We start from the raw sequence: 72,089 nt of genomic DNA, 5'->3' as shown, positions 1-72,089 counted from the left end.
TAATTTGATTCATGCTTAGGTGCATGCAATGGCTTCTGCAAAGCTGAACCCTGTCAGATGTGGAACAACACCCCTTTCCCAAACTGCTCCTAGGAAAAGGGAAAGTGATACCTAAATGACTCACATGGCAATTTAGATTCCATGAGAACCACAAAAAAAAGATCTTAAATTGTTGAAAATATTGTACAAAATAAGCCTTAATTGGTTTTAAATTTCTTTTTAAAATTGCCCTGTAGTATACTTCTAGCTTGAGTCCATAATTCAAAGTCATAACACCATGGACTCATAAAGTATTGTTAACCAAAACTTTATTCTTTACTTGATGCATTCCCAGAACAAAGATATTTCACTTACACACCCACGCAGTCGCATGTATGTGATATAAACATATGAGACTGGAGAGGGCAGGCTAGGAAGGGCAGAAGGGTAGCTGAAATACTTCAGTTCTATGAAAACAATAAATAACCTCATTTTTTGCACTATTTCTTCATTGCTGTAGCATAGTGTATTATGGAAAGGAAGGGGAATACAGAGAAAAGGAGTTGTGCTTTTGTTCAGCATACCTATTGTCTGTGTATACTTTATAAATAGGTCAGTTACGGGAATACCTATAAAGAAAAGAAATGTTCTAAACCGTTAGCTTAGATATACAAGGGTTGCAATGTAGTACCACAAGGATCTTCTGTCCTTTCTAAAGTCATGTCTGTCAGACTGTTTGATGTTTTTATTCTCTTGCTCAGCCTACACTGCTCTCTGGGTCTCTCAGACACTAAACCTTATCCCCTTGAGGATATATCTAGCCCTTCCTCAGTATCTAGGCAGAAAGGGCCTTAATTTTCAGTAGCAGGAAATAACATACTTTCCAGGCAAGTCACTAAGTGACTTCATTCATATATCTGATTCATCAGACTCAACCTAGACAGCTATATCTGCATTAGTTGCACTATGCTTTCCTATAGTCAAGGGAGGTAAACCGACATGGGTTAGAAATCAATCTAGACTTCTGGTATGGGCAGTTCAACTCTAGACCCTTATGTCAATTTAGTGAAAGGATACCTAACCGTATTTTTAAAAATCTGTATTTACCACTCAAGCTGATTTAAGACTACCAGTGAAGGGTGTTACAGTAATGAGAGTCCATCAGATTAAAAATAAGATCCTTGGAGTGATGTATTTCTACAACAGCAGTATATGACCCCTTAAATTGGTACATTTTTGTTGTGCTTCTCCTTGAAGCTCACCACCTGCTGAGCTGTGAAGCTGTTTGCTCTTCAACAAATTTAGACACTTAAGAGGCTTTACACTAGAAAAATAATTATTTTTTTTCTATATAAGTCATATCCTCCTAATAGTGATAAAAAAAAAGGGATGCATCTAGTACCAGGGCTAAGTGTTGGAAAAACAGTCATTCTTTTGAGTAAATATTTTGCTTTCGCTCTTTCTTTGTATTATAATTTGTCTCAAGGCAAAGCAAAACAAACCACTCTGTACAGGCCTTTCTCTACACTAGAGATCTCTATTTCTTTTTCCTTTTTATCTCTGCTACTCTTCTTTTGGCTTTACTCATATATGTGATGTTTCTCCTCCAAGTATTTATGATCTACCAATACAGTTCTGAACTATGAGCTATCTCATACCTTGATAGATAGCTGGTTTTTGAGTGGAGGATGTTCTTGTTTAAGTTACTTGATTCTATAAAAAAATGTACATATGTTTCACATATATATAATTTGAGAGCTGAATATTATATTCAACAATTTCAATTTATGTCCAAATCACAAGAAAAAGATATGTGGGAGGGTCCACTGTTTTTAGCAGGAAGCGTGTGAATACTGTTTCCTTCTTTAACATGTTTCTTTTTATAGAAATTCTTGTGGAGATACTGTACATAGGTAATAGTCTTCTGTGATAATTGTAAAAGCGAATTTCAGCTACACAGAGAATACAGTTGACAGAAAATTAGTTTGGCCTGTCAGTGATGAAGGCTTCCTGAATACTGGGCTGTGTTAGCAAATTCACAGCCGGCACGTTGAAGGAAGTACTTACTGCCCTCTATGCAGCACTCACGATGCTACAGATGTAATATTGTGTCACGGTTCTCCTCTCTATACAACAAAAAGCAACGAATTTGAGAGAACCTGTCATGCGGTCACCAAAATAATGAGGGAGATGGAGCACAGCATATGAAGAGAGGATAAGAAAGATGGATTTGTTCAGCATGGAGAATGGTTGGACTCGATGATCCGGTGGGTCTCTTCCAACCTGGTTATTCTATGATTCTATGAATCTATGAATGAAGGATAAGATTTCAGTCTTCAACTACCAGAAGAGGTTTAGGGAGAAACAGCCTTTACAGCAGAGGAAGTTCTGGCTAACTGCAGACAAAGTACATTCACCACAAGCATAGCAAAGTACTGGACCTGGTGCCCAAGAAGTGCTGGAAAAGAAGATCTCTTTTCACTTACTGGGAGTGAGGACAGATCTTTTTTCCTCTCAGTCTTATGCCAAGCAGTTTACACTTAGTCTTTCATTGAACTTTTCTCTTCCTTCCTGTGATATCTGATTTGCTTTTATTTTCCATGAGGTATTTTATTATACTTTTAATTGATATATCAAAAAACATGTGAGGTTAGTGGCATATTCAATTATCTTGGCTGAATTTATTATTATTTAATACAATATAAAGATCAGAGTCTCAGGGATCCTTTGTTTCCTTTTAATTATCTCTGATCCTTCTGCTCCATTATTGGTTTCAATCAGTTTTATCAATGTCAGAGAACAAAGAAGCAGCATGTCTTAAAGATGACTGTGGTTATTAAAACCCCCTGTAATGTTAACATTTTTAGGTACTAAATCCCACTGTACCCTATTGAAGCCCTATCCTAGATAGTATTTAATATAACCAACAAGGAGCTGTACATTTTGAATATTTTAAAACCTCTAGATACTTAGGTATAGTTATGGATCCAGTTGGCCTAGGATCCTGAAAATTTAATGGTATTTTACCTCTGCAAGGGGTAAAAAACATTTTAAAAAATCGTTTTTTTAAAATAGCATCTTTCTTTGGTTCTTTCTTACTTAATGTTTCCCCATACTTAGTCAGCCACACAAATTCACACATTCTTACTGCCTTTTAGAACATGAGTTACTATAAATCATCCTTTCTTAGATATAAATATTATTTTCACTCTCCAGAAATCCCAGAGTAGGTGTTGTCTGGGCAGTGATGCCTACAGCAGCCTTTCTGAGGGGTGATAGGACTGTGGTGGCTGCAAACTCTTCTGCAGCCAATATCAATCAAAAATATCAGGGCTAGCACCAAGCACCTGAATAAGCACATGAAAAGACCTTGCAGGTTTTATCACCAAAGAACTCTAAGATTTTTCAGGGTGTGATAGAAGTTGCACATCTTTTGGGAAGCTCATGAGATTTTTAAAAGCGCTGTGAAAATCAACCTTTTAGAAACTCAGTAACCTGCTTCATGTAAAATAGAAATCCATCTTGTGAGACTAATGTTTTATTTGTGGATGTAGAGTGTTTACTAACAAATACCTGGTTGGTTTAAAAAAATGAAATAATACACAACATAAAGCTTCATTTGTCTTTCTTCGTTGATAAGTTAAATTTTACATATTTGCACTGCACTCTCTGTAGAAGGGATAATGATGGTAGGACTAGCTGATTCATGTGGAATTACTTAGAAAGAAAGATCTGGGTAAAGAGAAAAAGTAAAATCAATAAGGAGCCTTCCACACAACCCTTCTCTTACTGGTCTGTCCTACCTACAGAGTGTGAGTACCAAAAAATGGACATTGGTTGGATACTACTTAAATACTAAAGCAGATACAGATAAATATTTGGATTTCTGAAACTACAATTTTCCCATGCTTCTTAATTTCCAAAAATCATTATCTATGCTAATTACAACACTTATTTTCTTTCTCAATCATCCACATTTTGTTCTACCTCCTACATGCTGTTGCTTGACAGCTACATACTTAATAAGATTACAGGATATATGAAACCAGGGCTATTTTCCTCTTGGCACTCATGAATGATTCATAGAATGATAGAAACATAGAATGGTTTGGGTTGTAGGGGACCTTGAAGATCACCTAGTTCCAACCTTCCTGCCATGGACAGGGACAACTTCTACAAGACCAGGTTGCTCGAAGACCCATCTAACCTGGCCTTGAACAATTCCAGAGAGGGGGCATCCACAACTTCTTGGACAACCTGCCTCAGTGACTCACAGCTTCAAGGTGATTTATTCCTTATATCTAATCTAAATCTACCCTCTTTGAGTTTAAAGCCATTACCCACTGTCCTATCACTACATGCCCATATGAAAAGTCCCTCCCCATCTTTCTTTTAGGTCCCCTTTAAGTACTGGGAGGCTGTCATAAGGCCTTCCTGAAGACTTATATTCTCCAAGCTGAACAACCCCAACTCCCTCAGCCTGTTTTCATAGCGCAAGCACTCCACCCATCTGATCATCTTTGTGGCCCTCTTCTTGACTCACCCTAACAGGTCTATGCCCTTCTTATGCTGGGTGCCACAGAGCTGAATACAATATTCCAGATGGAGTCTCACAAGATCAGAGCAGAGGGGTAGACATACCTTCCACAATCTGCTAGTAATGCTTCTTTTGATGCAGCCCAGGATACAGTTGGCTTTCTGGGCTGCAAGCACACAGTGTCAGCTCCTCTTGAGCTTCTCACCAACCAATATGCCAGGGTCCTTCTCTTCAGGGCTATGTTCAATTCATTCTCCACCCAGTCTGTATTTGTGCTTTGGATTGTCCCAACCCATGTGCAGGAACTTACACTTGGCCTTGTTGAATTTCATGAGGTTTGCACAAACCCACTTCTCAAGCCTCTCAAGGCCCCACCAGATGGCATCACTTCCCTCCAGCATGTCAACCAAACCACACAGCTTGGTGTCATCAACAAACTTGCTGAGACTGCACTCAGTTCCACTGTATGTGTTACTGGCAAAGATGTTAAACAACACTGGTCCCAGTACTGACCTCTAAGGAACACCAGTTGTCAGTGGTCTCTTCTTAGACATTGAGTTGTTGACAGCAACACTTTGAGTGCAACCATACAGCAAATTCCTCATTCACCAAATGGTCCATCCATCAAATCCATATCTCACCAATTCAGAGACCAGAATGTCATGAAGGACAGTGTCAAATGCTTTGCACAAGCACAGCAGCCATAGACAAATAAGAGAAAGCAGTATCAAAATAACAGAGTAATATATTTTAAGAGCATATAATAAAAAGCTCTTAAATCATAGAATCATAGAATAACCAGGTTGGAAGAGACCCACCGGATCATCGAGTCCAACCATTCCTATCAAAAATGTTCTAGTAAAATTGCTTGTAATATTAAAACTTGTGCAAAAAGAGTTAGTTAGAATACAAAAGATTGTGACAGGACTCTAAGATTGGCACCATGAAGAGGAATTTCAGAAACTATGAGAATCATCCTGTCACCTTACCCACTCACTGACATAAATACTCACTGACTTCTCTGGGAAATACTTATCCTGGTAAGTACAAAATTCCACACTTTCTTATATAAGAACAGTTCCCCTGTGGACCTGCTCTGATACATACCCATATGAAAAGGAGGGAAGGCAAGGCAAGGCGAGGCAAAGGGGATCTAGCTTTTCAGGATTGGAGCAGCTCTGTCAGCCTGGAGCATAACAGGCAGCTATTAGACTATTAGCACAGCTCCAGATGGCAGAACCAGGAAACACCGGTTTTCATGAAGATTGAATAACTACTAAAAGACGTCAAGACATGAGAGAAATCACTGGAAGTTAAAGCCATATACAAGATGTTAGGCATGTATGTTTGCTCTCAGTTTGTTTTCTCCTGTAGTTCTGTGAAGCCATATGCCCAAAATCTGGATTTCTTATCTGTTGAGTTTATAACAATATTAACAAAATATTAAGTTATTCCTAAAAAATTGCTAGGAAATTTGGGGGACTTCTGAGGAAAAACTTGCAGGAAATGAGTGGAGTTCCTTTCATCTTCTATGGTAGCCCTAGCCCTAAGCGTCTACCAAAGAGGTTTCAGAACATGTAATTACTGTCTATATCTTAGGTGATAAAAGTTTTTCAGTTGTTCTTCTACTCATTCCTTCATTCATAATAAATCATAATTAGAAAAATTAAAACCTATAGAGCAGTTACGGTAAGCAGACTTTAAGCCATGGCTTCCCACATCTTACTAAGAGAAGAAATTAATATATCAGTCCTGAAAGATTTATTGTGATTTTAAAAGAAAATAAAATAACTTTCTCTTCATTTTTTCATTTTGTCTTCTTTCAACAGATTGTCTCAGCATTTAATGGTAAAACTACTTGAGTAATTATAGTAGATAAATTTTCCAGTGAATCTGCTTTTGTTTTAATGTAATAATTTATTTGATTAGGCTTTTTGTGAATGTTATGTATGTTATTGGAAATTATCTGGCAAACCATCTGTTTAAACAAACCTCAGCCCATGATTTATCAGTAATCTATTCATGGAAAAAAATTCACTTAATTTCTCTGTTACTAAGTCATATGACGTTGTTGTACATTGATTTCTTTTAATTTGCATAATTGCATAAAACAAATCCCTTTCCTCTTGAAATAAATCTAATTTAGATCTCACTTTAAATTTCATCAAATGTATTTTCTTCATTAAATATATCACTGCTATAGTCCTGAAATTAACTTCCAATAGACACTAGACATCAGATTTAGCTAAGAAAATTACAATGTTGGATCATAGAATGATTAGGAAATTTTAAACAAACAAACAAAAAACCCAACACAACACACTTTTCTTACTGCCATTAAATATTCGCTTTTAGTGAGTTGTGAGATAACTTCCTAAAGAATATCCCTATGCTGAAAACAGTATGCCTCAATTTAACAGAAGAAAACTGCTTATCACTCCTGAGATTTACACAGACAATTCAAATGGGCTTTTAAAGTAATTTCATTGGGGTCCTTCTTCCTCCATTGTAATTCTTAGAGGTGAATGCTCTTGCTTGTAGTTCAATGCAGACTTGTTGGCATTACCTGTTCCTAATGTTATTGTGCAGTTGCAATATTGCTGACTGTGACCCTTACACTGCCCGCAGTCAGTCAGAGAACTGCAGAAGGGCGAATCAAAGTTTTATAAAATAATAAACTCAGGCAGCATCAAATAAACAGCCTGTCTCCACAGCAGAAGGGTAGTTTATTTTAGTGGTTTTGAGAGACGAAAGTGAATTTTAGCAACAGACTGTCCTTGTGATACAAGGACGTAGAAAGAAGTAACAGAAACCCAAAGATTACTCTGCTCTGAAGATGTTTCAAGGGAGTGCAAATGTTAGTTTGTTACACATAAACAGAGGATAAGGAATCACACAAAAAGAAAGCAGGTATACCTCATGGCTATTTTGCATTAGTACAGAGATGATTTTTTCCCAGTCCAATAGCCAGTAAAATATGTGTGGAAAGATTCAGTGACTTTCACTGCCTTCTCCTCTAATAAACCTCATTTCACTCACACAGGAAAGAAAAGGTAGAAAAAATCAAACTGTTTTTTTAATTTGAGAGTAACTAAATAAAGTAGCATAAAAAGCTTCCAGCCTAGCCAAGTCTAAATCATATTACAGCTGTTAAATTATTATTTTTAACAGCCTAAAGCATTTATAGCCCTTCTGCATGTGTCCCGCTGTCTTGCTAACTCTCAGCCTCAATTACTGCATTATGGAGAGAGTGCATTAGCAGCAGGATGTAGTGCTTTATTCTAAATACAGGGCCCCAGCTGAGGTTACTGTACAACATATAACTGTTGTACAGTAAGCTGGTGTACAACATATAACATGCCTTTTTTGATGGCACAAGAAAATTCCTGAGAGTTTTATTCCTTGCCAGATTATCTGCTAAAAGAGAGACAGTAATAACAGTTGTATAGTTCTACATGGGGGAGTTACATGGTTCTGTGCTACTCAAGTCTTCCAAGTGCAGGTGGAACTTAAAAGAGCAGGGGCAGAGGTAGCAGGGATCAGTTCATACTATTATAGGTTTGGATGGTTAATATAGTGTTGAGTATACTGTAAATCCATCCCAATTTCCTGTCTGCCTAATTGAAGAATAGCCTACAAATCACTGATTGCTATAAATACTAATGAAGGAAATCATTACTTAGACTACAAACAGGGAAAACATATCTAGAAAAAAATACAGAAATGTCAATATAGGTTACATATATGAAAATGTTTCCTTATCTTGAGGAACCTTAGATTTTTTTTCCTGAGAAAAAGAGTAGGAAATCTTGTTGTGGAACTATTAAAATGCAAAGGGACAACATATAGGAAAAAAACATCTAAGACAGATTCCTGAGCTGTGAATGAGAAAAGTAAATGAGTCTGACAAGGGAGGGGGTTGCTACTGATTTACTTTTTCTATATCCACATTCCACAGTCTTGTCTAAAGAAAAGTAACACAATCACCACCAACTGAGAAAAATATAGAAGTGGAAGCTAATTCCACACAGGGTCTGTTCCAGGCATAATGTGTGATCCATGGCAATTCATGATCCATGGCAATTCAGCTGATCAGTAAAGGAAATCTGTCCCTCCTCATAAAACTATGAGGTCTTTGGATTAATTCCAATGCAAAATACCAATTTTACAATTGAACTAAAAATTGTAGTATCCAGCACTTGGTAGAGATTGATACCTGGAAATATTTTCACCACCCTGTCATTATTCTCAAAAAATTCTCATTTAATCCTCCTGTTCTACCTCAGTGTGGGTGTTTCTGTTAAGCAGATTATAGTGAGAGTTCTGGGATTTTTTAAAGGATGTTTTATAAATGTGTTCAATAATCATGTTGTTTGTGTGCTCATTCCCATAGTTTAGAGATGACAGATTTGGATTGCTTCGCTATGCCAATAAAATACAATAAGTCTGGAGATAAAAACCAGGAAAGATAATTCTGTTGTCAGAACCCGAAGAATGCCCTTTAGTTGGAGTTATTTTGCAAGAGAGATTTAAAAAAAAAAAAAAAATCTAAGATGAGTTTTTACATTTGAAAATGTTCTTTCTCTGAGGAAGGTGGATTTTTAAATACTCATGAGAACCTTTTATCTAGAGCTTTGTGTTCTTGTTCAGTCTTGTCACTGGTCAGAAAAGGTCAAAAAGTTGTGGACAAAAATTCAGCTACATTGTCTACATTTGACATTAGTTTCTATAGCAAAGGGAAATATTTGGTTTCTGTGTGAATACTGTAGGGGGAGAATTGGCAAGAACACTTTTTTCCAGTGTCCCATAACTAGCTAGAGATATAGCTGATTCATCAGTAAAATCAGAATAGTAAGAGTTCAGTGTCCCTCTTTAGGTTTCTCTATCAGGTGTTGTTCAAACCATTAAGATAATTCCACAGAGGCAGAGCTGGCAAAGAGAGGAAGTTCTTGTTTTCTTTCAGGTTTAATTATCTCTATTACCCCCAAAATAGCTGTGTTGTTAAAAGGTGAAGCTTTTGACATGGTAAAGGCTCAACTCAGTAACAAAACGCATAGCTTGCATCTACACGAACAGCTGTTGTCAAGAACAAAAAATTATAGAATGTATATTTTTATAAAAATAAATATGAGTGTATATATAATAGACTACATAGAAAGTTATGTATAAATCATAGTAATTTAATATCTATTATATGAGTTACAGTTAAATAATATGTATTCATTCATAATTATAAAAAATGTTGTATATACATTTAATATTATTAAATATTGAAGAATGGGAATGATATGTTCTAACTTCCCTATAAAAAATACTCAAGAAGGTGATTATAATATGTTTCCCTAGAGTCCATAAGTGAAGTGATATAAACAGTTGCATACCAGAGGTTTTGGAAAAGCAGCTCCATTGCCCATCAATGTGGCAGCGAAGGAGGCTGTGATAGTAGCCTGCAGGGACTTTGGGTATATTCTGTGTCATGTCATTGCAAGCCAGAGAGCATCCTTTGCTGGTGATGATGTTCAAGGCCAGGCTAGTGTTGTGTCACTCACTTTCACAGACAAGATAGTATTACTAGAATGATTTGTTAAGGAAAGCACTGTTAAACACATTCAAGTATACAGACTGGCTCTTTTCAAGAGATGTGAGAGCCCAACATTATGCAGTCACACTGAAACCATTCCAAACACAAATGTCATAATTCAAAACCATATATTTGCTAAGATAAAATAGATTAAAGAGCAAACAAAGTATCTAAAAACAAAGGAATCCCAAATGGACCAAACAAATCTATTTCAATTGGCATTTAGATGGAGTTTAAAACTTTCTATTACACTGTGTGATTCAGATCTTAGGCTAGAGTATGGCTCCTAATTGAGTATCTTGGTTGTCACAAGATCCTTACATCCTCATATGAAAGTCTAATGATTAAATTTTTTTGTACACCATAGGCCTTTCTTTGAGATTTGCTCAAATTCAGGACATTTTCCTCTTCCTTACTGAGATATTTTTTGGGATATAATTTCAGGTTATGCTAAATGAGATCTAACTAGTGTCTGTGATAAAAATATGGGGCTTTCCTCTTTTCTCTGACCAAGGGCAATTGGTTTCTGCCCTTCCTTCACATCGGATTTAGTATTTGTGCAACCACAAGAGGGGTTCACTCAACTACCTAAACAACTGTGTCATTTTTCACAAGATCTCCAAGTTCACCAGCACACCATTCAGCCACATAATCTCTAGGTCTGATCAAAGCAGCAGTCAAAACTGTGTGCCTGAAGTGGAAGCAGCATTTGACAGTTACACAAAACACTGAATCATAGAATCATAGAATCATAGAATAACCAGGTTGGAAGAGACCCACCGGATCATCGAGTCCAACCATTCCTATCAAACACTAAACCATGCCCCTTAGCACCTCGTCCACTCGTGCCTTAAACACCTCCAGGGAAGGTGACTCAACCACCTCCCTGAGCAGCCTGTTCCAGTGCCCAATGACCCTTTCTGTGAAGAATTTTTTCCTAATGTTTCCTGTGCGCCTTTATTCCTTACGTCAATCTGAAAAGAGTAGTGACCAGCTTGCTACTCAGCCAGCAATTTGGAAAATGCCCATATGGCTGGTCATAGCCCTACTAAGGCTCTAGACACCTTGATAAACTAAAGTACAAACTTACCGATCCATAAAACAAGGTGATATTTCTCTTTCCCTTATTCTCCAGTCACAGGGCTCTCCAGCATTCCTAATGTGTGCTCCCAAGTCTTCTACTGTAAGATGATTGAACTTACAGGCTAGCCAAACTTAGCCTGTGAAAAATAGCTTTTTTTTTTTTGCATTACTAGGTTGAGTTTTGTCAGTGAAGAGTCTTAAAAGCATCAAAGGTTTCACTGGAATGAAGCGGAGAAAGAGCTCAGAGAGGCAGATGCTGCTTTTATCTGAAAGTTGTTGAGCATTGACTTCTTGACACTTGTTACTGCCTTCTGATGTTTGAATCACAAGTGGCACTTTAAAACAGCAGAACAGAAACATCTAAACAAACTGCTTAATGGTTTCCAAAACATTTGTCATGTTGACCAAAATGGCTGTTGAAATTCAACCTCAATTCACATATGGTTTCATCTGCCCCTGAAGCTGTATACTGGGGCAAGGGAAAGAAAAAAAAAAAAGCTTTTCCAGTAAAATATTAAAAGTTTGCCCTCCTCCTCTCCCAGAGCTCCACTTTATGTCTTTTACATAATTTGTGCAAAGAATTACTCTGGAAGAGCATCTTCACATCCTTGGCAAGTTAAATGCAAGATTCCCAGCACAACAGCGGACACACTCTGCCTCTGGAAGGCCTTGTACTTTGATAGCTCAGGAGGACAGAATTAATATTGTCTTTGACTGGTAATTTTATCGTGGATTGTCTTGATTTTATTTTGCATACATTGTAATGTCAGAAAGTTTAAACTTACTAAAAAGACTGATTGCATGTCAATCTACAAACAACAAGAAAGACCATATTAATTCAATAGATTGCATTTATTTAAATTCATTAGTGGATCTAGGAATCTAAGAGTTGGCTAACGTACAATATAAGTACAGAGCATGGAGCAAGGGGATAAGCAAGTCAGCTGAAGAGTACAGAAAGTGCAAAAGAAATCCTTTGTTCCTATTTTTAAGGAATTATGTCTAATGTAACTTATAAAAAATAAAATAAAATATAAAACTATGAATTAAAATAATATATGTTACATTTATTCATATTCATATAAATAAAAACATCATTGGATATCCAACAGTGCCTGTAAAATTTTGCAGGTGGTTGAAATGTTTTTGCTCACTAAAGCAAATTGCATTCTAAATGTAAAGACAAACGCCTTTCTTGGTAGAAAGCTTTAGCACTTTGGCAGTTCTTTAGCTTTTCAGAGTCCTGCAAAAACATTAACACCAGAGTGTTGACTCCTGTGAAGTAGGCAAATATTATTATCTTCCTTTTATACATGGGCAACTTGTGAGACAGAGGCTGTGGCTTGCCCAGGCCCAAGACCACACAGCAAGCTCGTGGAAGAGCCAGCACTAAGATTCAAGCATTCCTGGATCCCAGCCTAGTGCACAATCCACAAGACAGCCTGTCTGCAGCCCTTTGCTGTTGCAGCATGAAGTTACCCAGTTTTTGCCTTATGAATATCTGACTGTGAAAAATCATGATTTTTGCAAGTGTTTATGGGACTGCATCAGGGCAAAGCTTCTCTACTGCTGCCAGAAAATACAGATTACTCTAGCAAAAATGTCGGGGGAGGGAGGGAAACATTCTGGAATAAAATTATAAACCAACTCTCTTACAACATAACATTAAGAAAAAAATTGTAAAATAAAAGCTTCAGTCAAAACTGTTCTTTATTTTCACTCGAATCCAGAAGAAATTATGAGAAGGTTATTTTATTGCTGTTGTCCACAAGGACAGATTTTCACATTACAGTACAAAATAATGAATCCACGTGATCCCGACTCACACAAAAGTTCAGTTAAGGAAACAGCGGTAGTAAATAATTGTTTGCAATTGGTGAAAAGCTTTGTGGCTGCATCTACAAAATGCAGCTGCAGCCCAAGAAGCAGTGACAAACAAGACCTCCAAGTGGGAGGGGAGGAACTGCACTGCTACTTTAAAGCAACATTGCCATGAGACTAGAAGACACCTATACTGTGCTGTAGGTACAACAACAAAAAACATTTGGGCCTCTTTATCTTGCTCAGTAAATTCATACCTGTCTTTAGTAGAAATGCTACAGGCATGGAAACATTACAAAAGCAGGAAGAAATGCATTTATGGGAAAAGTTTGGCAAATGTAATTTTTGAAACTGCAATTTGGCTACCAGAGCATGAGGGAACTCATCAAGAAGGAGTTGCCGGAGCTTCAGTTCTAAGAGTGGTTCCTGCTCCATGCTGGCAGACTATCCAGGACCCTCTAAGAAATATAGAATCATAGAATCATAGAATAACCAGGTTGGAAGAGACCCACCGGATCATCGAGTCCAACCATTCCTATCAAACACTATATATTTAGGGCATGATTTTTGTACCAGCTCAGGGGGCCATGCTGCTTTGCAAATATTTAATATTGACTCTACTGCTGCTTTTCAGCTCTACAATACTCATTTCCTATTATCAAGTTCTAGCTGAGCCTGAGAAAATTATGCCAGGGACTATTGTGAATCTTCTGCCTGACAAATGGCCAACTCCACATGACATGTTAATCCAGTTTTGAGAAACTTGCCTTGAAATAAAAACTGATGCTTGCTGCAGTTCTGGTCTTAAGAACTGTTGCTTGCTGCTGTCCTGGTCTCAAAGGCATTTACTGCCAGGGCCAGGCCAGGAACACCAGTGATATGTGAGAAGGCTGCTGGAGACATGAGGAGCAGATAGACAACATCTAAAGTAAAGAAAACCATGATTCTTAATCGTGCTAGGGAAAAAAAAGTAGGACCCTCCATGCAGCTTATAACTCTTTTTTTGGAACATTTCCCTAAACAAATGTAGAGGGATAACATTCTTTCCAACTCTCCTTCAAAAGGTTTAATAAACAGTGCCTCATTATGTTGGCATCCTACATCTAGATGATACAGATAGTGCTCTTTAGCCTGCAGTGTGATATTAAACAGCTAGATCTGAATTCCTGCCTCAGTAATATGCTATAAACTCTGCTGAACTGTCTCTTCTCTGTTCATCTGAGTCTATCCTCCTCTTTCTTATTTCTGTTGCATGTTATTTTCTAACAGATTACATAAGCTCTCACTCTACGCTCTGGTTAGATCTACACAAGAAAATTACATCGAGTTGAGGCACTGGCCTGTGAATATCCATACTGTAAAAATGTCGGCATGATTCCTTATGTATTTTTAACATCTCAAAGCTATCACTGTCACTTCCAGGCATGACTGGGGGTCACACAGGTCAGGATGCTCCCTAAAAGGCAGTACAACCTCAGAAAGGGAAGACGGGACACATAGTTTTAACTATAGGCATGAAAGACATGGCACTCACACTCGGGCACAGACAACAGGCTTTGGCCTGTTTGGATAATTAATACAAGTAATGTGTGTGACTGATATTTTTCCCACATTCTTTGTCCTTTCATTAGTCTTAGAGAGGAAAATCAGACCTCAGAAAAGACTGTTTCAATAGGATTTTTTGTATGTTTGTGTCTGGAGTTCTTGGGGATTTTTTATTGTTTTGCTTTAATATAAAGCATTTACTGCTGGCATGATTTTATAAGGTAGATGACTCAAAGATTTAGGCTTTGCAATGCAGAAGGCAATGCAGGCTGTGATGGTCCTAAGTTCTCTGAATGAGTTCATTTCAGAGATTTGGGACAATCCTGAGAAAGATAGAGTTCCTGCATAATTTAGCTTTATGCTTTGGTAGAGAGATCTCCTGTCCTTGAGCACTGAAGATGTTGTACCTTGCTCATTGTACATTGCTCACTTTACCTGAGGAGTAAAAATGTTGTTGAACATGATGCAACCTTCTCAATGGGTTTATAAAAACCTTTGGATAACTTCTGTCTTCAAAAAGAACCTTGAGGATCAGGGTTGAAATGCTGTACTCCTTAGGAATGAATGATCTTTTTGTTTAATATCTAAAAATGTAGCCTAAGGAATATTACTCAAATCTTGCTGATTATTAATACCTGCTGATATTAAGTCAGAGAAAGATCAGGAAACTTTCTAAAATTAATAAAGATTGATTTAACATGTCACGTACTGATTCCTTCAGAACCAAGGAGAGGCAGAGTGAGTGAACCTGCAGTCAACTGAAGGTTGACAGTCTAATGGAATGAGGGAGTGAGGTGCTAAGCAGACGTGTTTGTTGTGGTCATATAGATGTGGTATACTGAGAGAAGTAGTCAATATATATGGATTTATGTGCTGTCTAGTTACCTAGAAAAATAAATAAATGTATAAACATTATAGACATCAGGCTCCTTCCTTTTAGTGAAGTCAGTGATTTAGAAAATTAAAAAAATTCCACCTCTCTGAGCCGGCATCTACCTGTTCTCTGATGGGCAATGAATATCTCATTTTTAGATGTTTTTCATTGATATGAATAGTGGTAAAAGACAAAGAAAGAAGATTCAAATCATCCATTGTTCCTTTCTCAGTGTGGCTGTACTTCAAACAATTGGGAGCACAGACTGTATTTATAAATCCTATTTGAAAATACTTAACTCTGGTGCAAAAACAGAGATTTCACCAATTGCCACATTCAAACAAAGGTTTCTCTCACAATTTATCTAGTAAAGGAGCAATGGCATTTGCGGGCATAAACAACACTCAAAAGCATTTAAGAAAGTAATTTTTTTTAAAGCCATATATACACTGCTGGCTTTTCAGAAAGGTTAGAATTTTATGAGATTCAGAATCAAAAACTGATGTGACCTACATAAAAGAATGACTCTGATTTCTTAATTAAACCAAGCTGTAACTGCATACTTGGTTAGCAGACGCCAAAGAAATTATGCAATAAATCTTCTGACTGTCTTTCAGAATGTGGAGAGGAAGACAGCGATGAAGAGGACAGTGGTGAGGAACAGCAAGATGGGAATGTTCCGCATATCCTCTTTAAAGTCCTGTTGCAGAGGGTTTGAGGCTTCCAACACACAAGTTAACCAACCGAAATGGTCACATCTGTAGCACCATTTTGGGGAAAAGCCCAAATGTTTTAACAGCTGGGCTGTTTGGTTTTTTCTTTTTTTCCCTTTACCTAGTTTGCTTTAGGATCTGATTTTGCTCTGAAGGGGTGGGCTCAATGCCTGCCAGGAGGCCCAGCAGGGAATGTTTACTCTGAGACACACAGAGAAGTTTTCCTTTCTTCTCAAGTGATTTTTTTTTTTTTTTAAGGAGAGAAGATGGGGAATTCTCTCAAGAATTGTTCTATTAAAACAAACATACTTTACAAAAATGTGTTAATTTGTAGGTTCTTTTTCTGTTTTATGTAAAATCTATACGAAAAATAAATCAAAGAAAACCACATCACACATTACTGCTGCATAGCTGTCTTCTCTGTCTGCTGGACAAGCCTTTGCAAAATGCTTGTCATTTGCAGTGTCTCAGGCAAGGACTTTAACTGCACAGTGGATTTCCTGTGATTTCAACCTTTGCTTGCTCTCTGCCAGAACTGCTGTATCACTGCCAGCCTCTAGCAGAGCCAGACAAAGCTGTTCTGATCTGTGATCTACACCCATACAGCTTACTCCAGTTCCATGCAGATTTCTATTACTCAAAATTATTTACTTAATATACACCAAATGTAGATGCACTTATGGTAAATTTACTGAATGGACAGACTCTCCCATGCCAAAGTCTAAAATACTGAGTGTGGTTAATAGACATAAGCCATGCCAAAGAACCTGACAATGTCTCTGTTTTCTTCTCTTCATTCCATAAGCAGAGCTTCACTCTTATATTTGAGAAATTTCAAGCCAGTGGATATACACACACCATACAGGGAGAAAACATGTTCAAGTCATTGATGATAAATGAACACTGTGACAAGAACAATATCCTTCATTCCTTCCCTCAGCCTCTGCACATGCCTACTGTTTGCAGCCACATGGGAGAACAAAAATACTTTTTAAAGACTAAAATAAGATTGTCAGCTTAATGCAGCTACCCAAGATAGCACACTAAGAGTAAAACAAACAAAAAGTCCCTAACGACAAGGAAACCTGACTGACAGTAAGATTTATTAGTTGGGCGGTGATTCCAACACAATTTTGTCTTGTCGCTTAGAGACAGCAGAGCAACATATTCATGTGTGGTCCCAGCATTGAGGGTATGGTCATATTTGAGCTCTGGAAAGGGAGTTTGGATCAGTCCTGTTAATTTTGTTAAGCAGTCAGTGTTTCATCCTTCAAGAAACATTATAAACTCCTGGTATTTACTGCTCTCAGTGCCTACCAGTCTTCACTGTAGTCATCAGTACAGAACAATTAGGTTTGCAGTGCCCTACTTGTCTGGGATGAAGTCAGATCTTTTCCTGGGTTATTGAATGATACATCTCTGATGACAAGTCTTTTTTTCCTGTCTGCCTCTAGTAGAGAGTATGGAGATAAATCTCTTCTTTTTATTCTCTGATGGCACTTCAAGTCTAAACAACCTTTAGAAATGTGTTTTGGTTTAGTCATCTGCTTACAGAAATCCATTTGCTTGACTTAACTGGGTGCTAAATGGGTAGAAGGAACAAAAGGGACACTAGTTATTTGACAACTGCACCAGCTTCCTCACTTCCACAAAGTGTTGGCTTTAATCTAAAAAGCTCTTAGATGTTGCCAACTGGGATTTTCGAGAGTTGTTTATTCATCCCATAAACTGAAGCAGCTCAACATAGTATAGACTCTAATCACCTGCACTGTTAGTCTAGTCTGCTCTGTAATAGACCCAGTTTGTTGCCTGAGGCTGAATCAGTGTAGAAAGACTTAAATCCTTGCTGCTGACTTGAAGGGCTGTCTTGTCCTTGTTGTTACTTTTGCTGACCTATTCCCATCCTCCTTCTTCTATCTGAATTGTAACTGAGACACTGCATAACTATTAAACCAATTCTCTTCTGAAAATAGAGCCTAACAGTTCCTAGTGTGCACATTTAGGAAGAGTTGGGGCTGCTTCTTTTTGGATGGTAGCACTGCCTGGGATAAGAATCATAGAAACATGTAAGTTGTAAGGTACCTCGGAGGTTGAACAATATCAGCCTCTAAACAGTTCCACTTGTAACTAGTTATCACTTTGACTTTGAACGATTGGCAGTTACCCTTTGAGACCAAAAGACAGTCAGTTTTCCATTCACATTGTAATCTATCCATCTAGACCCTGTTTCCTAGATCAGCTGCAAAGATACCATGGCAGACCTTATCACACACTTGGCTAATGTCAAGGTAAATGGCAATGGTACATCAGTCACAGAACTGCCTTTAAGCTGTTGTTTAAGAAATTCTTTAAGTTAATATAAATTGGCACTATCACTGAAATTGGTTGCTCCTCCTCTCACCACCACTCGGCCAAGATAAATCTGTGTGCTGAGAATCAAATCAGGGAAACTGCTCTGGCTGACAGTTAATAAAAGACTAAATCTCCACCATACCATTTCCTCATTTGATTCTTTGTGTTGCTTCAGAAGTGCTCGTGCTAGAACAAAAGACAGAAAGGCACAAAACAGAGAGGAGAGAGGCTAAACATTTAACAGAAATGAAACTGCTTCTACACGTGGCAGTATTGGTGCAGGCTGCATTTAAGTGTCTGCCCAGTTACAGACTTAAGTACTGTGTCACAGTCACAGTTTTCAGCCAGATATTCACTGTTTGCTCTGAATAATAGTGATAGCTTTGTTACACATTTCTATTTCTAAACTGTGTGTCCTGGTTTACCAGTAGGGGATGTGAAATGACAGTGATAAGAAATCAAACAACTTCAGTGATATGTTGCATAGTCAGTTATACTCATCTTGTACCAGTAGAAGTGACTGAAGTGCCACAAACAATCCATGGCCTGAAAGTCTTTCTAGGCAATCTGCAAAGTGACTTTTTATGTAGGACATCACCAATCAGCTCCTTGACATCTTTGTAGCATCTGCTAGGTCTTTTCCGTCTAACAGCGTGAGTATTGCGTACTTGACATACCTTCCCAGTTGCTGGTCAGCCAAAGCCTGCATGAGGTGAGTGCAGGTGAGCTCCCACTAGAGGCTGCCTGGAATACCCTTGCTTGGGATATTTAGTCTCCTGTTGTCCTCCAGCCCTTTCTATGACAGTTAAAACACAGCAGGGTGTGGCTTGACTTAGGGTATCTTCTCTTTCAAGAACAGTGAGGCAGACAACACACGGATTAACATGTAGACCTTGACCTATAGACAGCTGAGAAAAAATGGGGATGACCTGGGGTAGAGGAAAGCCAAGAAAGGCAGAAGAAATTTTACTCAGTATGGTGTTGACTTCTCCCATCCTCATTGCCTTGAATGGAGCTCCAAAATAATGATTGCTGTTTTTCTTCCCAGCATTCTCACTCAGTATGAGCTCTTAGCTCTCTCCTAAGGCTCTGGGCCTTTAATCCACCCTTAAGATTACAACCACCTCCACTTACTCAGCTGTAGGGGAACCATACCATACCCACAGGCAAAGCAACAGGGTACCACGAGGACCAGCTGCTCCTGCAGGGCTGAGAAGCCAGAAGCTGTGGGCATACCCAGCACCAGCCATGCCCTCACCTATAGTTTCTGTCCCACAGGAACTGACTGTGGCAGGCAGAGCTGGGGGATGCTAATGGGGCCAATGAACAGCCCCAGGTTGGGTGAGCAAAGAAACAGAGGTGAGTCTGGTCAGGGCCATTAAGACTAATTAATATTCTCAGAGCCTTAACAAATGTATGAATGGAAGTGCAAGTGGAAAGAAGAATCATTGGTCCTTACATTTTTACTAAATTCATCCTTTGTATACTAATTATTAAAGTAGTAAAATCCTGTTTATCCTGTTGTAAAATTATTGTAAATCAGCTACAGATCATTCTAATATTTATACATTTTTCCCAGTCGGCAGAATCCTCATGGCTCTCGTTCTCTGCTAGTCTGAACAAAATAAACTGATATTTTGCTGATTTATACATTCATGTTTGGTTTGGTTCCATGACCTTATTCTCTACAGGAATGCGTCTACCTAGATTTTGGATCCAGAAATAAGCATGAAATACACTCATAAGTTGAAAAAAAACCTGTGAAATGATGTCTTATACATAAGTCAAGGTGTCATTTCAAATAGACACATATGACGTACATCGTTATCTAGACATCAGTATTCCATGTAAATGATGGTTTAATTGAAATCTCTTTCTGCTTAATATGGTCAAAAAAGGAAGAAAGCAAAGCAAAAAAAGAAAACATCTGTAATTATTTTCCAAATGAGGCTTCCTTCAGGGCAAAGTAAAACTTCTTTTCTTAAAGTCATATCTTTTTCTACCTATGTTAAGGCTTTCTGTATGTATGGGATATGAATCACTCCCACATTGAAATTAAAGAGGAAGAATGCATTTGAATTCAGCAGATTTCAAGGTTAGAAATTTAATGTAGAGTTTATTGTAGTTCAGATGAAGAGCTCAATTTCACATCCTGAGTGAAGGCAGTTACATTTTACTTACCAGTTTGACTCAGCGATAAATGTGTCAGTAATAAAACTTGAATTCCATCAAAGAGAAGCAAACAGGAACAGGTGATCTCATGGCCTATGTCTCACCCACAAGACTTAAAATGGGAGAACTGGAAAAGTTTCTTTAATCTCAAGTCCATCTGAACACACATGACCCATGTCAGGGAAAGGCCTGTATGTGTACTGTCTTTTCCTTCTACTTTTCCACAAAAGAAATTCAAGTGAGCAGATAGGAAGAGAATGATGGCAAATGTTAACTTCATGTAAAGCCTGGTTGACGAGGGGAATCTGATAAATATTAGCATGCAGATTTAATGCAGTGGTAGTGACTGACCCTTATTTCTGCATCTACATACTGCTTTCCTTCAAATATTCCAGAAATATCTTTACTTTTTTATTATTCTTTAGAAAAAAAGGGAAAAAATAATAGAATATAATAATAATAGGTCGTATCGCCTTTCCCTTCTTGGCGATGCTGTGTGACTTCAACTGAAAAACAGTAAGGAACGACACCCGTGTTATCCAGAAACCAATTGCTATACTACCTACAATGCAAATCACTTGGCAGAGTCTCCTCTACAAATTCTCAGTTGAGTTCTGAAACTTTCTTAAGGAATATTTTTATTCTCAAAGAAAATTAGTAAATACTTTCTTTGTTAAGCAGGAGTTAAATCACAATTCAGTTCAAATGGAATAACTGACTGGAATGAATGTTGTAGGACTGGTGCAGACCAGAAAAAGGACATTACCTTGAATGCTGTTAGTGGACATCCTAAAGGTGTGCAACATCCTTTCCACTCAGATAAAGCTGACTCTCATAGCAAAGTACTTTGGAAACATTATCAATTTCTTAATTTTATTTCACTGCTAGCTCATATTCTGATGAAGATACCCTGACATTTCATTGAAGAAACATCAACAATAAAAGGTTAAGGTTATTTAATAGCGTGATAACATCAGTTCTGAATTTACCATGGGATTCACATCCTTATGTCTTTCAAAAATATAGCTGCTTAACATACGCAGACAGAAAATAAGAAAAGTCCTCTCTTTCACTTTGGTATTAAAGTACTTCCATGGCCTATACATAACAGTTCTATCTAAGCATCTACCAACGCTCAAATTGATGTGAAACTCACAATCTCTCAATTTTGTTTCTTTTCAGCCTGCAGAAGAACTGTATTCTTTTCTGTTTGGGAGGTGTGTAACTAAGAATGGATGAAGATGCACAAGTGAATCTATGTGAGTAAAGCACTGAGGAAAATGAAAACAAAAGGATAGTACAAGATGTCAACTCATCATATCAAAACCACAAGGCTGGGTCTTTAATGACATACAAAGTTCCCATGGGGAATTGTAGCCACAGGGAGGAAAATAAAGTCTGACTTGTTGTAAATGAGCTTTCAAAAATATTGATGCCAGGCCATGGAGTCAAGGTGTGAGCCTGAAGTGCAATATGCAAGCCACAGCAATCTGTACTGTGAGGAAGAGAATACATTGCATTTCAAACCTTCATTTCCATGTGAGGTTATGAGATTGAATTGAATTTTGAAAAGTAAACAAGCAAAAACAAATGAGAAAGTGTATTGCTTGGACTTGAGTGAGGAAAAAAAATAATTTTAGATTGATCCCTACTCTTTTAATTTTTCTCAGCTCCTTGTTCCAATCTTTCACCAAAATATTCTCTCAGCACAGCTTCTGAGAAGGATTTACTCTACAAAGGAAGAAAGAGGCATGAGAAACTAAGCTGTCCCTATAGAACTCTCTTTCACATCCCTGTCAAACAACAGAAGAGAGGCTGAAGCAGAGCAAAACATGCGGCTAGGAATGTGATAACCAAAACTACCACGCATTTCACTGGAACAGGGAAGAAAATCTGCAGTAGGATCTAGAGGATAATTTGCAAGGCATTTCTTTCTAACACAGTCCTCCTCTTTATCATTACAAGACACTGTCCTGAACCTTCTGCTTTCATGGACTCTGTAAAAAAGTCTTCATACATATTTTCTGTTATTTAAACATCTAATTACTATGAGAAACCTGCTATGGTTTTGTTCGATGAAATTTGTGTTTCAGGCTCCATAGACAAACCACAGAAAATGAGTAAGATCAGATTTGGGTCTTAGTATAAGTTATTCAATCTCCTTTAATAGTTAGTTGTGAAATGGACACCTCCAGGAAGCATTTTATCTCATATTATTATATATTAAAATGAATGGAGTAAAATAGCTGCAGAAGGTTGTTATCTTTCTCAAATCTCTCCCTGCTAGGGAAAAGTTTAGGTAGCTAGTTTGAGCTAAAAACATAACATCAGCCTAGGTGCATGTCTTGTTTCCAGTAGCAGACATCTGACAAAAGAGCATGGGAATCAGTACACTATGAAACGGATTCCTCCGCTTATAGTGTTAATCCCTTCCTGTCAGCATCTGGCAGCTCGTGGTTTTGAGTATGCCTGAGCCACAGGCAATATCTGGATCATCTCTCCTATTAAGCTTGGAAACCTGTCCTAAATATTTGTCTAACTCCTTTTCATTTTCATAGACAAGTCGTCAACAATAACAAGTGACAATCAGTTCTACTAGTTAATTATACCCTGTGTTGTGTAAACCCAAGACCTGATAACCACACAAAATTAAGCATAACACATTTTCTTTCAGATTCACCAAAGCTGTTAAGCTGTTCCAAGGTTTAAGTTTGAACAGAAATATAACTGGATTTTAGATATTATGAGGAATTCCATTTCCTGTAGGGGCAACCTCTTCTGAATTAAGGTCTCCATCCCAGACCGCAGTGAATAATAGATCAGTGAATGCTATCCAACACAGTGCTATTTGCTTCACAATACAATAGAATGTTTTGGTTTGGAAGGGACCTTAAAGAACATCTAGTTCCAATCCTCCTGCCATAGGCAGGGACACCTACTTGATAAGGTTGCTCAAAGCTTCATCCAACCCAGCCTTGAACACCTCCAGGGATGAGGCAGCCACCAGTGCTCTGGGTAACCTGCTCCAGTGTTTCACAACCCCCACAATAAAAAATTTCTTCCTAATAGCTAATCTAAATCTCCCCTCTTTCAGCTTAAAACCATTACCTCTCATCCTATCACTAAACTCCCTGATAAAGAGCCCCTCCCCGTCATTCCTGTGGGCACTTTAAGTACTGGAAGGCTGCTGTAAGATGTCTCTGACACCTTCTCTTCTCTAGGTTGAACAAACCAAATTCTCTCAGCCTGTCCTTCTCTAGGAGGTGCTCCAGCCCTCTGATCATCTTCATGGCCCTCCTCTGCACTCACTCCACCAGATCTATGTCCTTCCTTTGCTGAGGAATACAAAACTGAACACAATACTCCAGGTGAGGTTTCATGAGAGCAGAGTAGAAGAGGAGAATCACCTCCCTCATCACGTCCTTATTTTCGATCTCTTTCAGGAGAGTTTTGAGGAGGATCTGCTCCATAGTGTTGCTGGGCATAGAGGTGAGACTGACTGGCCTATAGTTCCCTGAGTCTTCCTTTTTTCCTTTTTTAAAAATGGGAGTTATGTTTTCCCTTTTCCAGTCAGTGAGAATCAGAGCCCGTAGAAGTTATGCAACACGGTTCTCCTTTTTTCTAATGGCAGAAAAAGAAAAATACAAAAGAGAATAAAAACATCCACTGCAAAAAGACAGTCTTATCACTGCCGTTACTATGATTTTTAGTACTGTCACTGATACAAATTTGAGTGAGTGTGATACATGCCATACTGTCAACTATAAAATTCTTAGACGAACAGACATTTATTACCATCTATTTCTAATTTAGTGATCTTTTGGGATACTATTTAATTGTATGTGAATCTATTTTATGGTTATTGCAATTCTTTGAAATCACTGAATAGCATTCTAATTTCATGCTAAAATGTTCACGTCATACTGCGCAAGTCTGTCATCTTTCCTTTTTTTGCTATAAACATATATTCTTTGACTGCTAGAACTTCATTAATTCTTCTTGTGATTGTGAATCTTAAACATTGGAATGACTGTAAACAGTTCATTTTCATAAACACCTTATCAACACAGAAGCACAGGTTCCACTTATGTCAGAAGACATGTACTCCGGGACCTCATAAATGCTAGGCAAGATGATAGCCAGTAATTTAGCATAGCTCTACACAAGACTCCATAGTGTCTTTTTCAATGTAATTTATAACCTCTTTAAACATAATTTTAAGAAGAAAAAAAGAACTCAATTAGTTTTGCAAGATTAAAAGTAAAATGTTTTATTAGGTAGATAAAAAATATCTTAGTAGATAATTGGTAAGGTGTAAATTATACAGTCTTAATGTACTTCTTTCCTAGTAAAAAAAAAGGCAAAAAGTTTCAGCAAGCCTGATCCTACTTCTGTTCTAGAAATAGAATTTGTTGTCGCAGATAGGAATTTACAAAACTTTGGTTTATCAGCAGTTTAAAATTCATTTAAGTAAGGTTGCAAGTTTCCTATTAACACTTAATTGTCAATTGATCAACCAAGTAACTAGGAGTTATTTAATGTATGTGTTATAACCAAATTGATCAGCGATTTATTCATATTAGAAAAAAAACAACATTTACTCCTATTTATTACACAGCCTAACAAGTATATATGCAAGTACAAAGATATACTCTGTTTGCATCAAAAAGGAAAAATTTGGATTAAAGGTGAGTAAAGTGAAATGCAATTTCTGCATTGCTGTAGACACCCTAATCATACCTGCACATACCAAAGTCTGATTTCTGCAATATGGAAGCTGGACCTTTGAATGTTTAGAAGTTTGCAACAATGGAAATGGTGTGTTTCACAATACATTTCTGTGGAATGATACAACTATATTATTTAAGTGTCCCTTTACGAAACAGACAAAGAAACAAACAAAGAGATCCTGCAGTAGTAAGCTATCAAATATGCATTCCTGAAAACAAAGCCTGTGAACAGTTTAATTATTTTGTTCTTCCTTAAATCTTCTTGCCAAAAATCTTTAGTGGATTAAGTATTCAACACCAAGAGATTAAAGAAGTATATCCGTGTAGCTACCACTGCACGTATCTCCACATAATCACCAGGATTATCTTTCTAAGGAAGTAGATCAAAGCTTTTTTTCCTGTGGGTAACCTATAATAAAGGCTAAGGATAAACCAAACTCTCATCACTTTTGCATCTATCTCTCCACTATTAGCTCAAGACTAAATAAGAATGTGAATAAAGATAAAACCAAAGTAGAAAGCTGCAATATCCCACAACAGCTATAATAGGAACACAGCAGAGTAATAAAAGGGAACAAAAAGGATGGCAAGTACATAAAGGGTACATAAAGGGTACATAAAGGGTACATAAAGGCAAGCAATTAGTAAACTGCAGAGCCTTTTGGACATAACGGTGAATAAATATTCACAAGCAAATACGACTTCTGTACAGATCTCTGGAACATGTGTCCATGAACTACAAAATCCCATACTTCATCAATATTTGTACTTTGAAAGAATATATTTTATAAAAACTATCCCTATCTGACAGAGAATAAAGTGGTCATTCTAAGCAACGAGCACTGGGAAACTCCATTGTTAAATGCACTATAACCACTTAATAATTCAAACTGGCCCAGTGCAGAAAGCCCAGTGCATACTTGTTTATTTTCCTGTACAGTTCTGGACAGTCATGGACCAATAAAAAGACCTGTATTTGTACATAAGACCATTAATTTCATCAGTGTTGCATGAAAGCAGGTACATTCTCTGAGGGCTGAAAGCAAGGCATTCAGAGGAGACTGCTAAATTTTCCTCCTTCTCCATGGCTTATCTGAAAGTAAGCCCTCAGTAACTTTGTGTCAACTTAGGAGAAAGACATGACTATTACATGAACTGTATTAACTGTACATTACTTGCTTCTTTTTAAAAGACAGTTGTAGTTTTACTACCAGTTAGCTAAGGAAGTTTATGCATATTCTGCCTTGCTTGTGGCCAGTCCTGAGCTTGAAACCTACAGGTGTTTTCTGTGCTTTTACCATCTTTAGTCATCCTGTTCCTTTTTGTCAGCAAAACCACTGAAAGTCAAGGCTTCTTGTGACTTTGACAAAACATTTAGTCATTCTGATCCTCTTTTTATCCACAAATACCTACCTCAGAGAAGTGTTGTGAAATTTGATTAATGGTTGCAAAGCATTCTGAGGTTCCTGAATGACAACACTGTAGAAAAAGATTCTATTATTTTCTTCTGCCAAAAAGGATGCATTTAAAATGCAGTATTTTTTTGTGAAGTTCATAGACTATAATACATTCATTTTGTGAAATTCCTGATGAAAATATTTTATAACCTAGAAACTGAGGACTAGTTTTGTTATTCTATCACTTAAATTTCTTTGCTTTTATTATCCTTTATCCCACAAGTGAACAATACTAAAATGCACAAATATTTTTACAGACTATAACATTCTCACCTTGTAAACAAACACATACCTATACACAAGTGCGTGCACACATAAACACACAGTTTCCTCCTGGGTGTAAAGATTTTTTGGTAAGCTACATAATGAAAAAAATTATTTCGTATGAAGTAATATCTTCTTATAAAATTGTGTAAATTACAAATTATGTCCTGCTTTAAAGAACTAATCTGCTAAAAAAATTTAGCTAATCTGCTAAATAATTTTTTTCTACGTTTACTAGCATGTTGATCTAAATTTCATTAAAAGATAGTACCATTTAATGAGCACAAACCTGTTGTTTCATTGATAGACTGGGTATAAAGATTGTTATTTGTTTAATATTCTTATTCCTTCAGCAAATCCCACCATTTTATTTTGTCTGTGACTCTCAAGACAGTCAATTTTAACATGCGTTTTGTCCTCAATTCTGTCTTAGACATAGCTCAATTATTTAATAGACTTGCTTTTATTATTGTGCTAAATGTGGGGGGGGGTTATTCCCCTTCTTGTTCCTCTGCCTCAATCCAGACACTGATTTACAGTAAAAATGAACTTGTCCTTTTTTCGTGCTTGCCTCTGGCTCTCCCTGTCACAGACAAGTTAGTTTTTTCCAGCACAGCACCATGGTTTCTCTTCAGCATCTCTCCAGTGCCACTGGAGTGCAGGGGGGCTTCAGGACAGGACCATGGGGGAGTACAGTGACGAGGAGCATGCCTCTGTTTTCAGCTTTGTGCAGTGCCTTCCTCAAGTGGGATGTGCAGGTAAGCATGGGATGTCACAAGGCAAACCCTTCTCTGTAGGGTTTCTTTCCTGGGACCTTTGTTTGACTTCAGCACCTGAGGTGTCCTTGGAAGATGCTCACATGAAGGAGTAAGTCTGAGGGGGGTTTTTCAGTCATTTGGCGGTATACATGTGGCCCACATCACACATCCAGCATTCCTTCTGTCTGTCCTTGTACATTGACCGTCAGGGTTGATTATCTAACAAAACACCGTTTGTACAGTTGCACCTGGCGAAAAAAAAAAAAAAAAGATAATTTCTATTTTGAAAAGCATTAGTAGAATATAATATTTTAAAAAGCAATGAGAAGGTGTTATGCAATACATGGTCTGTCTGAACCTGGAGACGTATGCAGAGGCATACAAAACTCAGAAACAGAATTAAAAGTTAGAGTGAGTCTTTCCTTCTAAGCTACTGTTAGATAACTGGATGCCATTTTTGAATGTGCTTTTCTTTAACTGCCAGCTACGGTTCCTGGACATCTTAATTGAATGCCATGTGTTAGTTTGGTGTTGGAGGTAGTAAGGCAAAAATCTCAGACTTCTCCAAACTGCACCTTTTCAAGGCTATGAAGACAAGCTATAAAAAAAGGCCCAGTTAAAATACTTCACACTGGATATATCCAGCACATTTAACCTGTTTATGTCCAGAAGAAAAATTACCCTCCAGCAACATAAATTATTAAGTGCCTTATGCAGTGCTTTTGTGGTTTGGTTTTTTTATCTTATTTTTGTGAAAGATTAAATCTTTATGATTGGAATTGCTGACACTAGCTTGCACAGGTAGATTATTTTTGTAAATTAAAAGAAATTTTTTATTTTCAAGTAAAATGCTGGTACTTAATGTGTTCATGTTTACAGTTGAAAGCTTGCAATATCTCGAAAATATCTATTGATGGAAAAGTCAAATGTAATGTTTTCTTTGTTTCAATTATAAAAACAATATATCAATATATTTATTTCTTGCCAGGTAAAAAGTTTATTAAACATCAGATAGAGTATGCTACCTAATCAAGATAAATGCAGCTAAGTAACAACTGTACAATGACTGTGGGGTTAGCAAATTTTGTTTTCATCTTTGGTGTGTTGTTGCAAGGCATGTCATGCATTGTTTTGTTTTCCCAACTTTTATTTGTTTGTACACAGAAATCCATAGCCTCAACATTCTGAAATTCTAACTATGCCTTTCCTAAATTAGGAATGGAAATCATTGCCTTACTAAAATGAAAGCCACTTGACTTATTTTTTATTCCTTGACAAACTTAATAGCAGGACGTATTTTTAGTTCATTAAATTCTTCTGAACAAATCTATTCTAACAATTAGAAGAGCAATGTACAGAAAAGTAATACTGAGATCTGAAGCCTGACCTGCTGCCACTGACTGTGGCACAAATTTTATCTTACAATTACTCACCAAAAGTTAATAAACTTGTAACAATTAAATTTCTCAGAGCTGATTATAGAAGTTCCTCAAAGTAACAGTGGTATATGATTAGATGCGATATGTGAGTAGACTTCTAATCTTCATGATTTCACAAGGGCTGCATACTAAAAGAGCAGGCCAGATTTTGATGATCCAGTGGGACCCTATAGTCTTGTGAGACAAACACGTAGGATGCGCTACTGACGTGTGCAGTCAGTCAAAAGTGTTTCTTGCTGAATATTATTATCCAGTGATGATTCCAGCAGTACCAAAACCAGGATTAGACTGTTGTAGTTTATTGTGTCTAAAATCAGAAACCACCATTACTGCAAAATGAGATGGAAATGAAACTAATTAACTGATTCAGATTCCAAACACTTCAAAAAACAGTTAAAAATGCATATCATCACAGATCTTCCTCCTCAGTATTGTTCCCAGTCATTACAAAACCCAATCCAGATAAAGGTGATCACAGATCTCATTAACTCCATTGCTAAATTAATCTTCATTTGTCCTCAGGAATATCATATACCTTTCTCATTTTATTTTTATAGCTTTGAGACCCTCTTCAAAAGAGGTCCTGGTGTAGTCATACTTACCAGCAAGATCAGTTTGCACAGCACGAACAAAATGATGTGAACTTTAACATCTCCTGTGATACAAAAGAAACAGAAAACAGATGTATAAAATACCAAGAAGATTTTCATCTTTGTGGAAGAAAGAATGCAGAAAGCACTGCAGTGGTTCTACATAGGATTTGTAGAAATTCTCATTTGGAATAAAATATGATGGGGTAAAATTCTCAATTAGTTCCCTTGAGTTTCTTCCCATTCTTTTGCCAGCTGCTGCCATTTGTCATTCCTAAACTGCTTCACGTATTTCCAACTGACTTTTGATGCTAATGAGAATATAAAAATGAGGACATGTTGGCACTTTGTTCTTACCTGGGTCTTCATGGGAAGTGACAAGGTGTACTACATACCATCAGCAGCAAAGAACTACAGTATGAAAACAGATCTGTCCAAAATTGATCTTTTCTTTTATCACTATCCTTCATTTCATGTGAGTTGTACAGATAATCTATTTTTAACATGCCACACATCAGAAGTTCCTGTATTGCTTTCATATTGCCTGCTCATGCCAATAAAATGTCAGCTTAGGCAATTTTGGTCTGATATCCAAGGACTTTTGAGCATTTGCAATCTATATTGATTCCAGCTGAAGTCGTAGGTGTTCATTGCTTTTCCTGCAGCTCCATCAGTGCTAGCAACAATGGGAGTTCTAATGTAGACAAGATGTTTGTCTTTTTAACGCCAGTGTTTACTATACAGCAATAAACTTATACGATGAAGCAGAGCAGCTGCCAAGAGGTTTTGCATGCTCGAGCTGAACTCACCACTAGCAAGAGCAGAGCTGTGTTCATGTTAGTAGAACGGTGGGAAATTCTGCTAAAAGACTCGTTGTAGACACATTTCACCATACTGTACCCCTGCTCAATAGATCATTCATGAGCGCCCAGCCCCCCCTCCAGAAAGCAAGGAGGGTTGGGTCATGAGCAGGAAGAGATGGAGACAAGGCTGAGTTTCTTACAGCCCAGACCTAGAGCTGGTTTATTGTTGTCATGGCTACAGGCTCCACATGCCTCCAGCCCCTGCTTTATGAAAAGAATGATGCAGTGTCTAGCCTTACAGCTGAATATATAAACCAGATTAGTCTACCATGCCTCTACCTGTTTTGTGGCTCACAAAGAAAGAAGTAATATATCATGCAATCAGTCTTGTGGCAGTTATATTCTGTAAACACTAAGTCATTGCACCGAGACTTTTTTATTTGCTCTCTAGAATCCCTTCTCAGTATAATAAACTGCAGATTTCAATAAGAAAGCTAATTCAGAAGAATCATCTGAGACTTCCCAGAATTTCTGCAACATGTAAATTAAAAACTGCATTTCAAATCCCTTTTCACATTCCATTTTTGTATTGTTCCGTACACTAAACAAGAAGCAGAAAGACATGAAGAATGTCTTTTCCAGAGGTGCAGTGTCAGGGTATTAGTAGAATCAAAGTATTCCTAATACAAGTAAAGAAAAGTTTTGTAGTCCTGCATGGAACCGTTAACTTTTCCTGAACAGAGTAAAAGCCTCATACAGTCCCATTTCTACTAAAGATTAAACAAACCTTTCATGGTGCTGGAGCAAAACAGTGAGGGAAGACACATCCTGTGAAACAGCTGTTGTCAGTGTAATTTAGAAAAGGGGGAAGGAAGAAAAAAAAGCTCTAAGAGTGTGATCCTAGTTGAAAGATAGACGTATAAGAGGGGGTAAATGGGTATGAGAATAAAAATTTATAAATCTTAGCATATGACGATGTAGCCTGCATTCAGAAGAGAAGGTGGCAACAGGAAAAATAACCAGTATAAGGGTTAGGGAAGCTGTCAATTTGCTTTAATTTCTACATCCTTATACAGTTTTCTTTTTTTCCCAGCTTGTAAATTCCACCAGTTTTGATTCTCTATAGGCACATTTAGACTACATATGTCAGTAAGTGGAGGTGTGTGGTTGCATAGTTCACCATCATTTTACACTCTCTCTCTAGCAAAATGGGCCTTATCCTCACTTACCCCCAAATTTCCATCAAAGCACCTTGGCAATGTAGCCTGTGAGTGACATTTATAGCCAAAGAAGCGTAAAGGGATCTTAGTGCAGATAAAGAACAGATGATAGTGTTATGTTTTTACAGATCTGAAGTATTTCTTAAAAATTAAATAAAGACAGCTTTATTATCTATCAGGGAAGGAACAATATAACAAAGCATAAATTGAATGTAGCCCCCCAAATTAAATTCACCTTGTCTACAGCAAATTGAATATTTTGACTTATCAATATATTGCCAGTAATTCATGCTGCACAGTTTCTCGTGCTGATATTTTCTTTTTCTTGCTGCTGTGGAGAGAATTTAAAATAAAGAAATGTTCAAAATAATGTACCTATGAGTTGTAGAATAATACTAAATCTCATCAAGGCCACAACATAGTCTGCAGTCTCTCACTTGACAGGTTTTAATGACATGACCATTTCAGAAAACAGCAAGACTGAGAAAGTAAAATAAAACCCAAAAAATGTTTTTGCCATATTTATGCAACTTTTTCAATTCCAGAAAGTTTTTCATTCTACATTTCTACTACCTGGCTCTAAAGCAATCTAAAGTAAAAAATGGATTGGGTATTTTTTTCACTCTTTGAGAAGTTTTAGCTACAAAAATTGTTCAGAATAAAACAGTCACTCATGGAAATATACTTAACTAAGACCTTTTATGACTATATGCAGCTGCAGCATATTTTGCTTCTTTAAAAGAGACACTTAGAGTGTTGAAATGAATTATAAGCCCAACAGGAAAATATCTGTTAATACTATGAGTTACATATATATGTGTGTGTTTGAATGGTAATTAATATATTGTATATCGAATGTAGGTACTCACACCTTTTACAGCAATAAAATGAAATAAAATTAATTTTATTTCTATATTTATTGAGTGCACAATTTCACATTTTGCTTAGAGAGACACATTCAGTTGACAGGTTCTTAACCAGTGTTCTGTGCTTCGTATAGGTTGGAACTATACGAAGCATAGTATACTATACAAAGCATAATATACTATTTCTGTGCCGCCCCTTAGTTGAAAAAAAAATACTGTGCATATTTTATTCAGTGCTTTTGTTGTTCATTTAAATAACATGAAGCTTTACCAAGACACTCTTAATTATTTCAAATTGTCCAATCTTATTTGCTCAGGTTGTATGGTATTGGGGAATACTGTACAGTAATAAATACGAACAAATACAAAACCTATAGTATTGGGGAAAGTGTTTAGTAAATTCAGGCAAGCACAGTCCATTGCATAAGTTCCTATCTGTAAGGGGAATGAATCCTGGTATTTTTTGGCCTCAGAGCACAAAGTGGTTTCAACTCCTAAACAGGCAGTGAGCTTCCTGTTAAAGTCTTCTTTCTCTTGAATATACTTGATCATTTTATTAAAGATGTGTTATTGGGTTTTTATGCTACAGATGAAAATATAGTAACAAATATAGTAGCATGCTTTTGCCAGCTAAATTTAATATAAATAGGAGACTATAAAACTGAGTAACCAATGAGTGGAAAAGATTGTACAAATATGACATTTTAGGGTTCCATATACAAATATTTTATAATGCATGTGTTGTATGGGACAAATAATGTGAAAGCAGGATGGCTATTAAATTGCTGACAGATTTCACGTGTATCCTAAAGAATAAGTGAAACAAGTTCTTTGAAACTCTTTATATCATCTATATTTTCAGAGCTTTCACACATAGTGTATTTTTTTTCTTCTTTTTACCAAGATAATTGAGGTACAACATAAATACAGAAAAGAAAGGCATTTCTAAGAGAAACCATCTATATAATTCTTAGTGGCTTTTCTAGTCTGCAAGTTTTAAGAGCGGTTAAGACCTTTAGATCATGCATTCCAAACTCCTGTATTCACAGCCTCCTAATCATAACCAATTCCATCCAGGTATTATACTAAGGCCAAAAAATTGAGTTTAAAAAAACTAAAATTTCAGCTTTTGAGGGCTGAAACAATTGTTCTCCCACAGCAGCAAAAAGGAAAGACCCAGGTTCCAGCAGAGCCTGAGGGTTCTGAGTAGCAAGGACGAATAAAAGATATTTTGATGATCTGAGCAAGATGCATAATAAGTGATGCCACAAAGGAAAGGAAAATCACAAGTAAATAAACAACCTCTCCTCTTCAATATCAAACACAAAACAATGAAACAATAACAAAATCCCGTAGGCCATTGTAGTGTGCAAAAAGAGAATGTATTTTTGACCCAACACCTGACAAACAGTTTGAGCTGTGGCATATGGATGGATACCATATGGATGGTGGCCAGCCAACTAAAATTCCTTGCACCTTCTCTGAATTTTAATCTACACTATTTCATATAAATGTTTGTTTACTGCAGTTTGAAACTAAGATCTGGCCAAAGAAACTCAAAAATACATCTGTCACTTGTAAACAGAAATGAAAAATTATTAATTTCCTCTTGCATATAACTGCCTGAAACTCTCAGGCATGCTGTGTTTGATCATAGTCATTGCCATGTGTTTTCTGAGGACAATGCAAAATGTATGTTCTCTTTTGACTCACAGAAGAATGGAAAGCAGAGAAGAGTTCCCTGGAATGCAGAATTAGACGTCAAGGCCAAAAGGACCACAATGGTAACTCTGCCCACTCTGATTTTCCCACTCACTATTTTCTTCTGGGAATTTGATGACTTATCCTTAAGAAATAATGCCCATATTGTTCTAATGAGTCCAAGCAGTCTTGCACCTGCTGCCTTTCTGGTGCAAACTATTTCTCCATCTAACTACCAAACCATTGTGTCATAAGAGATATAAGAAATATTTAACTATTAAATCATGCACTTTTTTTTCTGCATAAAGTGGAACAACATGCAGAAGGCAAATGCAAGGTTTTGGTGATAAATGCACAAAAAATTGTGTGGGATTCACTGGCCAGAAACTTGTACTTTTTCTGGTATTAAACAGCACAGAGCTATATATAAAAAAAAATACTTAAGTCTTGAGATTCTAAAATATAAAGAGAAATGTAATGAGGGAAAGGAAGGCAACATCTTGAAGCTTATTCAGGATTCCAATGCAAATTGTATCTGGATTTTACAGTAATTATTATTATGTCAAATATTCTGAATACACACTCATGGATCCTGAAGATCCTCACACTTTCTGGCAAGTTATTTTTCAAAAATTGCCACCTGGATGTACCATTTTAAGATCCTCTTTGTAGTAGTAGAGAAAATTATTGTAAAATTATGCTGAAATGTATTTCATATGCTGTCCATGCAGTTTAGTTTTGGTTCTTTTAGAGATGTTTATGTACGTGTCATTTCTTCAAAAAGAGAATGTGAAGATTTGATGAGTGTTCCTTGATCCCAGTCATCTCCTGGTAGAATGAAATATGTTGCCCATGTTTCCTGGGAATATATCGCAGGAACAGATGAAGATAATTTGGTTACGTATTATGTGATAATGATTATTCTGACTGAGGTATTCACCCCAAGGTATACTTGAACATCTGTTGTTTATTTAAGCAGGACTTGTCGTTCTTATTTTTAAGATATTTAAGTGTTTGAATATATTTCTCCTTGAAGACTATCAAATAGAGAAAAAACTAACAGTAGTCACATGGGATTATGTACTAGTGATGACATGGAACATGAATCCAGGTGGAAGATGAGATGTAATTTAGTTCTAATACTGTTCATTGCCTTTGGTACTTAGAGTCTATACTTGAGGAAGAAGTTTGTTTGGCTTATATTGACTTTACAAAGCAATGAACCCACAATAAGCTCAAGCGTTGTTGCTGTAAAGCTTTACTCAGTACTGTACATCTTTAACTATAAGGGCGAGAAATGTCTAGTAAATTACAGTAGAGTATGGGGTAGTATTGTATCTGTCATATGAAACATAAAATCTGATTTTGATAATTTTCTAAGATACCATAATTCAACAGGAAATTCTATGTTATGTGAAGTAAATTACATGGTGAAAGTTTATGTTATGTTGCATACAGAAACTCAGACCAACTGGCATAATTTTCTTTTTTCATCTGAAAGTATAGGATGTCTGAATAATTTAGAAGGGCTTCCATAGGTAGAAGGTCTTCTACAGGTATGTCAGCCAGAAAAGGAAGATCAAAGAAAGTATACCCTCCCTGACGAACACAACTGGCAAATTGGTAACAATGAACGAGAAGTCTGAGATACTCAACAACATTTTTTACCTTAGTCTTCACAGGCAATCTCCCTTCCCACACCACTCAAGTGGAGGGACTCCAAGATGGGGACTGCGGGAGTTAAATCTCTCGCATTCTAAGAGAAGATCAAGTTCAAGATCACCTAAGGAACCTGAACATATGTAAGTCTATGGGACAACATGAGTCCCAGACTTCTGGGGGAATTGGCTGATGTAGTTGCTAAGTCACTCTCCATGATAATTGAAAAGTCATGGCAGTCAAGGGAAGACCCTGGTGACTGGAAAAAGGGAAACATTTCACTCATTTTTAAAATGGATAGAAAGAAGGACCCTGGGAACTACTGACTTGTCAGTCTCACATTGGTGCCTGGGAAGATCATGGAACAGATCTTCCCACAAGCTATGCTAAGGCACATGAAGGACAGGGGGGTTATTCGAGAGAAGTACAAGTCTTGCCCAATCAATGTACTGGCCTTCTGTGAGGGACTGACTACCTCAGTGGCAAGGGAATAGCTACAGATATCATCTATCAGCATTCTGCAAGTCCTTTGACACCATACCCCACAACAACCTTCTCTCAAAATTGCAGAGATATGGATTTAATGGATGGACTGTTCAGTGGATGAGGAAATGGCTGGACGGCCACATTACGAGGGTTGTGGTCTACAGCTCAATGTCCAGATGGGGAACAGTGATGAGTGGTGCCCCTCATGGGTCCATACTGCGACCAGTACAGTTTAATATCTTCATCAGTCACATAGACAGAAGTATTGAGTGCACCCTCACCAAGTTCACAGATGACACCAAGCTGAGTGGTGTGACTGACACACCTCAGGGGTGAGGTGCCATCCAGAGGGACAAGGACTAGCTTGAAAAGTGGGACCATGTGAACCTCGTGAGGTTTAACAAGGCCAAGTGCAAGGTCCTGCACCTGGGTCAGGGCAATCCTCAGTATCAATATGGACTGGGGATGAAGTGATTAAGAGCAGCCTTGTGGAGAAAGCCTTGGTGATACTGGTGAATGACAAGATGAACATAACATGGCAACATGTACTTAAAGCCCAGAAGGCAATTGTATCCTGGGCTGCATCAAAAAATGCATGGCCAGCAAGAACTCACCTGGAGTACTGCATGCAGCTCTGGAGCCCTCAGCACAGTAGAGACATGGATCTGCTGAAGTGGGACAAGAGGAGGGCCACAAAAATGATCAAAGGGATGGAACACCTCTCCAATGAGAAAAGGCTGGCGTTCAGCCTAGAGAAGAGATAGCTCTGGGAAGACCTTATTGCAGCCTTTCAGTACTTAAAGGAGGCTTATAACGAAAGCTTTTTAGCAGGGCCTGTTGTGGTAGGACAAGGGGTAATGGTTTTAAACTATAAGAGGGTAGATTTAGACTAGATAAAGAAGAGATTTTTTACAGTGACGGTGAAACACTGGAAGAGGTTGCCGAGGGAGGTGGTAGATGCTCCATTCCTGGAAACAGTCAAGGCCAGATTGGAGGCAGGGCTCTGAGCAACCTGATCTATTGGAAGATTTCCCTCCTCATTGCTGGGGGTGTGTGGACTAGATGATTTTTAAATGTCTCTTCCAACCCAAACTATTCTATGATTGTACAATTTATGAATCCAAGTCTACTTACTATACTAAACATAGTATACAGTAGGTTGAAGAAGTAGTACACATGAAAGCAGGAATAGTTTCTTATCCTGTGAATGACTCCAAATATAAACATTTCATTACACAAGCATCACATTATCATCTCGTTCTGAATACTGAATGCTAGTATCCTCAAAACTATTCACCCACTAGTGGGTAAAAGTTGAATTTTCTACATTTATCTAGCTGCATTTCAGTCATTTTTGGAATCTAGCAAAGGCCTTCAAAGTAAACATCAGGAAAAATTGTACTGGCTACTCTAATTATTTTTCTTATTTTTTATTCCCTGACAGTTTTATTGCTTAAAAAAATAACCACCAAACAGAAAAAAGTACACCATGCCCCCTCAAGATAAAGAAAACATCAAAAACCAAGGACACAAGCATGATGTAACCAAGTCAGGTAGACTACTTGCATCTTTCACCTCATGTAAGATTCATAAGCATAGACTTAGGGATGAACTATGCATAAAATATTCGGAGTAGAAAGTGGTGTAGTCTGTCTTTAAGGATATCCAGTGATGAAAAGTTCACAACACCTCCAGAAAATCTACTCTTGTACCACAAGAAAAAATGTCCCATCCCTATCCCCCTGCCTCTATTCTAAAGAGTTCTTGCTAATGTGTAAGCTTATTTCTTTTCCATGCCTGTGCAGGTATGCAGAGAACTGTTGGTTTCCTTTCCTCTTACAGCTGTGTTTAAAAATTTTCGCACATACACATGACTCCCTCCTGACTTCATCAAGCTAGAAAACTATTACTTTCTTCAAGTTGTCCACAAAACTTGGGAAAATCTCTGTTTTCTACACCTCTGATTGTTCCCTTTGGTTTCTTCTCAGTTGCCTCCAGATGAAATATATTTTTGCCCAGAGGCAGCACACACAGTTAGAATAGAGCTCTGCACATTATTTGTGATGGGTTGTAGTTACCTCCACATGTGTTAGGGTTTTGACAAGTGATCACAGGTGACTATTCTCTGTGGTTTAAGGTGTTACTGTTCCTATTCAACTCTTTTCCCAGCAGTAACGCTGTTGCAGCAGAATTGGCAAGTGAGGATATGTCTGTGTCAAGCACTCTTCAACGTGTGCTGAACCAACACATTGCTTTTAAATGAGCAAATGAGGTTCTATACATCAAAGTTCCTCTCAATATGAAAAATGTTTCAGAAAAATCTGTGCCACAAATGTATAAACAAGTTTTGTAAACAACTTTTCCAGAAGAATGGATATACTAAGTCATATCTAAACTCTATCTAACCTTCAGTGCTGTGCCCAGCAAAGGTCACTTGGACTCCTCTGGTCTAACAAAAATGGTCTGATTGATGTTGCTCCCTCATGAATCTATAAATCTCTCTTTCATCCTACTTCCCATTTAGCTGTCTGTTATATCCATTTGCATTCTCAGTTCTATGGTCTTTCCCTTGATCCTTGGGAAAATTTATAGTATTTTCAGATATAGTTTTTATTTCCTTTTCTGATGCTTCAGAAATATATATAAGACACCAAGGGAAGAGTACAAGAAAAAGAGAAATATACAATGATTTTTATCTCAAGGAGGGTATAAATCACTTTAGAATGACAGCAGTTTGTGCTCAGTATCTTTGTAACTTCATTCACACATTAGTTGTTAGAAGTTTTCTTGACACTTGCTCACAAACTTTTCACTCCCCCTCATTCCTTCCATGATGCTCAAGTAGACCCAGGCATGGACATTTGGTTGCAGACAGCTGTTCTTTATAGCTAAAAGAGGAAGCTGAGGAAGATGTTTTCAGAACCCTTGCAAATACTAAGTATGTGTATGGAGGGCAAGAGCAACAAACTCCAAAGAGTCTGGGGTAGTGAAGATTGCCTGTGAAGCTGTAGATAATGAAGAACTGTGAGGAGGTGTTTGCAGCTGCCTGGAAAGGTTTCCTTGCATATTTAGTTAAGGGAAGTACAAAAGTTGCTTATGACTCCTGCAGAGTAAATTCTCAACTCCCAACTGGAAGATCAATGCTGACAGTTTATGCAGGCTGAACCATTCACAGTGAAAAGAAAGGGACTTTGAGATAACTTTGCTGCCATGGGAGATGAGAATTAGATCAGAATGAAGCCCAGCTGAGAGAGAGTCTATTTATTATGTTGTTTCCACCATTGTTCTTACTCAGCATATTTTGTCACATCATAAACCATGCGTGGATGAAAGGTGTTTGGTGGTGCCTGGCAATATCTCAAGCATCCACACATCCAGAGCACTAAACACCTGATTCCTAGTATTTGCTGACACATTGGGTTTTAATACCTTGAGGTATTTTGACTGTGTTTACAGATAGGTAGACAGGCCAAGCGCTCAATGCAGGTGTGAGTACACAGAAACAAGCGTTTCTTGAACAGTTTTTTCCCCTACTCCCCTACCATATATTTTCAGGCTTACCTTTTTGCTATGAGGTTATTTTTCAAGAAAGAAAAGTTTGTGTATATTTAGCTTGTTTTGTTATATTTTGGAAAGCACAGAGATATCACTTGCTTAGACTTTGTAAAACCAGCAGTATTCCTTAAAACCCGAGTGGTATTTTTAGAATTTTTTTTATTGACTAAATTTCAATCCTGAAATCCTTTTAGAATTATGCTTCAGAGCAAGTGACTAATCCTTTACTATTTATAGCATTAAAAAGTAAGTGTAAGAAGTGTATAATGATTATTGGTTAAAACACAGCAAATCCTTCTAGAGGTCATTATGATGATCTGTAATGTCACTGCAACAAACCACAATTGGTGAGTTTGTTTAGGTCTCCCTACGTTCCTCTTTCATACTAAGGAAGTAATAGAAATCATGCCTCTGCTAGCCCAGTTTAAGATAGCACTTGATAAAACAAACTACATGCAATATACAAGCAGGATAATATGACCTAAATGAATACAATAAAACTCAGTCCAGATAAATAAAAACAGAATTGCCAAGGCTTAGCATGCCCAGGCATAGAAACTATACACTTACACCTCTAGAGAACAGCTAAGAAATTATTTTCAACTTAAAATTTCAAGTTCATGCCAAGACATGGAAGTAAGCCTAGTATTCAAAGTTAGGACTTATTCTTAATGAATAAATTCCTTGGTTTTGTCAGTGAAAACTTGTAGGTCAACATATTTGTGAAAGCTAGAATACTTAGAAATATGTACTGAAGACAAGCTCAGACTCTGTTTAGGATCAGATTTAGTGGCCTTTATATGAAAAGGTTAGACCTTGGCAAGCATCTTTGATAGCCTAGTTAATCACAGTTTCTTGTTTCTTGGCATTGTTCAAAATCTTATCTTTAGTTGAGGTTATGCAAGAACTGAGTCCTTCTGAAAAGCTGGTCTGGAGCAATTGAGAACTGCCTGTTAATCATTCTGAAGATCATAGGCAATTGTCCTTGATAGTATTCAGTTTGACAGATTTCTAAAGGACCAAGAACATGGCACTATGCACGGCCTCTCTCATGTATGCAGGCAAGGACAGAGGCAGCTGGCGAAAATTGAAGTAATATATGAATACCAGAAGCTGAACCTCATTTTTATTTGTTTGTTTGTAAACATTGTACAAGAGGGCTTTTTTGTTTGGTTTTGATCCCTCCAAAGCAGGTGATTCTTGGGTTTTAAAAGCTGAAACCTTGACTTACATGACCCTGACAGATAACTTCAGCATCTGGCCCAAGCTGAAATTAGTCTAAACTCTTAATAAAGCAGAATTAGGCAGAAGTTTTGTGGCATCATTAATTAATTTCATAATTTCAAAGTGGTTTGTGTTCATTAGGGGGAAAGAGGCAGAGGAATGTAAAAAATAACAGTAGTTTCTGTAGCCAAAATAAGTGAGGGGCTGTAGCCAATAGTCTGCTCCATGCATTTCCAGGCATGTACTTTCAAAGGGGAAAACCAAGGACACTGTAATCAAAGAGGAAGATGTTAAAGAGAATTGTTTCAGTGAGAACAAGAAAAGATAGAGGAAAAGGGGAATATCCCAGCCATTTTGTAGTAAAGAGTAAACAGGGGAAGATTCCTCCTGTATAATTCTTTTACTATTCACTACTTTCTCGACATCTTCTTCAAATACATTTGTGTTATATCAGTTGCAACACACTTCTACAGTTCATTTGCTACATTATTGACCTGTCTCTCATTTGACCTTGATCAGCCAAGCTCCCTAGTCATAAACCTTCTGACTCATTTTCACACATCAGCTGAGTTTCTGTAGTGTAAGAACACCACAGAACAAAAGCCTAAGGTGAAAATCCCTCCTCCTCTCACTTAGATTCTTCATGAAACAAATTTCCTCAGCTCCACACCTTCTTACACCTTCTGACATACACAAATGTCAATTTAAAATCATGACATATGTATGACCTTCTTGACCTAAGAAATCACATCCTAATGTCAGAAACTCCTGATCACTAGCTATTTTCCACTAAGAGCCTCAAAAAAATTAACATCCTGGATATGAAAAAGCAGGAGTAAAGAATACCACCAGTTTGTTTCCGTGCACTAAGTGAAAGAACTTCATATCAGTGTAACTTTTGTGCTCTGATGCTTACACATATTAACAGGAAAAAAACAGAATTTTTATGCATTTTTGACCTGTGTTCTTCACGGTCTCAATATCAAAGCAGAAAAAGATCTCAAGGAGCAGTCACATGAAAAGCATCTCCAGGGATTAAGGCCTCTATGGCATCATCTGTATTTCTCTATGAAAATATACATGGCCACACTAGCTGCACTGCATATGAATGACATCATTTGTAGCAATTGTTTGTAAGACTCATGTTTGCGCCACACTTTCTGAGTCATCAAAGCAACTCTGACAAGCCTCAGACCTGTACTTGTGCTCAACCAACCACTTGTGATCTTAATGGCTGGTTATCATGCAAGTAATAATCAAACCAGTTTCATATATAAAGCAGTTTCAACTTCATATAATCTCTCTTATGTAATTAGATAATTGTTTTTGACCATGGGCAGAGATTAATTTCCTTCCAATGTTCTAAAGTAATTGGCATAAATAAACCTAAGATCAATGAAACTTTGGGCAATTTTGTCTTTATTACAATTTCTTTGCAGATGAATCATTTAAATTACTGATAACACAACACTTCCACTGAATGACTTGGCTAAACAAAACATCAAAATCAAGCTGGCTTGTCCCAACAGGAATAGTGGAAAAATGTCTATGCTAAGGGTTCAGAATGATCAAGGTGGATATGGAACACAAAGAGATATGTACTGGAAAAGAGTCAGAATATTCTTTTCTTACTGACAAACTCTTCAAAACTCAGGTAATTCTAGAGTCTCAATAAGCTCTATTGATTTAAGGAATTATTCACACTTGGACTGGAAATGAAGGAGCTTTTAAAATGCAGTCACCAAACCCATACGGTTTATTTCACAACATCTTACCACTCAACTTTAAAAGAAATATAACTCAAATCACAATACAATGATGACTGATGTTTTTCATCAACGCCCAATTATCATTCTGTCATGGCACAAGACATTAAAGCAAAGTTGTCTGAGCCAAGTAAAACACAAAGTGAGCATCTGAAAATCCAGATCTGTGCTCTTACAAAATGACTTACAAAACTGCATTTATTATATTCTAACATGTTAGGTCATGTCAGTTGTATATGGGTACGTAAGATGAGGCATTTATTTTAATCTTGTGATCAGGTAGATCATTTCACTAATTTCTGACTAAGAATCAAATCTACAAAGAGATTTTGGTCTCGTTTTAAACAGAGGTTGAACTGGAATTCTTCTTAGCCTTGGTGGGATCAGTTCTCAGTTCTTTTCAATTTCACCAGACCTCTCTAAATATTTAATAATGAGCACTCACAGGCTACTCTCATATATTGCAGGATGTTTCATGGGCATTTCATGATCGAATCATTACAAGTCCACTAAACTTGCCCTTTTATGTCAGAATATGTTAGAGTACACATTTTACATTTATATATATACATATATAATAAGTATAGATAGCCTAACATGTAACAGAGAAAGAGGTATTTCTCTGCACCATCTGACATGACCTGACATGATTTTAATTGGAAATTAAGTTCCATAATTCAGAAGCAGGTTGTTTGGGGTTGGGTTTGTTTAGCATTGCACAGCAGCAGCAACAAAATTATGGGAGATTATGGGAATAGGAGGAAGTGGTTTAGACATGCAAGTGCTTTAAAAATGTAGGTGTTAAAAGGTATACTAGTAATCTATGCAAAATTTTACAATATCATACATTTAGGTTAACTGAGTATTAACTTATTTTCATACTATATATTATTCATAAACAATACTTGGAGCACAGTATACATTCTGTCCACAAGGAACGTAAAATAACCAATATACAGCTTACTTAATAAACTTCTCACATTTTACTAAAGTGCACTCACCTCAGGTGGGCATAAAAGCTACTCTTTAACAATGTTAAAAAATAATGCGTACCAATTCAGAAAAAATAGAGAATATTATATTCATTTAAAAAACCTCTCGTGGCTGTAAGCTAAGTGCAAAATAATAAACAAAGATGGAATTTATCTGATATATTTTGCCTGATGCAGCTACGTCACAAAGACAGCATTTTTTATTTACATATGTAGAAAAAAAAATTGAGATTCTCCTGCAGCTCAAATTATGGTGAGCTAATTTTGAATTGGTCCTATGATTCAGTGCTATTGTTTCTTGATGATTTACAGAATTTTTACAGGAAGAAACAAGAGGAGCATTCTAATGGAGGGTGTTATTTTAATGCACCTTATCTTTTGCAGCAATGAAAAATCTGGAATAAAATGCTTGCTTTTCAATGATGTCTTTCAATATTCTTGAATATGTATAACAAACTCCAAAAAGCATTTAATTTTTTATTTATGTTACCACATAAAACAAATTTAAGCAATCTGGTACTTATACTGTTTTTTTTTTTAAAAGGCAGACTTACCTGCCTCTCATTTTCAGTGTGGGAGAAGGGAAAAGTGTGTTTTAATACATTTTCATTTTCTAAGCAAGCCTTTCTGAAAGAAATAATTTTGCCTCCTGACCCACTAGAAACTATTCTTATGAGATTGAATGAAATCATACATGCAGATAAAAGCCTTCAGGTAAATGTTCTGTAATCACTAGAACATATCATTACAGCATCACACCAGACATGACACATACCTTCTGCATTTAGTTGCTTGTTCTTTTCAGATAATCATTTAGAGCAAAAAAACAAACACACTTTCACACAGAGATTTAAAACAACGTTCTTGACTAACTGTTTGATTAACATTTTGATTCCAAACCCATTTTACTTTTGCTTTGAATTTGTGTTGTTCTTCCTATATTTTACCTTGGGGAAGAAAAGATTAAAGGTAATACCTGTTAAGTTTGGCTTCATATGTTCTGAAAACCAACGTGAATACAATGTGTTTTCCCTTAACAACTTAGAAAATTTCTTCAAGGATTCCTGAAGGCCCCTTTATACCAGTACAAAAGTATAAAGCAGACTTTAAATGGATACGAATAGAATATTCATTCCCTTTAAAGACAATTTGCATTATTTACACTAAATGTAAACAAAAGCCATGTCCTGAACAACTTTTTTTCCAACTGGACTGATTTTTGGTATTTGTTCTAAAATAATTCAAAGAAAAATTTATCTAGGAAAGAAAGTTTTTTGACCTGAAATAGTCCTACAACCTAACACTCTAATTTTTATAACTCCGTTTCACTTATACAAGCACATTACCAGATGTTTGTTCGTGCTATAACCCTGTGGAAAACAACTTCATTACATGCAGGTAGCAATCCATCATTTGCCACCAAGTAGAAATTAATGAGACAATGTGGAAACACTCTACATTCTGTTGGGTTGCTTACAGTGTGTGAGGTCTATCTCAAAAAGAACAGATCAATGTCAGACTGAATTTTGTGTTCTGCAGTCATGCATGACTACTGTACCACAGGCAGGCCCCCATTCCTCTGCTGCAAATACTCATTCTATTTTTTTGACATATCATCACTCTGAAGTATTTTAGCTGGTGGTCCCCAGACTGTAGGTTGTGACACTTACAAGTGGGGCTTGAGACACTAACATTAATTCTCTTTTTTCCTGCTCTTGTATGGTGTTATAAGCCTAGTAAACCATATGTTTGCTTGCCTGCCCATGCCTGGGTTGAGATCAACACTGACTGAAACTCCTATCTATAACTAAAAGTGAAATATTGTCTTAAAAGAAGTGTCATCTGCTAATTAACAGCAAAACAGATAAAGAACAAGTAGCAACTATGAACAACTACATGGCATTAGATCCCTTTCAGGAAAACTTTTCCCTGCAACCATGAAATTAAGCAATACGACCCCTCTTCTCAAGTCAGCAAACCACAGATGCTGATCCTGTGCTTTTTTTTTTTGTTGTTGTCGAAAGTTAAGTCATGCATTGATTAAAAATGCTGATAATTATTTGGACTTATGCATGTATCAAGAAATAATGTTAATTACACACCTTTTCTTCCATGCTAAAGAATAAAGGGCAGCAAGAATTGCAGAAGAATCCACACACCCTTGTGTATTCAGGTGGGACAGAGTTCACACAGCCCACCTCATTCCTAGGCAACAGTCATGCCTGCTTCCTTTCTAGGTTTACTTGTCTTTTAGTCACCTCTCTCTGTGTTTCTGGCCACTTGATTTCAGCTGCCATACATAACCACAGCAATGCCCTATTTGGGGAGGACAGGCACCTATCTCCTATTCATAATTATCATTATAAAAAATGGTACAAATTCCTAAAATTATTCTTCAGTCTAGGAGTAGGTAGGTGCTAAATTATGCCAAAAGTGTATGTATATGAGTACAAACTAATCTAGAAAATTTTCAGGTGTGGCCTTCTTCAGCAGGTTGAATGTTGCGACCAGGAAGACCCTGATTTGCAGCTGGTAAGTGAAGGGAAATTTGAGTGATTTTATCAACATCCACAGGTAGAATCACCTACCCCTCCATCGTCCCTGCCAATGGCAGGGGTGTGGAATTCTATGATCTTTGAAGTCCCTTCCAACTCAAACCATTCTATGATTCTGTTCTATACACAGATGCCTCTGATGCAATAATCACAGGTCTACCTTGATCTGCTCTTTCTAAACTACTGCACTGTCTTGCAGGCACACCTGCACTGCATAGAGCTCTGTGGACACTGCACTAGCAGACCCTTGGACTTCAACTAAGCAGAGCTGAGGTTTAACAAGGCCAAATGCTGGGTCCTGCACTTGGGGCACAACAACCCTGTGCAGCGCTACAGACTAGGAGAAGTCTGTCTAGAAAGCTGCCTGGAGGAGAGGGACCTGGGGGTGTTGGTTGACAGCGACTGAATATGAGCCAGCAGTGTGCCCAGGTGGCCAAGAAGGTCAATGGCATCTTGGCTTGTATCAGAAACGGTGTGACCAGCAGGTCCAGGGAGGTTATTCTCCTTCTGTACTCAGCACTGGTGAGACCGCTTTTCGAATACTGTGTTCTGTTCTGGGCCCCTCACCACAAGAAGGATGTTGAGGCTCTGGAGTGAGTCCAGAGAAGAGCAACGAAGCTGGTGAAGGGGCTGGAGAACAGGCCTTATGAGGAGCAGCTGAGAGAGATGGGGTTGTTTAGCCTGGAGAAGAGGAGGCTGCTCTCTACAACTACCTGAAAGGAGGTTGTGGAGAGGAGGGAGCTGGCCTCTTCTCCCAAGTGCCAGGGGACAGGATGAGAGGGAATGGCCTCAAGCTCCACCAGGGGAAGTTCAGGCTTGACATCAGGAAAAAATATTTTACAGAAAGGGTCATTGGACACTGGAACAGGGAGTTGGTTGAATCACCTTCCCTGGAGATGTTTAAAGGACGAGTGGATAAGGTGCTGAGAGGCATGGCTAGGTCTTATACCTAAGCCAACGTAGTCTAAACCAGGTGCTTCAGCCAAGGTCAAAGACATATTTGCCTCTGCTTTTATGTGAACTGGTAAAACAAGAGAATCTCTTGGTTCTCATGTAGATCTAATGAAATCTTTACTTACGATATTTTTCAGAACTAGATTGAGTGTTAGTCCTTCAGCAAATACTGATGTACACCTTGATATCTGTATTGCCACTACTTGGGCTAACTTTTTAAGGGGGGGATTACTTTCAAAGATCAAGATAATGAATATGAGTGACAGCAAAATTACTGAATAGAAATGTGTAAAATAGCTTACATGCAGTTTGAACGTGTTCAGGATACGGCAGGTGAGTCTAAGTAATGCAAATTGCAGCATTGTATCATGAACAGTTGCTATATAGTATGAGAAGGAACCATAGTCTATCTCCATGTTGCCTACTGCATACCATTGTTTATACAGAACATGAATTTGAGGTGAGACATTAATATATTAACACATTTCATACTTACAAAGAAACACAGTGTAAGACTGAGAACTTTAAACTGCTCAGGTGCCAATTTCGGCCACAACTTCCTAAGATTATTCAGTACATAATTGCACATGATAATCAACAGAAAATTAAATATCCGTATTGCCTAATTACATGTATATGCTCTAATGGCATAATTAAGACACACAATTTTAAAATTAGAATGTGTCATTACTTAGTAAACAGCTTTTCATAGCTTTCTTTCATGCGTTTTAAATTACTTCCAGAAAACTCAAATTCAAATTCAAGGTACAGTACACTCTAAGAATATTAAAAAGTGTTTAATAATGCATATTCACAAGGGCTCAAAATTAAGACTTAACAGGCATACCTGGCTACCTGTGTCTTCATTTTCAAAAACTTAGCAACACAATTTTAATATTCTGTTATTACGGTTAATGTCTGGTTGTTTGAAATAGAGGTTTTGGCTTTTCTAAAGAAAAAAAGTCCATGCTTTAGACTGGTAAAACAGTCATCAAATATTTGCACATTGCATAAGTAAAAACAATATTATTTTTCATTATATTAAAAATATGTTTGGCAGGAAGTCAATGGACTGACCTGAGAACTGTCACTTCTAGTTCTAAGCAGACGTGAATTCAGAAGTACACAAATACCTGTCTTGTATGTTGTTCATTACTGTGTTCAGTGATTCAGTGGATGCTTTCAAAGATGAAAGATTTTGCAACAACCTTTGTCCAACGTCTTATTTTGGTTTTCAAAATCTTGCCATTAACTTCACCAATATTTGTTTCTTATAGCAAGTATCAACAGCAGTCATCTGCAATAAAAAGTAGCAGCATGCAACATAAATTTCTTTTGCTTCCGGATACCAGTAGAGGGTAAAAAAGCTGTTCTCACAGGATTCTACCTTACAAAGAAATACCACCAACACTTATGATGCAGCCAAATTGAAACTAACACTCAGTCTTTGTCATCAGTGTCTGTTCTGTTCTATTTTTTTCAGTATCTAAGATAATAAATGATTCTAGAAATATTTATACTCTAGAAAATTTTGGGTTTTTTTCAATGCCTTTGCTTGGAAGTTTAAAAATTAAAGAAAAAAAACTTTAGGGGAAAAATGGTCTGTGAAGTCTTATCTAAAAATAATAGATGTTTCAAACAAACTGTGAGACTCACACAAGCACGGAACACAACATATAGATGCCACTGGTGGAAAAACTGTCACTAGAAGATTAGTAAGGTGTTGTCTCTTTCCTCATTGCATGGCTCTTTGGTCTGATTCCCACTAGATTACCTGCCCAACTTATTTTAGAAAAATACCAAGCATTTATTTAAAAATATTAAAGATGCATCCACTGTACATTTAGGGAACTGGTTCCAGGGACTGACTGTCCACATTCTTAACTATTGTGTCTACACATCTAATTTGATTTTATTTGGATTTAGCTTGTATCCTCTGGATTGTACCATAATATTTTGTCCAAGGTCACGCAGTCTGGAAGTCTGCAAGTGGATACAAGCCTAGGTAAATGTCTAGTTATAACTGAGTCAATAAGGCCAAGCTGTGACTCCCAAGGGGTCTTGCTTCAGTAGTCATTGACAAAGAACAACTTCACATTGCACACTACATTTTGATCCACTCCTTCTACCTTTTAATTACCTTCTGTCTTTCAAGATTTTTTACTTAATGTGTCATTATATGACACAAAGTGATATATTACAGAAGTCTAAGAGAGTATTACAGTGATTTTGATCAAAATTATAATCTCATTAGAACAAGTGGATTAAGTTATTTTGACAAGAACATCTTAGTCAGATGACTCTCTTGGCATACTTTTGATTATTTACTGAGCATTATTCACCATTGAAAACAATTATTTGCCCTGTAAATTATTTGCCCTGTAAATTATCTAATTTACAGATAAAAAGCTATAATAGGACTTGTTTAATAATGTATCTACGTACAGCTGGAAGTTACAAAAAATAATAGTTATCATATGGAAAAAATATATTATTTGTCTTTTCCTCCAAATGCAGAAAGGGAGTATTTTCAACATATACTCTTCTGCTGATTGATTGCATGGTAGACAAAAAAATGCTTCAACTCCCTTATCAAGTTAATTCAGTCATTATAGTCCAGACAAAAATGAATTCTCATTTCTATCAGCAACAGCACAGTCCTATTATTCTTCATATGAAAACTTATATATTATGTATTTTTCAATAGTTTTCAGTACTAAAAGTAACTAGATGAATATCAACTGACAGAAACTTTCAGTCCTGTTTTGCATCCTAAGTTAAACAGATGAACATAAGCATTGATTTCTGGATTTATCATATGGAATTCAGAAATGCTAGAGATAGAATTGCTGATTATCTTCTAGCAGTAACTGAAGATTGCAGAGAAAGGCATGTCAGACTGTTACCATTTTCCTTCAACAGCTAGTACTAGGCTAAGAAAAATGCAAATTCCAAATTGTGAAAGGACAAAAAAAAAAAATCTATCAGTCTTCTCATTTGGAGATATATAACTTGTTCTTTCTTCATGTTCAGACAAGCCCTTGATAGCTTCAGACCTACTTCAAATTCCTTGGAAATTATTTAACAATAGGTGTAGTTGCTGTAACTACAGCACAATTTTAACTAGCTCAGCAGAACTGTTAAAATAATGGTACAAAAATTGTTGTATTTGCCCCTAAGTGACCTGGTCTTCACAGCTTTCCATAATTATTATAATCAGATCGTGACACGAAGTTCCCCCTGTAACAAATGCTGATAGGCTTATATGTCATATGTCATATGACTTCTATGTCATATTATTTTCAGTTCTGGGACCCTCACCAAAAAAAGGATGTTGAGGCTCTGGAACAAGTCCAGAGAAGAGCAACAAAGCTGGTGAAGGGGCTGGAGAACAGGCCTTATGGGGAACGGCTGAGAGAGCTGGGGTTGTTTAGCCTGGAGAAGAGGAGGCTGAGCGGAGACCTCATTGTGCTCTATAACTACCTGAAAGGAGGTTGTAGAGAGGAGGGTGCTGGCCTCTTCTCCCAAGTGACAGGGGACAGGACAAGAGGGAATGGCCTCAAGCTCCGCCAGGGGAGGTTTAGGCTGGACATTAGGAAAAAATTTTTCGCAGAAAGGGTCATTGGGCATGGGAACAGGCTGCCCAGGGAGGTGGTTGAGTCACCTTCCCTGGAGGTGTTTAAGGCACAGGTGGACGAGGTGCTAAGGGGCATGGTTTAGTGTTTGATAGGAATGGTTGGACTTGATGATCTGGTGGGTCTCTTCCAACCTGGTTATTCTATGATTCTATGATTCTATGATTAAAGAATTTCTTAATGGTTTGGGTTTTCTTTAAAGAAAATCACCATTGGCTAGGCTTCCTCTGTAGCCCCAGTTGCTCAATATGGAAGTGTAAAAGGAATTAAGATAGGTTATAATGATTGCCATATAGGACATCAAAAAAGGTAAGCAGGTAGCTTGGAAGGTCTTCTCTTTCCAGCTGGTATCATGCCCAAAATGGATGAAATCTGTGAGATTGTGTAGGGAAAAAATCAGAAGGGCTAAGGCTCAGCTAGAAATTGGATTGGCCAAGTCAGTGAAAGATAACAAAAAATCTTTCTACAAATATATAAATAATAAAAGGCGGACTAGGGAGACCATACAGTCCCTATTGGACACAGAAGGGACAACAGTAACAGGGGATGAGGAAAAGGCTGAGGTACTTAATGCCTTCTTTGCCTCAGTCTTTAGTCGTAAGGAGGGTCGTTCCGTCTGTGTACAAACCCAGGAGCTAGAGGAGCATAATGAGGCTCCCATGATCCAAGAGGAGGTGGTCAGAGACTTGCTAGCCCGACTGGACAGTCACAAGTCTATGGGGCCGGACAGGATTCACCCTAGGGTACTGAAGGAGCTGGCAGATGTGCTGGCCAAACCCCTTTCCATCATCTTCCAACAGTCCTGGAAGACTGGGGAAGTCCCACTGGGCTGGAGGCTGGCTGATGTTGTGCCCATCTACAAAAAGGGCCGCAGGGAGGACCCAGGAAACTACAGGCCTGTCAGTCTGACCTCAGTGCCAGGGAAAGTCATGGAACAGGTGATCTTGAGTGCTATCATGAAGCACATGCAAGAGAACCGGGTGATCAGGCCCAGTCAACATGGGTTCACAAAAGGCAGGTCTTGCCAGACTAACCTGATCGCCTTCTATGACAAAGTGACTCGGCTGCTGGATGAGGGAAAGGCTGTGGATGTGGTCTTCCTGGACTTCAGTAAAGCCTTTGCCACAGTTTCTCACAGCATTCTGCTTGAGAAACTGTCAGCCTCTGGGCTGGACAGGCGCACACTCTCCTGGGTGGAAAACTGGTTGGCTGGCCGGGCCCAGAGAGTGGTGGGAAATGGTGTGAAATCCAGCTGGAGGCCAGTGACAAGTGGGGTTCCCCAGGGCTCAGTGCTGGGTCCAGCCCTGTTCAATGTCTTCATCAATGATCTGGATGAAGGCATCGAGTGCACCCTTAGCAAGTTTGCGGACGACACTAAGCTGGGTGGAAGTGTCGATCTGCTGGAGGGTCGGGAGGCTCTGCAAAGGGATCTGAATAGGCTGGACCGCTGGGCAGAGTCCAATGGGACGAGGTTTAACAAGGCCAAATGCCAGGTCCTACACTTGGGGCACAACAACCCTGTGCAGGGCTACAGACTAGGAGAAGTCTGTCTAGAAAGCTGCCTGGAGGAGAGGGACCTGGGGGTGTTGGTTGACAGCCGACTGAATATGAGCCAGCAGTGTGCCCAGGTGGCCAAGAAGGCCAATGGCATCTTGGCTTGTATCAGAAACGGCGTGACCAGCAGGTCCAGGGAGGTTATCCTCCCTCTGTACTCGGCACTGGTGAGACCACTCCTCGAATACTGTGTTCAGTTCTGGGCCCCTCACCACAAGAAGGATGTTGAGGCTCTGGAGAGAGTCCAGAGAAGAGCAACAAAGCTGGTGAAAGGGCTGGAGAACAGGCCTTATGAGGAGCGGCTGAGAGAGCTGGGGTTGTTTAGCCTGGAGAAGAGGAGGCTGAGGGGTGACCTCATTGCTCTCTACAACTACCTGAAAGGACGTTGTAGAGAGGAGGGTGCTGGGCTCTTCTCCCAAGTGACAGGGGACAGGACAAGAGGGAATGGCCTCAAGCTCCGACAGGGGAGGTTTAGGCTAGACGTTAGGAAAAAATTCTTTACAGAAAGGGTCATTGGGCATGGGAACAGGCTGCCCAGGGAGGTGGTTGAGTCACCTTCCCTGGAGGTGTTTAAGGCACGGGTGGACGAGGTGCTGAGGGATATGGTTTAGTGTTTGGTAGGAACGGTTGGACTCGGTGATCCGGTGGGTCTCTTCCAACCTGGTTATTCTGTGATTCTGTGAAGATGTTTGGTAGAACTGCCACTCACCCACATTGTGGGTATCTGTGTATAGGCACATGCAGGCACAGACACAAGAAGTGTCTTGGCATACCAACACACAGAAATTGACCATTTACCTGTTCGCTTTTTATGTTTCTCCTTGATCTTCTATTGACCTTTTGCATCCATTGTTTGTTATTTTGCTATTTGTTTTACCAGAAATGCACAATACTCTGATATGAAATTGTAGAAGCATATATTTCATAATGAGGGTAAGCTACACTGTCAAGGAAAGACACTAATTGTTAACGGCCTATATTTCCTGTTTTCAAGGAGAAGGACATTGGGTATGTTAGAAAAGAATGAAGCTTTTATTTACTATCTAATGAATGAGGAAAAAACTGCTTGTGAAAAGTAATCACAATTTAGACATTCTGGTCACTACAGACTTTTGAGAAGACAGATGGAGTTACTCCATATGGTGTGACTCATTATTCCAGATGATGGGTTCACTCAGCTGCCATACTAGACTACAAAAGAAATGTCTCATCTTCTCTGTTGTAAATGCTCACGTAGCAATGGATTATGTCCCAGAGTTTAAGTTGCACCCCGATCACATTTTAATCATCTCTTGTTAATAAAAAAAGGTGATCACTGAAGTAACTAGCCTTTCCTGGAGTAACCTGGCTAATCTACTCATTACTCTAAGGCAGAGGAGTTTTGAATGCCAACGTGACACTACGCTTTGCCTTATGAACAAATATAAAACAGCTGAGTCCTGGTAGTTCATTGCCAGCAGATATATTGAATCATAGAACCACCAAGTTGGAAAAGACCCACCGGATCATCGAGTCCAACCATTCCTATCAATCACTAAACCATGCCACTCAGCACCTTGTCCACCCGTGCCTTAAACACCTCGAGGCAACCACCTCCCTGGGCAGCCTGTTCCAGTGCCCAATAACCCTTTCTGTGAAAATTTTTTTCCTAATGTTCAGCCTAAACCTCCCCTGGTGGAGCTTGAGGCCATTCCCTCTTGTCCTGTCCCCCGTCACTTGGGAGAAGAGGCCAGCACCCTCTTCTCTACAACCTCCTTTCAGGTAGTTGTAGAGAGCAATGAGGTCTCCCCTCAGCCTCCTCTTCTCCAGGCTAAACAACCCCAGCTCTCTCAGCCGTTCCTCGTAAAGCCTGTTCTCCAGCCTCCTCATCAGCTTTGTCGCTCCAGAAATAGCTCAGGCCGTCAATCCCAGCAAGGGCCTGATCACAGGATAGGATGAGAAGTTGCACTCACTGCAGGATTACACTGCAGGGACAGCCATTGGACTTTGTACCACATGAATTCTACTTTCTTCAAAACACTTTCATGACAGATTCTCTGTCTTCCTTTGCTGTCTCTTCAGCTGCTCACAGCTATCTCTTCCTCACTGCAGGAGATTCCTGTACATCCACTCTTTCTAGCCCTGATTTTTAATGCACTCCAGTCAGGAAGAGCTAGGTTAGTTTGAGCAGGTTATATAGGGACTTTTAGACAACATGGATTATTTTGACAGAGGATGTGGTGAGCATTGGGAACAGTAAACTGTGGAAAAGCACATGTGGTCCAGCCACAACTAGTGTTGTCTCTGTTGTGTGCTGGCCCAGAGTTCCCAAAACGGAATTTAACCCATGGCTTTTACAAGCAAGGACAGGCGTTTTTTTAAATACTCTGAGAAGCCAAAGAAAGAATAAAAGATATGTGTGCAGTCAAATTCCAGTTACAGCAAGGAAACTAGCACCTCACATACCATCCGGGTTGGTGTGTGGGTTGGTGTGCATGTTGAAAAAAAAAAAAAAAAAGAAAATAGGGAAAGAGATTAAAGTAGCAAATAGTTGAGTTACAGACTCATACATGAATAAAAGACATGATCCTCACGACTACAAGATGTCATATTCCACTACTGAAATACTGTTCCACCAATATATTAACTTTAGTACATAATACAGGCCCTGTGAGACATCTGAAACCTGGAATGAAATTAGTAAGAACAGTAAATTCTCTTTTATCTTTTTATTCCCTTACCTCATACATATTTATTCAGCATTTTTGTCAAATCAATTCAGTTAGTAGGTGGAACAGCCCAACCTTATTTTTAGGGAGAATTAGGATTTCCCAGGCGATTCAAGCTCAAGGGTCTCAAGTCACATAGACAGCTAGTGACTGTTATATTTTTAAGTTCAAATATAACAAAGCTCTTCAGGGTTGTTGTTGGGGTGTTTTGTGTTTATTTGGTTTTCTTTTGGTTTGGGTTTTAGGTTTTTTTTGGTCACAGGTCTGATAATGTTACAGAAAACAAAACAAAAAACATTCTTCTTTTGTTAAAAAGATTATGTAAATTTCAAAGCTTCTTGCAGAAAAAGCATCTCTTCTGACAGTTGCACACATTCATCCAAAGGCAGAATATATCCCTCTGGGAGGGTATATGTTTTCAGTAAGACAAATTTCTTTTGGAGAGAGAAAAAGGAATAAAAGCAGCCAAACTCCTAAGTGACAACTTACTACTGGGGAAAATTTGGTTAGAGTATTTGCAATTCAAGATCCCTGGACTGGCTACTGGTATGTTGGCCTGACCTAGGAAGGAATGAAACCCATTTCTGAAGCATTGCTTACATTCTTTAAAACAGAATATTTGGGGAGAAGTACAAGCATACTGAAAAATTCAGGACATGCAGTAAACTGGACATGCAATTACACTAAGGAAGGCAGCATTATGGTGGTCAAATGCTAGGAAAGGACATATCCTCCTCCTGCCCTACACAGTGCTTAGTGTTTATGTTTTTAAGAAAGAAAACTGGTGTCACAATAATAGAGATGCTCAAAGGCAGCTGGAACAGAAGGAAAACCAGAAAGTGAGCTCAAGCTTAAGTTCCGCAAATCCTCTCACTAAGCTGCTCAACCTTAGCTGTTAATGGGAAAAACTGATAGCTCATTGGGTTGTTGGGCTTGGGCTTTTTTTTACCATGAAGTAAAAGGGCAAATATATAAAATATAGTCTGGAAATTAAACTATCAGTTCTTCATAGGGGTTGTATTTTCATGCTTCTCTGAAGTGACCTGGCTACTGGCTAGTCCAGTGTAATAGCAATACTGATTATTAATAATCAGAATCAAAATACTATGCCAGACAATCATCCTCTTATCTCAAATATGAACAAAACATTATAATATTGTTCTCTCATTTCAGAATTGTTTCATCTAATTACCAGTTATGTTACTTAAGGCAAAGTGTGGTTATTTCCTTGAGCATGGAAGCCTTTGAAGTAGCTCCAACTTCCTGAAGTCTCATCCTTGGTAGTGTAAGTGGAAGAGCAGCACTTTTAGTCCCAAAATTTTTAGTTATCAAACTAGCAACACTATACCTAGAGGTAGACTTACATATGGATTTAATAATTGAAAAGTCTGGGGTGACAACACAATGGGATTTTCAATGCTGAACTCCTTTTTCAACAGCTTGCTCCAGCAAGTGGACACTAAAAATCCATATAGGGGCATTTAACATCTATTGGAAACAGACATTTCTGTGGCCTTGCTAATACTCTCCATTGACCATATCATGAGCTTGGACACCTCACAAAATCTTGTTAGTCTCCTACTTTTAAAAAAGTCCTGAACACATTTCAAAACCATCATCTAATGTGAATATGGTGGTGAGTCTGGTCCCAAGATAGCTCTGTAAATATCTCTCAGTTGCTGTCTGCATCTTTAGATGGCTGAAAAATTCTCAGTCTCAGCATTCTTGAAATGTAGAGCTGTATTACATGAGTGAATTTAGAAATCATTTGATATTGGTTACCATGTCTCTTTTTTTCTCTTTTTTCTTCCTTTTGGCAGTAGACCATTTTAACAGAAATATATAATAATGTGATTGCATGGTTTCACAGTAAGTACTCCAACACACCTGCACCCTTGTACACACTGATACTCCCACTGCTAACCATCCTGGCATGGTCAAGTATCAAATCAGCCCACAGCTTCTGTATGTTCCAGCACATTTTCAGGTGTGAGACACTCGATGAATTACTGACCTGGATGTTTTATCTTTCAATTCCAGCCTTTATTTTTCTCTTGATGAATTGCTCACTTAGTGTCTAGAAAAAAATAAAGCCATCAATATCAATGATAGTGGCAACGAACTGTGGCAAACTAAAGGATACAGCAGATTAACAATCACTGTATGTCAGAGGCTTATGATATGATGATGATTATTATTGGCATACATATTTGTTTCTAGAAAAGATAATATTGTGAATTATTAGAAAAAAGGACAACTTTAAATTATGCATAGCCTTCTTTATCCTTACCAGAGAATTAATAATAAAGTTATAAAGGAAAGCACAAGCTATTTTAATTGTTTGCTACACAAATGCAGGGTGAAATCTAACTTAAACTTCACTGTGATATTCATAGGGAATACATATTATAAATAATAATATTTTGGTATGTAATACTATAGACTTACATTCAACCTTAATTAAAACAAAGTTTGTCCAACTAATGCTGAAAAAAGATGAAATTAAAGAAAATTCCATGGTCTTGCCAGTAAGATTATTTATTTAATTTCAGAATCAGTGCTATCTGTACCCTACCAGAAGGCTTTCAGAAGCAGACATGCAATACAGTCTTCTTTAAATCTAAATAAATTAGCCCCATTGATATGATAAATACATTTTTATTTCTGCTGCTGATAGGAAGAGGGCAATTGTCTTTTTGCCAGCTTCCATTTAGCCAGTTTACAAAAGACATTAAATTATTTAAAACTCTGTTCATGTGGCTGTATAGTCATTTTCCAGTCACACCAAAGTCTAAGGCATGTGCTAACTCTCTCTTCTGACACACAGTAATTGGTCTAACCTCCCAACTAAAATTAAATTTAACTTTCTTTTGATGACTCAAGTCTGAAAGGAAATAAGCACACCCATATTTAAAGCTCCTATTTACCTTTCCTTTTGTCTTCTTAACAGAGTTAATCTGGAGCTTTGTCCTAGCAATATAGATGCTAATTTTCCTGTCTGGGAAAATCAGAGCCTGTGACTCTATAGAAAACACACATAGAAAACATGAGTCTTATTTTCCCATTGTTGGCATCTAAGATAATTTTTTGTGAATAAATTTCTTTTTTTTCTGTTTTTCTTTCTAACTTCTATACAGTTTGTATAAGTAAGGTCTTCTGTTCTTAGCACAGAGTAGAGAAAAATACATGAAGGTTGAAATGGCAGTAGGAATCTGGAAAAGCTGCTTTATCTTTATAAAGTAAGTACATATCAGGTGACACCTAGGAAACATGCGAAAAGTTTTTATTAAGAAATCTGTAAGCTGGAGTTTACAAACCCAAAAATATACCCTTATAATTTACTCCAGGATGATAACCTTCTTCTGAAATTGCTTAATACTAGTGAGATGCAGTCTCATGTCAGCAATGACCTCGCTGGAACACAGAACTGATGTTGCACTTTCCCATTCGGCCAAAGTTAAACCTTGTCATAATTCATAGCCACCTATTGCTCATTCTACCCTAACTTCCTCCTCCTCTTTTCATTACACCCTTCAAGTCCACCAGGATAAAGTGCTAATGCAATTCATTTCCAGCCCCATTTGATAAAAATGATCCAAGTTATGTGGCATTTAATCTGTTGAAACTGTTGTCTGGCTGACTGAACTGGGTTAAGGAACAATTACACAAGCAATTGTGGCAATGGATATGGGTTGTAGTTCCTTAACTGGCTAACTGCTGGCTGCTGCAGTCCTGATACATCCCAACACATTCCTGATCCTCTGTTGTCCCTTTACCCAGTCCCTCTGTCACTGACCAAACTTGTCGAAATTCCTAAACCTGCAGAAAACAGCCCGGTGCAGGATCAACTAAAGACCAAAGCTGGTAAAAGGCAAGTGACAAGAAGAAGTAGCTAAGAAGGATCATGAGGGAGGAGGTGAGGGTTCAGGAGGAAGCCAAGTTCAGGGAGCAGCAGAGGTTGCTGGGGGTAGGGATCTACTCAGCCTGCCTGGAGGCATCCAGGACAGCAGAGGTGACTGAGTGCAGAACAGAATCACAGAATCACTAGGTTGGAAAAGCCTCACTGGATCATCGAGTCCAACCATTCCTATCAACCACTAAACCATGCCCCTTAGCACCCAACCACCTTCCTGGGCAGCCTCTTCCAGTGCCCAATGTCCCTTCCCATAAAAATTTTTTTTCTGATGTCCAGCCTGAACCTCCCCTGGTGGAGCTTGAGGCCATTCCCTCTCATCCTGTCCCCTGTCACTTGGGAGAAGAGGCCAGCTCCCTCCTCTCTACAACCTCCTTTCAGGTAGTTGCAGAAAGCAATAAGGACTCCCCTCAGCCTCCTCTTCTCCAGGCTAAACAACCTCAGCTCTCTCAGCCGTTCCTCATAAGGCCTGTTCTCTAGCACCTTCACCAGCTTTGTTGCTCTTCTCTGGACTCGCTCCAGAGCCTCAACATCCTTCTTGTGGTGAGGGGCCCAGAACTGAACCAGTGCCAAGTACAGAGGGAGAATAATCTCCCTGGACCTGCTGGTCACGCCGTTTCTGATCCAAGCCAAGATGCCATTGGCCTTCTTGGCCACCTGGGCACACTGCTGGCTCATGTTCAGTCCGCTGTCAACCAACACGCCCAGGTCCCTCTCCTCCAGGCAGCTTTCTAGACAGACTTCTCCTAGTCTGTAGCACTGCACAGGGTTGTTGTGCCCCAAGTGCAGGACTCGGCATTTGGCCTTGTTAAACCTCATGCCATTGGACTCAGCCCAGCGGTCCAGCCTGTTCAGGTCCCTTTGCAGAGCCTCCCAACCCTCCAGCAGATCCACACTTCCACCCAGCTTAGTGTCATCTGCAAACTTGCTAAGGGTGCACTCAATGCCTTCATCCAGGTCACTGATAAAGACATTGAACAGGGCTGGACCCAGCACTGAGCCCTGGGGAACCCCACTTGTCACTGGCCTCCAGCTGGATTTCACACCATTTCCCACCACTCTCTGGGCCCGGCCAGCCAACCAGTTTTCCACCCAGGAGAGTGTGCGCCTGGCCAGGCTAGAGGCTGACAGTTTCCCAAGCAGAACGCTGTGAGAAACTGTGTCAAAGGCTTTACTGAAGACCACACCCACAGCCTTTTCCTCATCCAGTAAGTGGGTCACTTTGTCATAGAAGGTGATCAGGTCAGTTTGGCAAGAACTGCCATTCATGAACCCATGTTGACTGGGCCTGATCACACGGTTCCCTTGCATGTGCTTCATGATAGCACTCAAGATCACCTGTTCCATGACTTTCCCTGGCACTGAGGTCAGACTGACAGGCCTGTAGTTTCCTGGATTCTCCCTCCGACCCTTCTTGTAGATGGGAAATCTACACCTGTCCCTGCGTTCCCTAATCTTGTTGCTGCCATGCTGAGGGGCAGCTTGGCAATAGTTTCAAGGAGGCTAGAAGTAGACTCCAAATGAGCAAGAAACTAGGCACATTTGGAGAAAGACATGATGAAGTAGTGGACTGTGCCAAAGATGCATTTAGGTGCTGCTAGAGCTTTTTTTTTAAGCCCGTTTTGCCAGAGATTTCAGAATGGAGTTCTGGAATAAAGGAAGGAACCTCCCACCTGCAGTATCTTTAGCTTTGAACTCCTTTTTAGTTAGGGCAGGAGCAGATGTTTTATCTTTTCCTCAGCTGGAGATTCCTGCCCCAGCTCACCTGTAATTGACTCAGTCTGTGGGGCAACTTCCTAACTTATCCCAGGGAGATTCAGCCAAGTTCATGCTAACAACCTGCGCTGTTTGAGGAGTTCTCCTTTGTTGTGCCTGAAGCGAATTAAGGTGTGCATGTATTAGCAGGCTGAAGAAGGATAGGGTGAGAAGCTGCAATGAACCAGAACTGGTATCCCTGGACCTAGGACAAAGCATCTGTTCTTGATCACAGGTCCCTAAGCTACCCCCCTTCTCACACAACACAGAAGGAGGAATGTATTATTCCCTCTTTTACTCTACTGCTTAATGATTAAAGCCCTCACCTCAGACTAGAAAGACAAAGTTAATACTTTTGCTGCACAGGGGAATGTGCATCCACGTGCTTTGGATGTCCAGATTTCAGTTTATTGATTATTTCAGAGCAGGGTACTTTGTCCTTCTCTCTGCAATGAAATGTAAGGCAGGGTACTGAAACCCTTACCATCTAGAGAAACTCGTATCATCTAGAGGTTGGCATAACTACCCAGGATGAGAAAGACCTCAGGCCCTCTCCACCTCTCCAGTGAGTATTCACTGTTCGACTGAAACACAAGTCTCTTTCTACTGAATAACCCAAAACATGCCCCTAGACAGCCACTGTTTGACACAGCTCTCTGTCAGAATCACAGAATCACAGAATCACAGAATAACCAGGTTGGAAGAGACCCACCAGATCATCGAATCCAACTGTTCCTATCAAACACTAAACCATATCCCTCAGCACCTCATCCACCCGTGCCTTAAACACCTCCAGGGAAGGTGAATCAACCACCTCCCTGGGCAGCCTGTTCCAGTGCCCAATGACCCTTTCTGTAAAGAATTTTTTCCTAACGTCTAGCCTAAACCTCCCCTGGTGGAGCTTGAGGCCATTCCCTCTTGTCCTGTCCCCTGTCACTTGGGAGAAGAGGCCAGCACCCTCCTCTCTACAACCTCGTTTCAGGTAGTTGTAGAGAGCAATGAGGTCTCCCCTCAGCCTCCTCTTCTCCAGGCTAAACAACCACAGCTCTCTCAGCTGCTCCTCATAAGGCCTGTTCTCCAGCCCCTCCACCAGCTTTGTTGCTCTTCTCTGGACTCACTCCAGAGCCTCAACATCCTTCTTGTGGTGAGGGGCCCAGAACTGAACACAGGATTCGAGGAGCGGTCTCACCAGTGCCGAGTACAGAGGGAGAATAACCTCCCTGGACCTGCTGGTCACGCCGTTTCTGATCCAAGCCAAGATGCCATTGGCCTTCTTGGCCACCTGGGCACACTGCTGGCTCATATTCAGTCGGTTGTCAACCAACACACCTCATCACCCACTTGCTGAGATAAGCACTCAAGCAGAGAAGGAAATTAACTGCAGGATAATTCTGCAACCACAGAAGTAAAAGGAATATTATACTGTCTAGTCTCACTTTAAATGAAGAGCAGAAGTTTAGATTTGAGCTGTCTGCTGAATGGATCAGGCCCTCCCAGCCAGCCAGGCAGAGCAATCTCTGATTTAAATACTTTAAATATGTTTGAAATCTAAGCTAAAGATGTTCATGTGATGATGTTTTAGCAACTCCAGGGTATGAACAATTGCAAACACTTAGACATGGAAGAAATTTAAGTGACAGAAACTTCAGTACTTATAATAACCAGCCTCTACAGAGTTAAGCGACAGCTAAGTAGGCACTTTGAGACTATGTATGTTAGGCTTAGCAAACTTGAAAGGCTCTCAGATACCTGAATCTATTTTGTATATCAAGGATAAAATCCAAAAAGTAGCCTCTGGCCTAAAGCATCATTTCACTGCCTCAGAGGACAGTGGTTTTACAACAGCTACTCTCTAGTGCATTATTTCAGGGAGAATAGGGGTAAGGAGAGATCTGGAAGACCTTGTTGGTCCAGTCTATCCTGCAGGGGCACTGACTGCACAGCTCCTGTCTGCCTTGGTTCTTTACCCCTTCGTGGTCAGTACTCGAAGTTGCAGTGTCCAACACTAATCCCACCCTTTGGAGCTGGGGCTGTGTGTGAGCAGCTTGTTTACTAAACCTCCAGTCCTGGATTACTTTCTACTGCCAGGAGTTTGGGGCCTGTTTTCCAGCAGCATTCATTAACTTTAAGTTATCACGCAGTGTGCCAAGTTTCCATCAAGCCAGCAAAAACATTCTCAATTCCAAACCCTCTTTTCCCGATGGCAGCACTCTACACTGCAGACTTTTTGAGCTGTGTTGGCCAGAGAAATATGTTTATGCAGTTAAATTTTCCTAAGAAGCTGATGGGAGCATACACACTTCAATAAGGCACAATATTATAGCAGGCACTGGTGCTAGTGCTTTCTAAAATCAAAACAATGCAGGGGAAAACTCCCAAACTAAAAAACACAGCCATAGAAAAAACCAAGCTGTAAACGTATATACAGAATTCTGGTCAGACATGCCCCAGGCTTCTGAACCTCTAAATCCAAATCCTAATCCTAACACTGTGATCCTGAAATAAATTTGTTTTTCATGAGAATCAGTGAACCAAATTTCAAGTCTTATTCAGAGATGAGACAGGAATCAGCAGCAGTAAACACAGCAAATAAAAATCTTGCCTGGATGAGGACTGGAAATTTATTCTGACAAACTTCAGTGCTTCTCAGCATATTCTGTGAGTATGCAGGTATCTAATTCCCAGTACAATTAAGTGAGTCCTTCATTCCTGCCCACTGAAGTAGAGGTAAAGCCTTCAATTCATCTGGGTTCTCACCTGGCCATGATCTACAGATTGCAAGGATGTGACTGTAATGACTAATTGCATTACCAATACCTAGTTGTTGCATTGCCAAAGGAAAAACTGCTCAGTGGCTATTCTGTGGGACAAAGTAACTGTTCTAAGTAAAGCAGAAGTTTGTGACTGTTTTTACTACAAAAAGGAGGTCTAGAAATCTGCATCGTGTTTTGAATTACACAGCACACTTAAAGACACATCCATGGTTTTACAAAGGATGCTGAATTCCCTTTATCAGGTAAGAAGAACTAACATTTGAAATGGTCTCAACAACAAAGTAATGAGAAATTATCAATGTGACACAGATTTTTAAAAATCTTCCAAAAGAAATGTAAGGAACTGCAGTCTAGTAAATCTTACATTCATATTAGGAAAACTGGTAGAAGCTTGTAATATAAGTATCCCATCAATCAAACAGTGATAAACATTTTATAATAGGGAAGAGCAGACACTACTTTGCACAAGGGAGTCATGCCTCACAAATTTACCAGAGGTTTTGAAAGCTGCTCAAGAGCAGGCAGATGTGGGACATCCAGTAGTAGTGAGTGTAGTAATCAGCTCCAAGAAACTAAGCTGGCACAGTAGCACAGAAAAAAACTCCTCTCAAAACCTGAGATATGATCAAAGTATAGAAAAAAAGAATAGAAATAATGAGCTGATTTCACAGGAAAAGGAGTTCACAATGGATCCAGGGTTTCAAATTACAAAGATACAATTGGTAGTTCAGGAAATCTATGGACAGCAGAGGGCTGGAAGAAAAGGCAGAGGAAGTATCACTGCACAGCTGCCTCTTCCTGAGGCATCTACCACTCTCCCCAGGGGGAGAAAAGGTGCTTCACTCTGACCCACTAATGGTTGTTCTAATATTCTGTGATTAACTGTACCATGTCAAATATCTGAGCTTCTGTGAGACTCCCTTAGAAAAATGTTTTTTCCTGACAATAAAAGCAAATTTTGAAACCACAATAAATGCCTCAAATTCTAACATTTTTTTCTTGAACCAGTTCAGGCTGCATTCAGATAAACTTCTTTCCACTGAAGGCAGCTGGAATACTTCTAGCGATTTGAATGCAGGCATTAGTATTTCTATCACACTTAAATCCACAATGCTTTAAATAATACTGAACATATTGAAGATATGAAGCATCATTTAACTGTTTGCAGATAACATAACTAATGATAATTCTAGCTATACGTCACACAAAAAAAGAAGGTGGGAATTGCTTTAAGTTAAATACAGATAGTGAAATAGTCTTAAATGAGACTGACCTCTGAACTGAGCTGTTAAATATCGGTGGTCTTTGATAACAGTGTAAGAAAAGACAAATTGAGCTATTGGAAGTAGTAGCTGTAATAAGATCTCTGCATGCAGATCTCATAAGGGTTGTACATTGCAGTTTTCTGTTGGACTGTTAATTGTATGCCCAGTTCTAGCAATCATATTAGGTATTCCGGGGGATTACCATCCAGTATGGCTTTACGCTGACTACAGCTGTTTATTTACTAGACTCTTTTAAACATTATTCTCAGAATCTTCTGATTTTCATCAGATTTCTTAGGCTGAAGGAGCCAGATGGTGCTGCTTAAAGGCTAGGTATGCCTAGGGAAGGCTCTCCTTGGGGCCCTTTACAAGTAAGCAACAAAAATCTCATTGATTGCTGTGAGACCAAACATTGCTAACTCATTAGGATGGGATGAGCTTTTTGATAATTGATGTAAAGACAGGGAACAGGAATATGCAGGTGCTTATGCTTCAGTGCTAGTTCTGAGCAACTATTATCATAACATTTTACTATGCTGCTTTCTTAATACTCAGTGTGGGCAGAACTACAGAGTGCTTCAAATGGTACAATTTTTCCCCACAAAAATTAGCATCATTCTTTTCCTTATCTGAGAGCTTTACCAGTGGTTACCAAAATGATTACTCTGCTGAGTGCATCCTGTACACTGTTCTTATTAACCAAGCAGTAAAATTTAAGCTAGGTGGTTTAACAGAATTATTGCTTCGGTCATACCACCAGATTTATCTGATCTGTAAAGACGCCAGCCCATATGGATTCATTCTCATGAAGTCTGTGCAGTTGAGGAGACCAACATTTCAATGTTAGCTTTCTGTTAGAAGAATCAGACTTGAACAGGTTATACTAAATAACCTCTATTCTACTTTCTAACTAATGAAGACTTAATAGCAAAGAAAAATCATACTAAATTAAATCCTTTTTCCTACCATTTGAGGGACAACTGCTTACGCCCTTGGACAGGCTAATGACTTTTATGCTGACATAAACCTCAAGCCAGTCTTGTATCCGAGTCCTGTGACTGAGTGCCCATTGTGGGCTGGACTTTTCCTAGCACACCATGAGTCCACAACCTATAAACAAGACTTTTTTGTGAACCCTGAAATCTCGTGCCACAACCAGTAAAACACTGGCCACAACAACATCTGAATCAGCTGAAATCAGTAAGGGTAGCTGGTGTCTGTTCAACAAGGTATTGCTGAAGAGACTTCACAGGTGGTGTTGAAGGAGCTGGTCCTTTGAGCTCACAGAAGAAACCTTGTAAAGTTTTTGAAAATATTATCTTGTCAATTCATCTATGTCCCATTAAAAAAAAAAAATATCATGTCTGGCCCTGTGACTTCATTGACATTCTTATGATAAAGAAGATTTAGTAGTAGTATACTATAGTGTTCAGTGGGTTTAGATTCAACAGGCTTTGCTTCGGTCCTTCACATAAGAGAGAATTATCCCATGCGAAATTGTAAAGGCCGTGTGAATTAGCTGAGAGCTGTTAAAATTACTGTATAGTCAGTGTTGCCACTACCTTACAAACTCATGATATTTTTTTACAGAGATACCAATGCTTCAACTGACTACATCATAAGGAACAAATGGATTCCAAACTAGGTAGTGAGATATTTTATGACCCCAGAAAAGACACCTATTTCAGCAAAAGTCCTGCTTTGTAGAATCTTATTAAACACAGAGCTATTTACAAAGTACTCCATCATACATATGTTACAAAAACATGGTAATTTAGAAGGCACTGAGGAATGCTCAACTAAGATAATAATTCTCATTAGGCAAAAGGAATGGGGAATTACGATTAGGATTTTTCAGATATTATTTCTGCAGATAGGCCAGACTCTGAATGTTATGTATCATTTAAACTAGTGCATATCCAAAAGCCATATGAATTGCAATAGAAGCAAACAGAGAAAGAGTGGGCTTGGATTGGGAGGCTGATAAACAGCTTCTAGCAGTTCTTACTGCAGCTGGATAAATTGTGTTTCCTGGCAGTTTTCTCCACCCCTCTGCTGCGTGTTAAAATGGCTGGCTCTGTTCAGGCCAGGTTCTCACTCTACACTCTCACAGCTCTTTGTGTTTATAACCTAGTAGGTCTGACCAAGTTCAGCAGAATCAATCCTGCTCTTTCCCAGGGACCTTGATGTAGTGGATTGATTACCGTGCAGCTTTCATGCTGGAGAATATCTTTTATTTTAGGACAAAGAGATAAAGAGGAAACAAATTGTATGTCAGTTAACAACCTATGCACATCTTCACCTTGCTGTTAGATGTGCAAGTAATAAACACAAATTAATGAAACTGTTCTAGTCTGTTTCTTTGCCTGTCCTCTCTATTCCTCTCCACTTTGGGGTCCCGTCTCCAGTCTGTCTCTTGAAACAGTTTCTGTATTTATCTGGCTTTGTGAACTAGGGCAACTTTCCCAGAGGGTGGTGCTTTCCCAGGCTTGTTTACCTGTCTGGGGAATTTGCATTAATCTCTCTCTCCAGTGAACTGCAAACATAATACATAGCACAGTATTGAAAAGATAGCTCTCTTTTTTTTTAAAATCATTTGCTGTTGTTCTAGCATCTAAGATCTCTGTAATATAACATATTACATTATATATTATATAATTGCTTTTGAAGTTTCTAGTCTTCCAAGACCTCCCATCTGACACAAGTTATTACTGTTTAATATATACAGTACAGAAATAACTTAATGGCTGAGAGAATTGGATGAGTGCTACTGCCTCACTGCCCACTAGTATCTGCTGTTTGGTGAGGAATCAAGTGATACAGAAAGTGGACTAAACCCATACATGTACGAAGACCTAAAGCATAAAAGAAATCTGAAGAAGGAATAATATTAACAGATATCACGGTATCACAGCTAACATACATTTGTAAACTTAAGAGAAAAAAATTTAATATTGTTTATTTTTTCCACTGATTATCTTAGTGAGATCCATTTTGAATAAGACGTCTAAAACATAAAATGGGTACCCAAACTTTGCCATAGTCTCAAAGAGAAATACAGTTTGTCCTACTTTCATAGAATCATAGAATCATAGAATAACCAGGTTGGAAGAGAACCACTGGATCATCGAGTCCAACCATTCCTATCAAACACTAAACCATGCCCCTCAGCACCTCGTCCACCCATGCCTTAAACACCTCCAGGGAATGTGACTCAACCACCTCCCTGGGCAGCCTGTTCCAGTGCCCAATGACCCTTTCTGTGAAGAATTTTTTCCTAATGTCCAGCCTAAATCTCCCCTGGCAGAGCTTGAGGCCATTCCCTCTTGTCCTGTCCCCCGTCATTTTCCAGTACTGTGTCATGTATAGCTACATAAATTCATTAAGTGGCTCCCTTCTTAGCTTGAAAACTTCTGAGGTATTTACCTTTAGTCTCCCACATATATTCAGAAGTGGAAAAATGCATGCTTATCTCCTACCTGCACCTCTCATTTAATGGCTTTTTTGGATTGCTACTTTAACTCAATTAAAAGTCCCTGGAGAGGACTGAAATGTTAATTGTGGCCAGGACTACAAGTAGCCACATCTGATGCCATGATAGCACTGAGTACATAATTGTTTAGTTGCTAAATATTCAGTTAGGAAGTGAGAGAACCGAAATACAGTCCTTAATTAGCCCGAGGGAGTAAACATGCATCTCCAGCACACCAGTTGCTACGTAGTGAGCAAGTGGACAACTTGGAGAACATCACATTCCCTGGGGAAGTTAAGCCACTAGTTAGACATGAGTGCCAGGTCTAGAAGAAGAGTAGATCAAAGGTGTCTGTGCTGCAGCCCTTGTGTCCATACTCTCGTTTTGGAGGGACAGGGCAGAGCACCTCACCTAGTCCTCACTTTCACTTTATATATTCATACAGCTTTTGTTCACTAGGCAGACTCAGTTTAATGTAGAACACATACACATTTCGAGATGCAGTAGCGGAATACCAGTTCTGCCCTGACCACTGTTTTAGCATCATGTGCAATCATTTCTCATCTATTCTTGGTAGTATGGAAGCAAGTGGATGAAATGGCTAAAGGCCTAAGTCATGTCCATTGAATTCAGTAGCAGAGCCCCAATACCAGTGAGATGAGCAATAAAACTTAATGACGAACTCAAGTCCACAATATAAATTAGTGGCAAAAGTGAGAGTAAAATAGAGGAACTACTGGCAGAACTTACTCAAAGACAAACCAGCCATGCTTCTGAAACATAATTCTGCTTAAGTAAAACTTTGATCAATTAAAATGACATAAAACAAATGGGACCATAACAGACATATTTCTGAAGTTCCTAAAAAAAAAAAATTCCTGAAATAATTGGTAAAATTCACAAGCTTGAAAAATGGGTAAAATGATTTAAAAATGCCAATGGATCATTTAGTCCTGAAACGCCAGTGTCATCAGAATCCCACTTCTTTTGTTTCACCTATCAGGTCTGACTGCAGCCATCTCCCCTCACTAATTTAAGGTCTGTATTACATTTGACCACTTTAGATTTCTCCTCAGACAGGAAGCAGCATAACCTTGATTTTTTTACTATACAGGCACCTTCTATGCTATGTAAATGACAAAAAAAAATTAGATGGAAGCCTCTTATCTGCTTTTATGGACATCAAACAAAGTGTTTAAACACTGGTACTTCAGAGAATCAAGACAGAGATAAGAAAGTAATTCATGGCAATTAATGTGATGAAGTTTCTCACATTTTCACTTTCTGAGAGATAGAGAGGAAGATAAAGCCAGATTACATGAATTGGCAATGCCATTTCCCATGTAGTATCCTCCAACAGAGGCTAGTTCAAGGAAGCAGGGTATGCCACAATGATTCAGTGATTTTTAGGTATCAAGTCATATTTGGACATCGTTTGTGAACAGTATATTCTAAAAGCAGGTAGCCTGAAATAATTCTGAATAAATAATAGGCTGTTTTTTTAATCCAGAAGCCACAACTGGCAATTTTCTGCTCTTCCAGATGACTCTTGAGGAGTGCTAATCACAACAGAAAAACTGATGTGAGAATCACGTTTTCCAAGTGACTTTGCGCTATTGACCTGGAATATATTATCTCAACAACACTTTTTCCCTTAAACTCAGGCTGTTGTTTGATGATACAATTAATCTAGATTAGGGATTTTAGTACCTTGTTCTAAAAATATCTTGTCCATGGAATTAAAAACCTCTAATACAGCCCAGACTCAATCCGCTGCAAACATGCTTAAAAAATAATCTCAAGGTTCTTTTGCGCTATCAGGCTGAATGCAGAATCAAGTATTTTCTGTAACTTTGTACCCAATCAGGCAGCATTTTGCAGCACCTGCAGCTTCCAGAAAACCAGCATAGAAGCAGAAAATCAACATAAATTGTTTATGGTGTGCTCTGGATAATTCATCATAGATGTGATCACTTGCCCATACTTAATCTGCACCCTGTTTGCACTGCTGGGTCACCTGGTAAAGCAGAGACTCTATAAGAGTTATCATGAAAGCAAAATCTTATTTATCCAGCAAAGGAATGGAAAGGAAACACAACAGTGTAAACAAAAGAGAAATTAATTATAAAACCTACAGGAGGTTAGGGATGCTAGAGAAATCTTCATGAATATGCACACAAGATTGCATTTAATATACCTCTGGTACATGCACTTATAGTCACAACATATAGGCAGAGAAGGTCCAGAGAGTCAGTCTTGCCATGCATGGAAACTATGACTGCCTGACACAGCACGTCTGTCATGGGTCCAGCTACACATTGACTCCGAGGTTCTTCTTAGAATAGGAGACCATGCGTTTGCCTCCAGGACCCTCTCACTTGGAGAGCCCCACGTGAAAGATCTGCACGATTTGCCCTTCACATGTGTGTGTACGTTTGGAAAGATGTACTATTTCAGTAATTCCAGCTTCTAAGAAAAATATCCTCTTAAAAAGTGGGGGGTAAATTGAGTGAAAAAAAAAATCGATATTTTCATAGTTATAAACCTTTTAATATTGACTGTGCACTGGTAGAATGAACATAGTTTTCCTTGTTATATATAGTTAGTGCTTTTAAAATGTTTTGTAGCTTTGGTCTATTTGTTCAGGAAATATCTGTATTTTCTGATTAGGCTGCTCACAGTAGTAGGACAATATTTCACCTCCTTCATCTTTTTCCTCCTCCCTCTCTACACGAACATATTGTAGGATCTTTCTTATGATTAGGGAAGCCAATGTATTACTCCAGTGCTCTGGTATAGTTTCTAATGTACACAACTTGGCATGCTTAGCCTGGCATGCTACCAGATCTGTTCCCTTCTAGACGCAGTAAATCAAAGTAAGACAAACTTCAATGCTCCACTGCTGTGGCTTCTGATCACTCCTTTCTTCACAGAAAAAATGAAATCTACCAAAAGTTTCTTGTGGGTAAACTGAACAAAGAATATATATTGAAGTATATTAGTGAAGCCAGTAAAAATAACCCGCTCAAAAAAAACCAGATTTTTTTCCAGTGTACTGTATTCTTTTGAGGTTATTGGATAAATATAGAAGATTTATATCAGAGTTTCCACTTAATAAAAGTATTTGTTTGGATTATCTGTGTTTAGTTACTATTAGGAGGGATTTTGCAGAATGTAATTTTCAAAAAAGCAGCAGGCTATCTTATTGAGACTGGTATCAAAGGTTCATGAAATCGGGGTGTGTCGATTGTGATACAACATAAATAGCGTTCTTGATATTTTATGTTTTTCTAGACTGGAAGAGGAATGCATTACTGGAGAAACTGATACATCTGCT

Source organism: Phaenicophaeus curvirostris, chromosome 1, assembly GCF_032191515.1.
Source record: "Phaenicophaeus curvirostris isolate KB17595 chromosome 1, BPBGC_Pcur_1.0, whole genome shotgun sequence".
Lineage (NCBI taxonomy): Eukaryota > Metazoa > Chordata > Aves > Cuculiformes > Cuculidae > Phaenicophaeus > Phaenicophaeus curvirostris.
The sequence above is the reverse complement of the archived record's forward strand: the minus strand, read 5'-3'. Positions refer to the sequence as shown.